Genomic DNA, 72,089 nt, shown 5'->3' on the forward strand with positions numbered 1-72,089 from the left:
CTCCTTGGCGGAGTCTATATCAAAATATCCTTGTTGGCTCCTTACAAAATCTTCCCCTCCTTGGGCTCTCTGTCCAATTGCCGGACATCCAGGCCCTGGCAGGTTTTTGCTGCTAAAACTCCCATCGAGCACCTCCAGTGGCCAGACATCCGGGCCTTAGCCGGACATCCGGGCCCTGGAATTTTGCTCTCTGACCTCTATTCGCCGGATATCCGGGCTTGGACCCCGGATGTCCGGCCCGTTGCCCGCAGACACACAAAACGGGGGAGGGCTCGGGATTTGGGGGGTAGTTCCCCATTCTTTCTCCCTTGCTCTCCCCATCTATCTCAAGCCGCCGCTGTCGCCGGGCTATGCTCCAGCGCTGCCCCGGCCATCTCCTCCGTCCTCCGGCCCCGATCTTTTGCCCACGCCCTCATCTCCTCCTGATCTATGTTTCCATCCAATCCAATCTCTGGGTTGTGGTGTGAATCACTCGGGAAGGGCTTGTTCGGGCGTCGGCTTGTGGATCGGCCGCCGGAGTTCTTCATGGCGCGTACCAAGCAATGCGGCCATCCTCCGTCTTCCCGGGGTATGGCTGCTATCTGTTCTTGCCTATATCCTTGTTTGGCCCAACCATTCTAGGTTTTCGCTATCTCTCATGACTATTTTGATATATATATATATATATATATATATATATATATATATATATATATCTTCTTATGAGATGTAATGTCACTTGCCTAGCCTAAATTCCCCTCTATGTACTTGGCTAAACAACTTAATCATGGGCATGTTAATATTTTGATCTACCACTTGGACTTGTCCTATGGTCATGTACGAAAATGTTCACATCCCCTCTGTTTAATTTGTTCTTATCCTTGTTCATACCTTTCTGACTCCTTCTCATCAGTATCCCTTTCGTGTACCCGTTTCAGTCGATCGCCGGCAAGGTTCCGCCGAATCCGAGGAACATGCTCGACCTAAGAAGAAGAAGACTACCACCGGTCCTAAAAAGAAGCGTCGGGCACCATCTCCGAGTTCATCGGTTTCTGATCCGGATGATGCGGACTATGTTGGGGAGGAAGAAGTGGATATTGTGCCAAGACGCTCTGTTGGTCAGTCAAAGCCAGGCACTAGGAGGGCTCATGTGCCTCAAGTCCGTGGTGCTGCGATGCCCGTGGTCCATGGTCGTCGCATCTCAATGGAGCTTCCTTTCAGCGGGGACCGCCCCACACATGACTTCACCACCGTGGGGGCTAGTCCATATCTTGAGTTCCGACGGTATACCAACCCATATGAGATGGTGGATGATGCCGAGGGTCCTCGTTTCCGAACTCGCATGTAGCAAGATCTTTACTCTAGCTTCGTCCATGGTCGTGGACTTGCTCCTCATAAATACCTGGATCTTCAGTTCATGCGTGATCATCCTGCCATGTTCCCTGACAACACGGTCAAGATCATTGATGATATGACTCTAGGTCAAGCAATGACTTTCAAGTGTGATTGGAATGAAGCTGCCATCATTCAGTTCTATGCCACCTGCTTCTTTGGGCCAAACAACACTCTCACGTGGATGACTGATGACACTGTGTTGAGCATCACCTATGACCGTTTTGTTCAGATTTTGGGCTCCGGTGCTGGTCATCACATCCACAGTATGGATCCTCACTATAGGCCCAAAGGGATTGATGCTTTCATGTCTCTTCTTAAGCCTATCTCTGAGCTCACTCCAGAGGAACGTGAATATCCACCCAATGAGGTATCCATTTTCCGGTCTCCCTACTACATTCTCTATCAGTGTGTGCTTCGCACTATCTATCCTAAGAAGGGAGATCGCTCAAGGGCTCGCAACTACTGCATTGATTTGATGGTTCATATGCATGACACACCTACTGAGCCTCTTGACACAACCCATTACATTTGGCATGAGATCCGTCTCTCCAGCTTTCTTCAGACGCGCACATTCCCTCATGCTCCATTCATTCAGGCAATGATTGATCACACTTCTCCCTTTAAGGTTGCTAAGACCGTTGTGCATTCCATTTGGAAGCCTCCTACTCACATGCGCATGGCCGCTCCTGCACCGGCTGCTGCACCTCAACCGCCTAGGAAGTCTGCTGGTGGGTCTCAACCCATGGGTTCCTCCGTGCCTTCCTCCTCGACCGCGCCTCATGGACGTCTTGCCTCGTTCTTAGGCAAGGCTCGGCCTACTATTATGAAGACGATCACTTTCAACTATCAGCAAAACCATGATGTTCAGAAGCGCCTCATCATCTCCAAGAACCAGCTCAAGCAGCGCCTTCGCGATCGTGGGAGTCCCATGAGTGATGACGATCCAATTCCCGCGGCTACATCCTCTTCCACCTTCGGTTTCCCGTCTCGTGACGAGTATGCCGAGTTCTTTGATGATGATGATGACATCTGCAGGAGTGATTTCTATAGAGTTCTTCTAGTTCTTTGCCCCTTTTTGCATGTTGTTGTCAAAGGGGGAGAAGTAGTATGTTAGTGAGGTCATGCTATATGTTGGCTATTTGTGTTCGCTATTATTTAAACTCTTTATGTATGCTACATATGGTACTTAATCGTTTGAGACTATGTTGTTATCTTTGTGGCTATGAAATGTTGTTATGGTTGTTTCATATGTGTGTGTCACACCTTTCTATCTTTTTGAGCTACATATGATACCATGAGAATGTGTGTTGTACATCCTAACATAATCATCTCATGCACACAATGAGGGCGAGCTAAGGCAAATAGGAACATATATTGTATTATGCTCTCATGATTTACAATGCTAAATTTAGTTATTGCATCTATGATACTACATGTATGATTGTCATCAACAAACAAAAAGGGGGAGATTGAAAGTGCAATCATGCCCTTACATCAGGTTTTGATGTTGATGACAATATACATGTAGGGGACTAACTATGTTCGTCAAGTGAATCTCAGGTGTTAGTCCCCGGTTCATCAAATGTGTGTGGATCGTGAACATACGGAGTTGATTTTACTCAAGGAAGAAGTATCAAAAAGGTTACATATTTGTTTTCTTGAGTATAGGATCCCGCACTATTAAGAGGGGATTGGTAGGGTCAGTAAAAGACTTTCTCATGTCACAAAACTCCTTCTTTAGATCTATCACTATATGGTCTTGCTTGTTCTGTCTCTGGCCTTGCCGGATGTCCGGGCCGCACGCCGGATATCCGGACCTTGCTATCCAGAGAACATCTTGTGCTGGTGCCATCTTCCGGATGTCCGTCCCTCCATGCCGGATGTCCGGGCTCTCCTTGCTCCCTGGATTTCCGGGCTTCCTTGCCGGATGTCCGGCTTGTGCTATCCAGGGGGTTGTTTGACGAGGTGAACTTGCCGGATGTCCGGGTTTTCCTGTGTCGCCGGATGTCCGGGCTTTGCCCCGGATGTCCGGCCCCTCTGTTCTGTCCTCTGCTTTCTGCCTCACTCTCCGGCCTGCCCTGTCACTTACACTACAATGGCCATATTTGCTCTCACACTATATATAGCCCTCTTCCCCCATGGGAGAGGGTTGACCATTCACTTTGAGCAAACCCTAGAATACATTTCACTCACTCTCTCTCACTCTTCCACCCCAAATATTAGATCCCCAAAGGATTTGAGAGCATTTGAGAGAAGTTGTCCATCCAAGTGATAGATCCACTCCTTCCCCTTCTTTGCACCAAAGGAATTCGTGATTTGAGCAAGTCTTGAGCTTTTCCCCATCGTTCTTGTTACTCTTAGAGGTTGGAGACTCCTAGGCGGTAGGAGTCTTTCGGAGAGGAATCAACCATTGTGATTACCCCCGGAAAGTTTGTGAGGGTTTGGAGATCACCCCAAGGTCTACCACTAGTGGTTGAGAAACGCCTTCGTGGTGTTGTCTCGAAGGGAGAATAGGGTGAGCCTTCGTGGCGTTGGTGTGCCTTCATGGTAACATCCACCTCTCTAACGGTGACTAGCTTCCCTCCAAGGAAGTGAACATCGACATACATCCTCGTCTCTCGAAGTTGCGGTTATCCCTAACCCTAACTTCCTACTTGTGGTTACTTGTCTCTTAGGCCTTACTTATATCATATTGTGCTTGCTTACTCACATATTGGTGTTACTTGTTTACCTTGCTTAGCCCTTAGCTTAATACTTGCAATTGTTAGGCTCACTTTCATATTCCGCATTATTGCCTAAAATTGCTAAGTAATAATTAAAATTTGTAATTATACCTATTCACCCCCCCCCTCTAGGTCCATCTCGATCCATTCACTTGTTCTATGGAACATTTGGGTTTTTACGGGGTAAATTGTAGCTCAAGAAAGTTTTGGTGTCGTTATGAAGCTTACTTCAACTCCATGTACATTGGTCAATATTTATGGTCCATATACTCAACCTAGGCGCTCCGAATTTATTTCTTAGCTCTCTAAACTTGAGATACCTGATGATGAGTTGTGTTCTTAATGGGATATTATAATTTTATCATTATACTAACAACTGCTACATGGATGGTGTTGATATGAATGCTCTATTTTTTTAATGATCTGATTAATCATCTTGGCTTTATCGCATTGCCAATTAAGGGTGGCTCCTTTACATGGAGTAACATGTGAGCCCCTCCTTGAGCAGTTGGATTGGCATTTTACTTCAACTCCCTGGACTCTCAAATTCCCTAACACGCAAGTGCACCATTGTCACGTCCAGTGTCTGACCACTACCGTGTGTTATTCGTGTTGATTTGTTCATCCCTAAGGCAAAAAAAATCATGTTTGAGAATTACCGTATCCGTAGGTCATGTTTTTTCTCCTTGGTGGTTGATGTTTGGAACATTCATAGGAAGGGAAATAATGCTAAGGTGTTGGCTGCGTAATTGCAACTTTTTTGGCAAAATCTGGAAAAAAAATTGTCTTAAAATGTATCTCGGTTGGATCTTCTAATTGAGATTGCAACATGTTTATTCATATGGTCGATACTTTTAAGGAAGAAAGGTTGTTGCATATTATAGGGAGAAATTCCAGGGACATTGTTAAAGCTCGTTTGCTGCATCTCCTGGATTGTCAGCGAGATTTTCATAAAACGCTACACTATATGGTGGAAAAAGTTTGGGATGATAATGCTGCCTTTTTCATTCCATGGCCACATGATTACATGCAAAACAACATTGCAAAAATCACCATGGCTGATGGTAGGGAAGTGGTGGATCACTCAAAAAGGTTGTAATTTTATAGGAGGCTTTTAAAATCCGCTTGAGGTAATCCATCTCTGCATAAGTACTTCGAGACATGCTTGTTCTCGTTCCCATGATTCTTGATCTTCAGGACTTATCTGCACATTGTTTTTGAAAAAGAAATAGACGATCTGGTTGCCTATCTAACTTATGATAAGTAACCGGGCATGGATGGTTTTAATGGTTAAGTTTTAACAAGCATTATGTCATGACTTCCACTCTGATTTGATGGATCTTACTAGTATTAATGGCTTTGTCATTGCATTGATCCCCAAAAAGTGTTCTCCGGAGACTCCTAATGATTCCTGACCGATATCATTACTAAACTGAAAATGAGACTGCTGACTAAGCTACTTGCAAATCGCCTCCAAACAACAATCCTGGATTTGGTATATTGTAACCGGTGTGGATTTATTAAATCTCGTACCATACAAGACTTCCTATTGTGGTCATTTGAATATATGCATCAGTCCAAGCATTCAATAAAGGAAGTTTTTTTTCTAAATTGACTTTGAGAAAGTGTTTGATGTAGTTGAGCATCGAGCTACTTTGCAAAATTCTTGAGCAAAAGGGGTCTAATCAAAGATGGTCGAGCTGGATTGAAAACATTCTAGAGACTACCATATTTTCTTTATTAAATGGGAATTTGGAAAGAAAAATCTCAGCAAGCGAGGTGTTCGTCAAGATGATCCTCTCCCGCCCCTCTTTTCATCATTGTGCGGGTTTACCTCGGACAGTAATTAATGATCAGTTTCAGCTTGGCAATCTTTCCTCTCCGGTGCATATCCAATGTGATGACTTTCTGATTGTACAATACGTTGACGACACACTTTTAATATTTTGATGAAGCAAGATTTGATCAACTACTTGTGTCTAAAGATGCATGGTTGGCTTTCCAATTTGCTATAGGTTTAAAGGTAAACTTCATAAATATTGTTTGGTACCGATTAATGTTGATGCATGTCACGCTCAAGTTCTTGCATAGTTCTTTGGATGCACCATTGGCTCTATGCCTTTTACTTTACCGGGCATTCCCCTGGGCACAACTAAGCCAACAATCAATGATCAGGCACCTCTAGTTGATATTGTTGGTAGACGTATGAATACTTCGTCTAAGATTCTTGGAGTAAATATCACAAAACTACCACAACTTAGGTTAGGGTTCCAAAAATTACCACTTTTTTGTGACAAAACACTACCACCCTGAAGATAATATGTTACAAAAAATCTATAACTTTATGTTAGAGATTGGCTCGACTGATTTAACCCTGATTATGATAGGATTAGCCAACCAATCATGTCCACTTGTGCTCTCCTAACTGACTAACTGGGACATGTTCTTCAACAATGTAGCTACCCTTGTTTATATATCCTTGAGCTGGCTCAACGACCTTCATGACAGTTATGTTCAAAACATTTTTCTACTGAAACAAGCCCAACATTTCTTCTATATTTGTATGCTCCATCCCTTCCACCCCCTCACAAAGTACATGTAATCCTCTACTCCATAGCCCTCAATCCCAATCAGGGCCACCATATTGACTAAAGTGATATTTGACATGGAATTTTTTCTTTCAGGATTGTCTCCCCTGGAAATGGAACCTTATTTAATAGTTTTCATCATCCAAACTATAACAAAATTCAGTACACTAGTCAGGCACTACCATAAAAAATGTTATTACTGAACATCATCTATGTTGCTACTAGGCACACTCAAAGATTACTATGGCCAATTTTAATATTTACTACAAAAGTAGCCTGATTCAGACTATAGCTACTCATATTTCAGAGAATTATGTGCCTACCACAATTCACTATTTCACGGGATGTGTTCAGACCCCACATCCACTGAACATACTACCATGGAGTAGACCGATGGCCTCAACCTTTGGTCAGGCGAATACTTGGCGATGGTGGCTACTACCATGGAATAGACCGATGGCCTCAACCTTTGGTCAGGCGAATACTTGGCGATGGTGGCTACGCCACCTCCCCCGTCCGGCGAGGCCTTGGCCTTTGCCGCCTTTGCCGTGTGTGAGGTTTTGCCCGCACTACGGCCCCGCGGCGGCCCCGTCCGCCAACAGTCCTGTCGATCTCGGAGTCCAGATCGATCTGGTATGCCTAGGGTTCGAGTCCGTCGGTGGTACGATTCCTATTTCCGCACGCAAGGCTTCCCCACCCGACCAGGCTCCATATCTTGCTGGAGCTACGTGGAAAGAACATCGTGCCATCAAACAAAGCTTCCCCCCTGATCGAAACAAGCCGCCAGATCCAATTCTCGGGAGTAGTCCACCTCCTACCGGGGTGTCGTCGAAGCCGCTGTCATTAGCGATCTTGGCGGGTGCAGTGGAGGTGAAACCAACGGACGGTGGGGGCGATGATGGGGCTCCCATAGCGGACGCTGCCCGCCCGAAGCCGGCCAATGGTGGATCCAAGACTGCCCTTGCAGAGAGCTCCGCAGCCGCGAATGCCATCACAGGAGGCGGACAGAGCATGGTCCGGCTGGTAATTGGTGGACCGAGGCCGGCGGCGGATCGGCCGGTGATCACAGGACCTGAAGACTTCGTGAAAGGAGAAGACCTTGATGAGGAAGTGGTGTTGACAGAGTTGTACCTAGAGGAAGTAGGTGTCGCAGAGGAACCTGAACGACCATGCAAGATGATCATGCTTGTACATGCTGAACTGCAAGTCCGGAAGGGCACACCAAAGAAACAGAAGCTGGTCATGGAGGAGAGGTACACACAGGAGATGTTGCAGGGAGGTGTGGCTGGAGTGGATAGTATCATGGAGGCAACCAGCCCAGGGGCCGCTGGTCAACTGACGGAGCCAAGTGTGGTGCTCCGTCAGGAGCAATGAATTGCATGAGTTGGAACTGTCGGGGGGCGGCCAATAAACCGACAGTTCGCGACTTAGTTGGCATGGTGAAGGCAACACATACAAAAAATTTGTTTTTATGTGAGACCAGACAGAGTTCAGAAAAAATAAAAAGATTACGTACTCGGTTAGGCCTTAGAGGTTTTTCTGGTGTCAGCAGTAATGGGTTGAGTGGTGGCCTTGCTCTTTTCTGGTGTGATAGTCTGCATGTTGAAGTTCAATCATCGAATGACAGATATATTGATGCATATGTGCGGCTGTCTGAGCATGATCCTTTGTGGCGGTTGACATGTGTGTATGGGGAACCACGCACCGAAAATCGACATCTGATGTGGACTCTCATGACAAGCCTTAAACAACAATCTGATCTCCCTTGGTGTGTTATGGGTGATTTTAATGAGGCCATGTGGTCCTTTGAGCATTTTTCGGTGACACCTCGCAGTGAGAGCCAGATGCTTGCATTCAGAGACACACTAGAGGTATGTGAACTGGTGGATCTTGGATTCTCTGGCTTACCGTTCACTTATGACAATAAGCAGAGAGGCAGAAAGAATGTGAGGGTACGTCTGGACCGGGTGGTTGCGGATAACCGGTGGCGGGATATATTTGGGGAGGCACGAGTGGTACATAAAGTGTCACCATGCTCAGATCATTGCCCGCTTATGCTACAGTGTGTTAAAGAGGAGACTAATCATGTACGTACTAATTTTAGAAGGTACGAAACCTTCTGGGAGAGGGATGAGAGCCTCCCTGAACGTGTGGCAGAAGCATGGAGGAGTGCAGGACAGAAATTTAGCCTTGGAGATATTCGTTCAGGCCTTGCTAAGCTCATGACTGAGCTACACGCGTGGAGTAAAAAGAAATTTGGTAATATTACAAATGAACTTGAAAAATCTAGAACCAGGCTGGAGGAGCTAATGAGCATGAATGCAGATCGGAATGAGATACGGAAAGAGTCCGACCATATGCAGGAATTGTTGTACCGAGAGGAGATGCTATGGATGCAACGAAGTCGTATTGACTGGCTTCGTGAGGGAGACCGTAACACAAACTTTTTTCATAGGCGAGCAGTATGGAGAGCAAGGAAAAATAAAGTGAAAAGGCTAGTTGATGATAGCGGTGGCAGCCACGGGGAGCATGAGGTAATGGCTAACATGGTTAGTTCATATTTTCAAAACCTCTTCACCCGTGATGACTCACTTGTACAACAGCATCTCCTGGACTTATATGATGAGAGAGTTACTTCGGAGATGAATGACCGTCTGTGTGCTGAATTCAGTGAGAAAGAAATATCTGACAGTTTATTCCAGATGGGGCCCTTGAAGGCGCCAGGCAAGGACGGCTTCCCAGCGAGGTTTTTTCAGAAAAATTGGCTAGTTATGAAGGGCGAAATTATCAGGGCTGTTCAAGAATTTTTCCGGACAGGGGTTATGCCAGATGGTGTGAATGAAACGGTAATCATCCTTATTCCTAAGGTTGATGAACCTGTTCAAATGACTGACTTTCGGCCAATAAGTCTATGTAATGTCATTTACAAAATTGTTGCTAAGTGCTTGGTGAACAGACTCAGGCCACTTCTTGATGAGATTATATCACCTTCCCAGAGTGCATTTGTGCCAGGTAGACTGATCACAGATAATGCACTACTTGCCTTCGAATGTCTGCATTTTATTCAGCATGAGAAAAATCCAGAAAATAGCTATTGTGCGTACAAGCTAGACCTGTCAAAGGCCTATGACAGGGTCGACTGGGGGTTCTTGAAGCAAGCGATGGAGAGGATGGGTTTCTCTCACCGGTGGGTGCAATGGATTATGACATGTGTCACCACGGTGAGCTATTCTGTTAAATTTAATGGAGCCCTTCTGGATTCGTTTGCACCGACGCGAGGGCTTCGGCAAGGTGACCCCTTATCCCCCTTTTTGTTCCTCTTTGTGGCTGATGGATTATCTGCTCTATTGAGACAGGGAGTGCAAGATCATGCCTTCCAACCAGTGAAAATATGTAGTAGGGCGCCGGGAATATCACATCTCCTGTTTGCAGATGACACACTCTTATTCTTTAAAGCTAGCGTTGAGCAAGCTCAGTATGTAAAGGGTGTCCTTCAGAGTTACGCAGGAGCCACGGGCCAGCTCATAAATCCGCAAAAGTGTTCTATTCAGTTTGGTGACAACTGCCCTTTGGTGATACAAACAGCAGTTAGACAAGTACTGCAGGTACACAATGTTGAGTTTGAAGGGAAATACCTCGGTTTACCTACCCCGGATGGGCGCATGCATAAAGGTAGATTCCAAATGCTGCAGGCAAGCTTAACTAAGCGAATTATGGCCTGGGGGGATACGCTCTCACAGGCAGGGAAGGAAACACTGATCAAATCTGTCCTGCAAGCTATCCCCACTTACATAATGGGAGTGTTCAAACTACCTTATTCTGTGTGCGATGATCTCACCCGTTTGGTCAGAAACTTTTGGTGGGGGTCTAAAGAAGGCAAGAGGAAGACACACTGGCGAGCATGGGAGAAATTGATTGAACCAAAAGGAAAGGGGGGCCTTGGCTTCAGGGACTTCCGCATCTTCAACCAAGCATTGCTAGCTCGGCAAGCTTGGCGCCTTATAACAAGGCCGAACTCCTTGTGCTCCCAGGTTCTCAAAGCAAAATATTACCCTAATGGGTCCCTTGAGGACACTGTTTTTTCAGGTAACGCGTCACCGACTTGGCATGCTATCCAGCATGGTCTCGAGCTGCTCAAACGCGGGCTCATATGGCGCGTGGGCAATGGAGAGCAAATTCGAATCTGGCGCGACCCCTGGATCCCACGCCCAACTTCCTACAGGCCCATCACGCAACGGCGAACATGCCGGCTCAGGCGGGTATCGGAGCTATTGGATGCTAACGGAAGGTGGCGGGTGGACCTCCTCCAACAACACTTCAGCGCCCCCGACATGGAATGCATCTTGGCGATCAAGGCTAGCCCACGAAGGATGGAGGATGTCCTATCATGGGCGCCGGACACGCGGGGCAAGTTCAGTGTCCGCAGCGCATACAAGACCGCTCTCGAGGAGCGGACTAGCACCACCGCGTGCGCCACGAGCAGGGCACCGGACGGCACTCGTGCCGTTTGGAAGGCAGTGTGGGGGTGCCCTGCTCCCCCTAAGGTACGAGTTTTCGCATGGAGAGTCGCGACGAACTCTCTGGCAACGCTTGAAAATAAACATAAACGTACACTGGAGGTGTCTAATATATGTGCTTTATGTGGTTTGGAATGCGAGGATACATACCACGCTCTATGCCGTTGTCCGTTGGCCCGACAGCTATGGACGGCGATGGCGCGTACATGGAGTATGGCCAAGCTGGAGACCGTCGTCAACACTGGGCCGGAGTGGATCATCCACCTGCTGGACCAATGCAAGAACGAGGAGAGACTACCTGTGGTGATGACACTTTGGCGGAGCTGGTATGTACGTAATGAAGTATACCACCACAAACCTGCACCACCACTTGAGGCTTCTACCAGATTCCTGTCCGGCTACATCAATACGCTGTTGTACATTCAGCAAAACCCATCTGATGACGTTGCCAAGGGGAAGGGAGTGATTACCTATGGTGGCCGCACGTCCGGCAAAGAACGACATAAAATACCAAGCACTTGCTCACATCCTGTTGAGCACTGGAGCAAGCCTCCATTTGGCTGGGTAAAACTAAACGTGGATGGTGCATGGAAGGAACAGGAGGGGACAGGAGGTGCTGGGATGATACTTCGTGATCATACAGGTGCCGTCATTTTCGCTTCTTGCCGGTTCATCCCACGCTGTACGAACGCCCTCGAGGCAGAGATGGCGGCGCTCATGGAGGGAGTGACTCTGGCTATGGAACGGAGCCCGGACAGGTTGATAGTGGAGACGGACTGCTCGACGGCGGCTCACATGGTCAGGGACACCGAAACCAACAGGGCTCCAGTGGCGGCCATGGTTGGGGACATCAAGCAGATCCTAGCTGTCCGGCCACATGAAATAGCGGTGATTAAACGAGAGCAGAATAAAGCTAGCCACGCTCTCGCACAAATGGGCCGTTTACTGCCCAAAACTGCTGTTTGGCTTCGTTGTGCCCCCGATGAGGTTGACATCTTATGTCAACAGGATTGTAATGACTCTGGTTAAGTAATGAAAGTTTCGTTATGCGCAAAAAAAAAAAGAACATACTACCATGGAGACGTGAAGGAGAGAGAAGATTGCCATACCTTGCGCCGCCGAGGGGGGAAGCCGACAACAGCTGGGTCGGATGCCGGGAGACTATGTCGCGAAGCTACCACTCCCGAGCCGGTTGTCAACCTCAGAGTACTCGCCGCCCATGTTGTCGTACCTCTGCCGCCCCCGAGTCGCCTCTATAGTTTGTCTTTGTCGTTGCCATGGCTAACCTAGGCCAGTGGAAGAGACCTTGGGGAGATCGGAGAGTGAGTGAGTTGCTACTGCAGGAGAGAGACAAGACATGTCGGTTTGACCGGGGTAGGACCAACCAAGTGCTCTAACGGTCGTCATTGTGTCGCCACCTCCCACGGAGCACATGTGGACCTAGCTGGTGGGCCAGTCCTGACATAATCAAGGTTAAATCGGCCACCAGTCCTGACATAATCAAGGTTAAATCGGCCAAACCACTCACTAGCAGAAATAGTAGCTTGGAACGTACGTATTACCTTCAGGGTGGTCACGTTCCGTAAAAAAAAGGTTGTTTTGGGGGAACCCTAAGCCGTATTATGGTAGTTCTATGCTATTTACTCAGATTCTTGACATATGTAGGTCACTTAACCTACATCCATTTCCTTTTGTTTGCTCTCCCAACCGTTTTTGCGTGCATGTTTAAGTTGCAAAAGACCTTGATCATTCGTCTGGATAAAATTTGAAGGCTATGCCTGTGAAGAAAAGATTGTTTGAAGCGGCACCCGAACTCGATTGTAGCATGGTATATGGTTTTCCATCCTAAATCTATGATCAATATTTGGCACAAAATACAATGGGACCAATAAACCAGGACAAAGGTAGTACCAGCTAGATGGCGTGATTTGCTTTCATGGATATTTATGGGAAGGTATTCCCTCCATTTTTATTTACTCCAGATATTAGCTTTGAACCAAGTCAAACTTGGTAAAGCTTGACGAGGTTAGTTTCACAATAAAAGATATATATGGTCTGAAAATATATTAAAATATGATTCTAATGGTATTGATTTGATATTGTGATTGTTAATTTTTTTATGTATAAACTTGGTCAAAGTTTGAACCAAAACTAAGTTAATATGCAAAGTAAATAAAAATAGGAGTATGATTTATGGAAGTTAACACCTTTTTGAGAGCTTAAGGTATAGAAGCCCTCAGCAGTCAGCAAATCAACTGCTTAACGCATCAGTGCCAGGCGCACCAGGACTGGGCGGATTCTTTTCACCTGGCTTCACTTAGTATCATGCAATGCAAAATGTTTTAGCTGACAGATACGTATATGCCACCACAAAGAGCTCATTTCACGCCAGAGACGTCGGTCCCCGATAGTCCTAAATAACAAAACAAGTGCAGGTACACTTCGAAACAAGCTATGTACAAAACTTAGAAAGGAAATGAGCAGTTCCCAAGAGGTTCTGCCAGAAGTGGATCCTGAGGCTAGGAGTGCCGAGCGAGGGGCGGCCATTTGCTGCTTCTTGACCCGATCGATGGATATATACAGTGCCAAGCGCAACGACGTACAGGCAGCTAAGCCCTGAGTCAACCGCGAGGGGCGGCCATTTGCTGCTTCTTGACCCGATCTCCAGGCTTCACCATGCTGAGGAAACATAGATGTCATAAATATCAATTTGCAAGAAACTGGAACAAGAGCAACCACAGGCAATTTTCAGACCTGATATCGTGAGGTGTTATAAATACCCATTGTGACCCATGTGCAACAGCAAAATCTACAAGGGTGTCCAAGCTTATTTTGCGGCTCACCGCATCCTGCAGAAATCAGATACCGCCAATAAGGTTTTGTTTGTGGTATACACGGTTATTGTAGAAAACCATCGGATTGCTCACCATGAATACATCAAACTCATCCATGGCCCTAAAAGGTGCTTCTGTCATTCCATGAAGAGCTAAAGTGAAGCAAAGTGTTGAAAAAGATCGCTCCCCTCCTGGATCAAGATGCATATCAAAAGTTGTAGTTATCAAAAGCATAGCTACGAAATACCAATAACAAAAAATTAAACACTATCTCACAAGATACAACCATGGCAAACATAAAGGTACCTGACAGTCCTCTAGTGTCTCTGACGGTATCACGGGATGCATCTTGAGGCATCGTCAACTACATCAAACATCATTAAGAAATATTACATAAATCACTACAAAAATATGCAGGTGGGCTGGTGATGAAGCACAACTTCTCCAGCCACTAGGTGCACATCGAAGGGGCAATGTTACAAAGGTACACACCTCAACAGACAAAACTTTACTCTTGTAATCTACGTTGATGAACCCACTGATACCTTTCTTTCCCAGGTGCTCATTAAACCTTCAATCAAAACAATAAAAGTGGTCGACCAATCAGGACTAACCATTTCAACTGACAGATAAGAGAAATCAAAACCTGCAGAAAAACAGATGATAAACATCCAAGAAACTTGTATTTACAGCCATGTCAATTGTCGCTTCAAAAGGCCAGCATTCCTCTGGAACTTCTTCCATCGCAAGTCCAACGCTTTTTGACACGACTGCACGGCAATAAACTTGGGTCAAGAACAGACCCAACTGCTGTTTTGGGTATAGGTCTAGTGAAACATTCAAAACTTTGAAAACTAATATCATTTTTACGTAATTAGATTGGATACACAGAAATCATATGTGTAGAGTTGACTCAAAAAGCATTTCACAAATGACAGCTGTGAACTGGAAGCCGCATGTATCTGGGTTGATCAACCATTGCATGTGCCCCAAATGTTCTGTGCATTTCTACAACCAAGATTAAACAGTAATAACTAATTCAATTAAATATATTTTTTCCAACTAAAGCACCAGTTTGAAAAAGTCAAAGATGTCACCAGAAAACATGAAGTACTGAACGAACTTACATTTAATTTCACCCTAAAACCTGCATACAGCTGTTGCTTTCTTAAGATTTTCCGTTCCTTTTTGTCATGCAATGCCCTCAGATCATCTATGGACTCGGCATATCTGCTCACATATTATTACTGTTATTAATGAAAAAAGGATAAAAATTCATGGGCATCAGCTTTTTTCTGCCACTACGACTAAGTTGGTGGTTCCAAACCTTCTGCTTTCTTGATCAAATCTCTGTTTCAGTCTATTTATCTTAGCACTTAATTGTTCAGGGGTGGATCCAGCAACATGACTCAGAGCTTCCATGTCACTCTCAGAGCAAATAATTGAAGCCTTCTTGAAGTACTCCTGCAGAATGTAAGCACAGAAGATTTGATATATCCAGGTGTTAAAAATGCTTCATAGAAATTAACAAAACATGCACGCTGGATGTACCAAGTTGACAGTATGAGTACACAAATGCTAAGTTGGAGTTGCTAATTTAAGTTCGGCCACTATTCAAGGTATGACCTTTTCTAAGAGTATACCAAAACAACATGAGATTGGTGGTTCTTGACCATACTGAAACACCATCAGTCCATCCAACAACAACAACAACAACAAAGCCTTTAGTCCATCCAACAGATAAAAACAAATTATTTGAACATTCATGCTAATCTTACTACTTCGTAGTTCATCCTGCCAATTAATAAAATTGAGCATTATCACTGTTATTTCCTCTTGCAACAGGGTTAATTCCATCAGAATGTTTGACACTTACTAAGAAACCGTTCTCTTATCAAGTTTTATAATTCTTTTGGCGATGTGAACTTTCAGGCGCACACTGTCTGTAGCTATAACAGAACACACTCACTTTTAGAGAACCATACAGAAACAATCATAATTCAACAAAATGAAAATAGGCCATTAGTGCCAGTAAAGAACAAAAACCTGCCGACGCTGCTGAAGATCTGCATACTCTGCTTCAGCCGTTTTAATATCAGGTAAAACTTTAGTTGTCATGACACCTTCATAGTGAGTCTTCTCCTGGTTCACATATTCATTGAAAGAAACTACCATCAGAAATACAAGCTACAGACAATTGAGCCATCACAATTTTCAAACTTCTTCCCAATAGGAAAAGACACCGCTTGGTTGACCAAGCTGTTTATGGTGATAATCTGTGTCCAGTAGAGGCAAATTTTAACAAACAAAAAATCCATAGAGTAACTGAATAAGTGGTGTAGGTGAAGAGCTAGCGCCATATTCTAACGAAACAATAATGTGATGCTTATCCACTTCTACAGTATAATAAATATTCTCACATTTGAACCAAAGTTAAAAAAATCCATAATGGAAATATCAAATGGGGAGGGGCACAAGACCATATGAGCCATAGTGACTGTAGAACAAAAGAATGACAGCTCTAATTTCAGCAAAAGGGGGTCATTTACAATGCAAAATTTATGGGATAAGAAAGGAAAAGGGAAAATATGTGGCTCATTGATGCTTTCATGAAGCAGATGGACTAAAGAAATGCTCTTTCAGTACATCTCACCTACACTCAAAGCATCGAAAGACCATAGAAACACAAACCTAGAGCAAACTGTATAGCACTTATGGATTTGAGATAAGGAGAAGCACCTGCTGAGCTGCATCTATTTTACGCTTAACAAGATCTAGTTCATCATTTGCGCTGCTAAAATGTAATCTCTCCTCATTCACAGAATCTGAAACCAAAAAAAGTTGTTAGAATCTGCGGAGAATAGTAGTTACAGCTAAGAAGGCAGCCATAGACAACAGAAATATACTTTTTCAGTTTCAGGCATTGAAGAACATCTTCTGTAAAAGGAAATCTAGGCTACAAGTATGGGATGAGAGGAACCTAAAACAGAGATTTAGTGAACAAAAAAAAAAATCTAGTTTTTCATTCTCCATAGCTATGGCATCGTATTTTTTTTCTAAAGTATGCATCTAATGCAGAAGGTAAAGGGAATTTAATTTTGGTATTCAAGTAGTATCAGGTAATGTATAGGTCAAACAAACAATCAAACAGATCAAAGTATGGATAGGTTTATCCGTAAGTTTCCTTTTTATGGAACCAGCAGGGGAGCTGCCCATCATTATATTAAGAAGAGAAAAACACTAAACAAAACAGACCCAGAAAGGTCTTGACACTCCCACAGAATATCCACAGCACACACATGGATTAAAAAAACACCAGAAAAGATTACAAGCGCGCCAAGATTACCACCTGATTCACACATGGGCAGAAGTCTGGCAGCAGCTATCCGTAAGTTTCAGCATAAAACTAGTGCTTGATGGGTAAAAAACGCCAGTTATTTCCAAATACTATATTGTAAATAAAAGAAAAGCAAAGTTTCAACAGGAAAAAGTTGAGAAACAAGTTCCAACTGGAAAGAGCTGGAAACTGTTGAAAGTTGTATATCATAGACATGTAATATGCCTGTTGTATATGGGGTTTCTGCATGTTTTGTCAGGCCTGTAGGTGTATTGTATCGGCCCATGACCTCAAAGAAATACAAATTGCATATTTCCTCGCATGTTATCTAAGTACTACTCCCCCCTTGCTAAATATTTGGTAGTTCAATTTAAACTACCAAAACGTCATATATTTAGGAATAGAGAGAGTAGATTTAGGGGGTTTTTTTGGACTCCGCAACTCGTCCATATCTGATCGAATTTGTCTCAATCTCGATTTCCACTTTCGATCGATTTTTATCTCCACACACTGCATGTGATTTTCTGCTTCCCATCCCCCCGGATCAATTCCTTGATGAGATCAAATCTGCCACCAGCCATCCTTGCAGCAGCAAATGCCCCAATCTGTCCTAAAACGCAATCACAAGACACCACACCCGACCCTCAGCAGCTCCATCGACCACCCGATCCAGGCTGCTTTAAGTCAAGCCGCTGCTGCCCCACCCCTGTCTTCCGGCCCCGCGGCACACGCGTCTGCTAGACCTTCACCGTCGCAAGCAGCAGTTGCCCCGGTTGACTGACACCACTTTCAATCGCCAGCTTGCTCCACTACATAGCTTCCACCCACCTCTGACATCCGCTGACTCCCACTCTGTTCAGGCTCCACATCGAAGAACATGCACAAAGGAGCTCGTCTATTTCATTCTGCTTCGCTATCCTTTCATAAAAACAGGTACAATGTCACCGGCCAACCTTTTCTTCCTTCTCTCCCTCGTTCGTTGATTTTTCTTACAGCGTTCATCCCATGAACTTGATCTCAGACATGCGCCTTCAATTGGTCTATAAACTTAAAGACTCGCTCCGATTGTTCTCTTTACAAGGCTTGTCTTGTTGCAATCTGGCTTTAAGCAGGAGCATGGCCGTGACCATGATCAGGCGTTTGTTCTTGTGGCCCACATGACCACACCCTTCTTGCTATGGCTTTCGGCACTGGTCTGTAATCAGTTTAATGTCTACAATGCTTTCTTAAGAGTGGCTTGGTGAGTTGTGTGAGAAGGTCAAACTGCAAATGTGTGTTTTTCTTGATGGTTCTCATCGCCTGGGAGAAAAGAAACAAAGCTGCAGTTTCCGGTTCAGAGTGCAGACACTGAGTTGCAAGCTGTGGCTCTTTTGACAGCATATGTGACTTCGCCGCGGTGGTTACTTGAGGATTTTGGTGTTTCCCCTTTTTTCTGAGTATATGTGCTATCAGAATTGTGCGCGACCCTATGAAGCATGAGCTCACCAAGCATATTAATGTTGATGCTTCCTTCACTCCTGTGTGCAGGACCAGGTGATTGCTCTACGGTATGTGCCTTTCGAAATACAGTTAGCAAATTTCTTCATGAAGGCCCACACCAGAGCACAAGAAAATTCAGGAGTGTATCATTCAGGTATATTATCTTCATCAGAGGACAGATATAGCCTAACAAATTGGTCACATACTAGCTTTATCACTATGATATATTGAATCCTTTTACAGACTTATTGCTAAGTATTGCCTAACAAATTGAACAGTCAAATTTGTTGTATGCCTACTTCAGAGAAGCTAACGCCACAGTTCTGCGTGCATCATATACAAGTCTAAAATAAGCATAATTCTAAAGTAAAACGCTACCATGTTGCAAGCATGGTTAGCCATCTCAAGATTGAAATGGGAAAAATCAAATGCTGAACAACTTGAATACATGCCAGCAAGAGATGGTAAAATCATCAATGCTGATATTGTGGATTTTTCATACCCATAAAGGTCTTGAAAGCCATTCTTCTATCATTGACTTCTCGTAAAGCTGCTGACAGCTTTACATTAGTCTTCTGCAGTGATAGTTCTTTCTGCTCAATGTTATTCTTCTCTTCCTGCAGAAATAAGTACCATGAGAAAATTGATACAGTTCTTGCTTAGATAACAAAGATTAGTACCTAGTGCAGTGAAATGAGATAGATGGTTCCTCGAGAAAGGAAATTGGGAGCGGACCTTTATGTCCTCCTCTAGTTCAGTGGTATCCACAGCAGCGTGCCTATTATTTTCAGCAGTAGCTCTCTTTGCGTCTTCAAGTTGCACTTTTTTATTCATTAAATGGCGCTCCTCAGGTTCTCGTTTTCTCTACAGACCAACATGGGAAGTTAATAGATAATTAAAATGAATTACACATCAATAAGAATTTTACCTTCAAATTTGCTATTTTCTGTTCAAGGTTACTTCGGTCATTAACCAACTTCCTTCTCTGAGCATTCTTTTCCGAGATTGTTCTTTGAATATCGTCAGCTTCATTCTTCAATTCAGCTATTTTTTCTGCGGGCGAACTGCACCAACGCTCAGGTCTTGGCCTTTTGTTTGGAGGAAGAATAGTCTGAACAGAACCTCTAGAAAACCTAAAAGAAAAATTCAATGGCAAAAAAAAGTCAACGAATGAGCATACAGCAATCAGATATCACCTAGCATGCTCATTTCCATAACTAAGTTATCTAGCAATTTACATGATGCTTTATTTCCCAAAAGAAGTTCATGAATAGAAAATGCGTCAGTGAACTGTAGAACTGCTGTGGGAGCTGAAACACAGACACGGTAAGGGCGACTTGCTGCTCCTCCCCGCCCCTTTTCTCCAAAGACAACGACCCCAGCTGGCAGCTGGCCCTGCAGCCCCGCATCGGCGCAAGCAGGACCTCTAGCCTGCCGATCCAGCAACCTCCAGCACGCGCTGGATCTACCTCACAACAGCCTGCCATCCAGCGACCCCCAAGTCCACACTGGATCCTGGGCTTTGGATCTCTTCTTTAATTTTTCTTTGGTTTCCTACTCCTGATGAATGGATGCTTGTACTGATAAATGGATGATAGTTGATGAAATTACAGGAGGAATGGATTTCAGGTTTGGCCGAGTGTGAATTGCTTGTGATCTAGATAAATAGTTGAGGCCAAAATAATGCATATTGGTTCTTGTCCATGTGACAATGTTCTTGCTGCCATGCTATGCATTTTTTAGGTAATTACATATATGTGTAGCAATTTGGTGGCAGATTTTATTCACTTGGTACACAAAGTCCGGGCATAATACTTTGAAACATCAAAATAAATGAATAACACAAAAAGGAACTTAAAATACTTCACATATGTATGAACAATTAAAAACATATGATTGAATACAACATCTTGAAAATCTGGCTTTATATATTTGAAAAAGAATATTACATTTTGTTAGTACATGAAATCATTCTATTAAATTAGCTAAAAGAAGTATTTCCAATAAGCTTACATACAATAGCTTAATAGTCAGTGAAATTTATCTAAATCAGCAAAAATGAGGCTATTATAATTAAACCGGTACATAAACAGAATATCAGCATCCTAGGGGTTTAGCATTTTCCAGATCGCAAACGATTGACTCGCGATTCATAGAGAAGTGAAGCGAAAATCCAAACAGAGACAGCAGAATTCAATTGACACTGTTGCTGCCACTGCTTGACTATGCCCTTGCTGACGCTGCTCGACCAGGCCTGCATTGCAGCTGTCAGAACATGCATGTGTCGCCCCCGTTGAGCTGAAACCCACTTGGTCAACCTTGCTGCTGGGTAGCCGTCAATGACATTGCAGGAGGAACAGACAAGTCCTGAGAGGTTTAGTTGGGTTGCCAGAGAGGACACGGTAACAAAAGAGAGAAATGCTGAGGTCCTAAGGGGGGTGCCCAGCCATCAAACTTCTCAGTTTCTTCATTTCCTTTTCTTTTGTTAAGCTACAACCGTAAGCTGGATGCCAGCCCTTCAACTTCTCTCTTTCTGCATTTTTCTTTTCCTTTGTGTTATTAAGCTACAACTTCTGTGGTCAATTTGCTTGCCTTGCCAGCCACTAATTCCTATATTGATTATTACAGGACTAATTTACCGCTTTGGGAACCCCATTACTGGTTTGTGAATTGGAGCTGTATATACCCCAGATAACTCTATTTTTAGAAAGCAGCGACCATGAATCACAAATCAGCGGATTGCGAATCAGGTAACTATGGTTTAGGGTGCCCTCCAAGTGGTCCCGTATGTCATCAAACCATTCCCCTGCAGTTACCTCGGGCTGCCTCTTTGCACTGGGAAACTCCAGAAAACTGATCTCAAGCCACTAGTCGATTCCACAAAATAGCAAGATGATAAATCATCAAAACTAAATCTATAAGTGGGAATTCGCAATTACATAAACATGTGGGGGCACATGGAGATAGAAATACCTATAGGATTCTGAAATTACTTCTAGCAAAGGATTACTTAATGGTGAACTATATCCAAACTGCTAGATATAACAAGTTAATTGCTGGAATAAGACCAAACCTAATACGAGCAGAGTACCACCACCAAGACTTACATTCTGAACCCATCAGAGGTATAGACTTCCTTTATATTCCGCATCCTGTGATCAAATGCAACAGATTTTCCGACTTCATAATCTCGAACCAGGACCTGCCTTTCAGCATGACCCTGACATAAAGAAACTTTAGTAAATATCTGCTGTAATAATAGTATCTCGGACAGAAGGATCCAAAAATAAGAGAACAAACGGTGTGATGCATATTGATATCTCATAATTAAAAACTATTTCATAATAGATATCCAGTTTATTTGGATTCAAAATAATTATCCATTCGGGGAATTATGAATTCAGTTGTTGCAACTTTTCCAAAGATATCAAATAGTTAAAATACGACATTAAATAGGAGTAAGCATAGTCAAATTCCATTATATAATACTCCAATTTTGTGCCTCCTTGCTGTTTGGAGTAATTGGACCACTTTATTGAAACCAACATAGTTGCTTGAAGATTACATAATGCAGTACCTGATCTACCAATACATTCAGCACAGTGTGGTTCTCTGACTGAATAACTGATAGTACTGTGGGGTGCTCTGTTGTAGGAAGTGAACCATCTGGAATGATCAATCTATAGGAGGTCACAGAATTAGAGTTCATAAAAAATAAACAGAAAATGTTGAAAAAGACAGCCTTTAATCTTACCGCTGTCTAGTGAAATCATACACAATAATTCGAAGGTTATTGTAATACACTCTACCCGCGCATTCTCGCAAAACTTGTAAATCCTTATGACATGAGACAATAAATGCATCCAGAAGCCCTCCACATGCGCAATCAACCGCGACAGACCAGGACTCACTAGCAAGTTGCTGCATGACAAAAAGCATTATTAAGATTTGGAAGAAGTAACGCAGCCATAACTTACATGATAGAAAAGGCAATGCTATATGAAAGAACTGGCTATAATTTATACCATTCTTTTGCATTAGAAAGTAAGTGCAGTATAGTGGCATAATCCCTGACAAGAACGTCTAAAGCTTAAATTTCTATTTCTACGGGATAACATAAGACAACAAATATATTTTGCATTCATGTTATTTGATGCAATGAGAAGAAATATGAATACAGTTACTCCAATGAACTGAAATCAACAGGAAGGATTGAGCAAATTGTTTAATTTCTGAAGGGATAAATGAATTGAGTGGGTCAAGAACTCAGGGTGCAAACACCAGTCAACATTGAGGTTGTTAGAGAGAAGTACATACTGTAATAGGTTTCTTGTATTTCCTTTTTGTATTTTCCGATTCCTAGTTTATCTCCTGTATATTAAGGCCCTAGAGCTTTGGCAATAAATTAAGTTGATATTCCTATAGCATGTTAGCAATGGCCGATTAGGTTAAGATCTTTTTTCCCACAGTACAAAAAAGATTGAGTTTATATTACAAAAGATTCGCGCAATCTCCTGCCCCTTTGATGCACCTGCACAAACGGCCAAAAGTTTGCACGCAATTTTTAGTTTCCATATTCTAATTTGAAGCACATGTATGAAAATCTTGGACATTCCCAGACTTTAGTACTTTCCAGAGTCAACACAGGCTCTACAGCAGTTGGAGATGCTAGGAGGAATAGAGGACAGAGCAATATGGATGACCGGTCACAGTAATAAAGTACTCGGATGGGTTAGAACATCGTAAGAACCAATACAGCTGCACTAACAGAACACAGCATAGACCTGTAGCTGGGAACAATTGTTAGGCTGCCATCTACAAAGTCGTGGATAAACAAATAGATAGACAAAACGACATGCTATAAACATGTGAGATGGTAACAAAACAAGACTATGAGAATATAAGCAATATGGGTTGATGAAGTTTTTTTTGGGGGGATAGGTTGATGAAGTGTATACAGAATACAGCAGATCAGAACAAGTGCTAAGTGATATAAGTAGCAAATTATCATTTGCAAGTTACTACCTCCTTTCCGGTTTATAAGGCTTGTGTGTATCTTTAGGTTGATAAATAGACCAACGTAATACAAGTTATATATCACAAAAAAATACATCATTAGAAACTTCAAATCATATACTTTCTAATGGTATAATTTTTAGACTATACAACTCATGTTTTGTTGGTCAAATTATAGATCTAGGGATACGCGCAAGCCTTATAAACCGGAAAGGAGGTAGTACTTCACAAGATATTATTAGTACATATTCTAGACTCAAGACTAACCAATCCAAGACAAGAATCATGATAAATCAGCATTTTCATACCAGATGAGCCCCTATCGGACCAATAGGCGGGCTTTTGAATCTTCCATGGTTTGATTCTATTAATTGCAAGAGTTTCAGAACTTTTTGTCCCCCGAATGCCGTTACCTAAGACAAAGCATTAATTGCATAAAAACAAACATGTTAGAGAGGAGTTGCTACTAAAATCAATTACATCCTGAGAAGCAGGGTTATAATCATAAAAAGGAGTGTACACTGCTTAGTGGCTACTGTAAACAGAGAATATACCGTATTACTTTGACGCTGCTGAAGACCATCCATGTGAGATTTCAATTGGAGTATCCTTTTATCACTTTCAGCTATCTGCGAAATAAATTTAATGGCATAAATGGTACAAGAGCCACATGTTTCAATGCAGGCAAAGTTGGCCAACAACACAAGAAAGCATAGAGGACTTGTGAACTTCAAATGGTGCAGATAATTATGTGATGTTTTTCAGATAAATGTCGAAGGAACACTTCTTCGGAGGTACTTAATGCTGAACCAAAGCTCATTCCGAGCTTGAAATCAGCCCACAGTATTTAAACAGGTAATCTAACTTTGACCCAGATGTATTTTGCCCCTAACTCTGGACTTTCAGCCTCAGTCGGAACCCTCCGTCCGAAAAAGCTTGTCCCTCAAATAGATGTATCTAGCATCAAGTTAGTGCTAGATACATCCATTTGAGGGACAAGCTTGGGACAAGTTTTTCCGGACGGAGGGAGTACTTTTTTAAACAAGTAGAGCTATGACAGCAGTTCTTTAAGTTCAGCAAAAGGGAGAAAATGTGATCAAAGAACAGGGTTAATAGAGTGTCAACTAAGGTGAAGAGAAGGGGCATTGCGCATGGACATGGTACTCTTTCATACATTACGTGTCATGTGCAAACATATTTGGAATTTTTAATGAATCTAATCAGAGTTGACTTGTACATGGAGAATGTAAAATTAAGCCTAATTATTGCGTAATCACATTCTGCCGCTCTTTTTTCCACATCAAGTATTAGGAATCAGAACGAAGCCAAAACATATGAGAAGCAGCAAAAACAATCTCTAAGAATAACATAATTCAGAATACACATTCTTTAAGAATAACATTATACATAATTACATTATCTAGAAAACATATTCCCGCATCCATACATCAATAGGGAATGGATGCCACCAAGGAACTATGAAATACAAAAGGTAATATATTTTTTGCTTGTAAATTATTCTCCAAACTGACCAAACAATATCTTAATGGAGATTTAGGCCATACAAAAATGGTAGAAGTACGTTCCTCAAGAAATATTTCCATAATACAAAAAAGATACAATTCAAAATTATGGTTTAGGGACCTTTCTTTAGCAAATGTTTCTAGTCCAAAATGTGTCTTATGTGTGACTCGGGTGGACGAGTAACATTATCACATTTACTGTGTTTACTGAGTTTAAAGTTCAGTATGCAGGAAAGCAGTATTACTGGCAGCACATTGAGTTTAATATCACCACCCTGCACTAAGTGGGGCATTGAGTTTAAAGTACCTCTTTTGCTATGTCACTGATAGATTTTTGGATGCCCGATAACTCTTCAGAAAATTCTTTTTCTTCCTCTCTTAACCTGAATGGCACACGAGGTGAAGTCAAACAACCAAGATATTTACTTGGATATAGTTAAGCAAAGTAAGAAGTACTATTAATGAGAATGACCTTGTAACATTTGAATCAAGATAATCAATGTCCCGTTGTATGTTCTGCATGTCTTCCTCAATTTGAGATGCCTCAGCCTTCCGATTGATAACGAAGTGATTCAGACAGAATAACTAAACTCGAGCATGCAAAGCCAAGGAAATACAAAGAAATCGACAGCATGCTATGGCAGCGTAATCTTTTGCAACAACTGATATCAAGGTTCGCCGATTATTTCATATTTAAGGGGATAACCAAACTTCTTCTGAGGAACAGGTTATCATCTCATTTGACAATATAGGTACGAAGTGGTCATAGTTGGCTATTGTGGAAACCAAAAATGTGATTAGTCCAGTTAATAGAGCGATGCTCCCCTTATTTAAAATGAACTATCACCTCCGTTCACAAATATAAGATGTTCTAACTTTCTTCTGAATCGGATGTATATAGAAACGTTTTCGTGTGTTTGTTCACTCATTTCAATCTGTATGTAGTCCATACAAATTTTGGAGTATTTGTGAACGGAGGGAGTACTTTAAGGTAACACTAAGATTTGTGTGAGGGGTCCAATCAAGCCATCCTTAATCAGGGCATGTTTTGTTTGTAGCCAAATATTACAAAATGTTAGACAGACAGTTTGGCAGTTGTTTGGTTGCAGACACAGTTGTCATCTGCCAACCTTTATTAGATTCCTAACCCACCTGTCAGTCTCATTTGTTAGCCAACTTTTGCCAAGCGGCAACTACAAGACTGGTGCTTGCCAGACTTGACACTTGAGAGTTGAGACACAAGTGTGGTACTGTGGAAGGCAACCAAACATGCCTTCAGTATTTCTATCCAAAAGTTCTCTCATCCTAGTCTATAGTCGATAAACCTTCCAATTCTTAATCCCCTTCAACACTGTCATCTGCCCCTCAACACAACAATTACCCTAAAGTTCACATCAGATGAAATTATATATTCATAATCTTTAAGGAAGGTGATCTTGCCAACTGTATAAAGGGATGGTGACACGAAGCTTTTTCAGCTACACAATTAGAAAAAAGAAAGAGAGGTTGTCCGCCGATTCATTTCTTGATAAATGGCCAGGGTCTCAACCATGACATTCAAGATCATGCCACAATTCACGAAAGGCAGCAACCAAAGCGCCAAGCCACCCAGTCTGAAGGCAGCTAAAGGCAGTGGTTTTGAGCTCATCGGGGTAGCCAAATGGCAGCAACTGGTAGAGCTAGCAAAAGCTACGAGGAGCACAGCGTCAAGAAGAGCAATCTAGGAATGCCAGCACAGGCAACAGCTGTGAAGTTTGTTAAGCAGAGGATTGTGCGAAAGACTATAAAGGGGACAGAAGGAAATTGGGTTGCCCTCAACACTCAACAATGGAGAAAACTTGAGTTTTCATTGCCGCCTTGGTATCACGGATTCCAAATCTCCACAAATCACCACCTCTCTTTCTCAATCTCAATCGCCTAGCTAGATTCCTCCTAAACCATCACCAGATCCCCTAGCCTTAGTAGTTTTAAGGCGGTAAGGCAAGATGCCCAGCACTTGGGCGAGGTAAGGCAACGCCTTAGACACTGTAGGAACAGACAATCAACACATCTACTAAATGAAAAACGTTGACAGGTTGCCACTATCCATACAGCACATAACTTCCTCACAGCCCAAAAGACCCGTTGCGGTGACGGAGACTTCTCTATGGCAGTCAAGTGCATGTCAAATGTGAGGGCTATGCCTTACAATCCTAGGACACCTTAGCGGTGACGCGTATGCCATAGCTTAGATTTACGCTTTAAGAACCATGTCATCCTAATTGTTGGTCTGGTTCCCCTGCTCCATCCTCTCTGCTGTGGATCCAGATTGCAGCTCACTCCTTCGCTGCTCCATCCTATGATGTGCAGTGCACTTTTTAGAGCAATGTGGTACCTACAGTAGCCTGCGGTGGAATAGCATTAGACTGTCATGCAGGCTGCTGTGAATTGTGGTGTATTAGATTTTCCCTTCTATCTTCACCAATCCATGCAGGCTGTCCATTGGAAGGCAGCTGCCTAGGCAGGTGGACGGACTAAATCTTTTGTAACACTATCTACTACATACTTGTATGGTGGAATTATTTTTATGGGAGAGAACAGCTTACTTGAGTAAATTGCATATGCTGCATTTGGAAATCACGGAGTTGTGCCTGCATTTGTTTCAACCGGCCATTCATTTTCTCCAGCGTACGTGTGCCGCGCTCATGCTCTGCCTCTAGCTCTATCTTCAACTTCACAACCTGTGAACAAAAGGAACATGACAATTGTTAAGAAAGACAAGTAGAAGTCATTCTACAATCATGTCCGTAGCAGATAGATGTCCATGATCTTAATGTCTTGAGAATAAGGGATCAGATAGTGTGGGTATTTACTCAGAAATGAGGAGAGAAAATAAGAAAAAAATTACATGCAATATATTCAAACAAGATTACCAAACATGTAAACCTTATATTTCAAACAGAATTAATACTAGGCAAAATTAAGCTGACACCAATAGGAATCCTAGGACCTCATTTGTGGCAGTATTTTGATACAGCCAAAATGAACATATCATTAAGCCAGAAATTATTGCAGATTTAGTTCTGCGCGAATGACCAGCATCAGAACTTGAGATAATAACAACTTATAGGCCTGATAAGCACTGTAGACACAAAGATGTGATAACCAGAAGGATTGCTAACAATTGATGCTTTAACGGTCATAATTTGCCTACATGTATCATGACTATCACTTTTTCATTTCCATGTAAAAAAGACAAGAGAGCTGCACGTGGCTCTACAGCTTCTGGTTCAAATATGATTAAATTTCCCTGAACATAATGGATGCTACATCAACTACTCACATACCTCAGCAATGTTATCTTCCATACTTTTCTTCATGTTGTTCACTTCATGAGTCTTATCGCCTAAAGATCTTACAAGTTCTTCCTTTTCAGTAAGCTCTTTCTTCAGGTCATCTATAACGACCTAAAAGATGCAAAGATATAATTCAGTAAATGATCATAAGCAAGCTTGCATAAAGTTAGACAAGCCAAACACATGGAAATTCAACATATATATGTTCAAGAAATTCTTTGAGACCATTTTGAACTGTATTAAGATAATCCCTCCGTTCCAAAATAAGTGACGTGATTCTAGTTCAAATTTGAACTAAAACCATGTCACTTATTTTGGGACGGAGGGGGTACTTTCTTAGACAGTACTACTGCAAATGGAATAGCCAATACATTTTCAAACGAATTTGGCAAAATACTGACCAAGAAACAACAATTTCTTCCTGACATGAATTAGATTGTTAGTGTGGTGGAATTATTCTATAACGTTTTTACAAGGATGGAGGGTTATCTGTCTTATGGGTTGCAATGATTTATGTTTGTGTTACAAAGCAAATTACAATAGTGTTTGGGACTAAAGGATCAGTTGTTGATTTTGTTCTTGTTGTTACAAAAAAAATTACACTGAAAACCATATTGGTGCTCAGAGGATACAATAGCACAATGGAGTTTCCAGTCAAAAAGGTCATAACTTACTGTATTTCGGTCAATTCTTTCTTGGCATGCAGGAATTCGCTCTTTGAGTTTCTGGAGTCTCACTGTCTGTTCCTCAATTTGCTGGTCGACTTCATAAACCCATGACCAGGCTAACTTTTTCTTCAAATTATCGATATCATGTGCTATCTCTTCTATGTGTTCCATATTCTTTATCTTCTCTCGTAGTTCATCAAGTTCTCTCATCACTGGCTTAATTGACTTCTCCAACTCTTGAACAACAGAGTCTGCATTGTTCAGCTGATCTCTTATTGTCTCCAGTAACTCATTGACTTGTTGAAGAAGAGTAGCCTTGAAAAAGAACTGCAACAAGACATAATGTATGGACAGTATAAGAACAAGAGCAGTACTCAGAGTTATAACAGAGGAAGTGATATAGCAAGAACAGGTACAAGGCAGAATTATGAGCTCAAATCAACAGCATCAGTGCATTATATAGCACTTCGGCTCAAGGGTCATAGGAAGTCATAAGCTACCAAAAGATATATTGCCTGCCATTAAATACATTGAGTGCCATGTTCTCATCAAATCATGATCTTGGAGTCTATAAAAAATGCTACTCTCTCCGATCCGTATTTCTTGTTGCTCAAATGGATGTATCTAAACGTATTTTAGTGCTATAGATACATCTGTTTGAGCGACAACTAATGTGTACCAGAGGGAGTAATTGGTTATATGAAAAACTGGAAACCCATCCACTGGGACGCAAATAAACATGCAACCACAGTATTATACAATTGACTAACAGAAGGCGTGCTTCACAAGACGACTGAATAGATCTAGAACTGACTAAATACCATGGGACCCTGCAGAGTATGACTATACAATTCCATTCAAGTCCAGAAAACCATAGATGCTCCAACACATAAAATAAAACTAGGTAAAGCACACATATTGATACAGCGCTATCAGCAGGAAACTGAAAGAACTGATGATTACCTTAAACTTATCCTTGTCGTTTCCTGAGTGCAGGAATTCTCTACTTTTGTCTTGACTCATAATTACACAAGGATTTTCAACATCGATCTGAAAAGTTGCACATGGATCAGGATGTAGAAACATAAAACATCCTGACATTCAATCAAGGACTCAAGGTACTTCCACAGAAAGGTATAAAAAACGGTCTCAGGTCCATATCATGAATGGTAGAATAATGCTGATACACAGCCGTGAAATCCTAGTCAAATCCAACTCTAGGTATCGACACAGCGAAGTTTATCATAAAAACTACTGATGCACCAATTGCTTACACTCCCAAGGTTCTTGCGCCTATCTTACGATGATGAAGACAAGTTAACTGCTGCTATGTGTAGACATGTTGCTCTTCAGGAGGTTATTTTAGTTCAGAGGAATCATCCAAAGTAGATTTCTATAGCAGCTAAATAATATCAAGAGGAGGCATCACATTAAAGGTTTCCAAATTGGACCCATGCTGCGTTAGATGGAAGTAGCCATCGATCATGGGCACCACGGCCAGATCCCTTATTGTGCACGTTTTGGATGCAATTCAGTTTATTATAGAAAATATATCGGCTTGAAGAGAAGAGAACCAGAAAAGGCTGAAATTCAGGATTTTGTTTTTTCCACCGAAGAAACTTGCCAGTGCAAGGTGCAAAAAACAAAAAAAGAGACAATGAATTCCTGTTTTACTTTCCTTGTGTTTAGCCGAGACATGAAATTAGAGCTCCGTTCTTTATTTTCGTGTGGGTCAAGTTAGGGAGTCGCTTGCTACTATAAAGGCATGCCATGCGGTTAGTAAAATGCAATTATGTTCGGAATAAGACCATGATGTGTGTTTCAGGGTAGACACCAGTTACCAACTTTTGGGGTAAGCTTGTCCAAATCACTTGCTTTGCTGCATGAGTTGCTGCCTTTTAGGCTGGTTCCCGTGTGCTGAATCGCAAGGTACAAATCCTCTTTGTCTACATGTGTGTGGGCAAGACGCCAGATACAAGGCGGAGGAAGTAACATGAAAGCCGGGCCACGACAACAGACAAGTTCCTTGCTTTGAGGGTTGGTCCTCATGAGGTATGATTAGAGAAGATGACAGACCAAGGTGCAAGAGGGAATTAGGTGAAGTGCTACTATGATTGCGCACTTGTGCACACAAAGCCCTGCTTGACAGCTCAGTAAGCTCCGTACACGAAGGCTTGATTGATAATTCAGTAAGCTCTGCAGATATGAAGACCTGCTTGATGATTCAACAAGCTCTTGTACATAGGCAGGCGTAGTGCACCAACTGAACTGTGTCACTCTATCCTTTCCCATTGGTTGACATGCCATGTGTTACTGACAGATCTGGCAGCATGGGCTAGGGGCGAAAAGCGGACATGGTGAGGCCAATGGCAAAGGCAAAGGAAGGAGCTTCCGCTCGCTTTGAAGTTCCTTGAGGTGATGGTGACGCGCGTCTGCTCGCTCTGCAGAGGCACGTAAAGCACAGGCTTTACTTTCTCTTTCACATGGTCTCTACTTTTATCCCTTTCTTTTCAGTTCTTAAACCCATACTTGTGCAAAGAGCTTGGATCAACCCCTTTCCCAATTCTTCCCCATAGCGAGTAACATATCTCCCTCCCCTCTCATAAATATAGCACAAGCATGCTAACATCTATTTTGTAAAGTTTATACTGGTTAGTGAGTTTGTCATATCTTAGAATGTGCATGCATGTTGAATTAGCTGGGTTACTAATAGGAGAGAACATGGGTACAGGATGAGTTATTAGCCCATGAACATACTTAGGCCTCCTTTGGTTTACAGGAATTTCAGAGGAATTCTAAAGGATAGGAATCTTATAGGTAAAATTCCTTTGGAGCCCTTTGGTTTGTAGGAATGGGTTCCTATTTCTATGTAGGATAGGAATAAATCCTTGACATTTCAAAGGAAAAAACCATTAGCATAGACTCAATGAAAAAATTCATATCCTATGAATCAAATGACATCTCTTTCCCTCCATGAATTGATGTACATGTCATCCCACTTCCTATGATTTTCCTATTCCTATGTTATTCCTATCCCGTGCCAGAACCATGAGTTGGTTGCGAGATCTCATGGGTTTCAGCTCTAGCCTACCCCAACTTGTTTGAGACTAAGGCTTTGTTGTTGTTGTATGTTATTCCTATCCTATGAACCAAAGGAGACCTTACAGTGATAAGACAAAAACAGAACAATTAGCATGTATGTGCGCATCCCAATGAAATTTCTTCATGCATGTCTTGAGTAGAGAGAAAACAAGGAGAGCAAGTAGACAGGAAGGGGGGGGGGGGGGGGGGGTGGATATGTGATTGTGAAGCTGACCAATAGCGCAATCGCGGCGGAGCGAGATAGAAAACCAGAGAGGAAGAGAGTATGGTGTCTTCTTGCAGTTGTTTTAATATATCTTATCCTTACATACATTTATTTATCTACATAAAGACACGCAAAGGTGCAGCGAGGACACGTAGATGAAGGGTCCGTCAGTTTCTACACGTTTTTTTTTCATAACTGACCCAATACAGAAAGAAAACAGTAAAACAAACAACTGGATGAGTGAAACCACTACATAAAAATTAGTATCAGCAAACAAGCAACTTACATTAAAATGTTCAATTATCTCATTAAGATCATCTTTGCGATTTGCCACCTTCCTACCTGTTCCAGCACATATGATCACAATAGGCGCAGTATAGTATAGCATGGTAAAAATATTGTGCAGTTAGAATAAAAATACAAGAATAGCTACTGTAGTTAATTAATTAATATACTCTCCGACCCATATTACTTGTCGTACCTTTAGTACAACTTGGTTTTAGTAAATTTATAGCAATCATCCGCTTGATCAATTTGGTAAATTCACAGCAACCATCTATTTAACCAGTTCAGAATTTACTGTCACTTTCAATTTAAGCAAGGACTCTGATCTAACAGCAATCAGATGTGCGTGATGCAATTTGGACCATGCAGAAGTCTTTTGTGGTAGCACCATCTGTAGGTAAGCTCAACTAAGATTAAGTGTTTTTTTTTCTGGAAAGAATGAAATTAAGTGCTACCAGTGTTTATTTTCATGCCTAACTACTCCCTCTGTTCCTAAATATAAGACGTTTTGGCAGTTCCATTTAAACTGCCAAAATGTCTTATACATTTATAAACAGAGGTAGTAGCATTTAACAATGTATGGAAATGGATGCAACATGTAAATACCTTGAGATAACCACTAAACATGTACAGTAAGAAGTCTAATTATAAGTGAAAAAGCACACTTTCTGCAGCCATGCAAACATGTACAGTAAGAAGTCAAGCACAATCAACACGTGTGTCGTTTGCCAACATGGAAAGTTGAGACAACTAAGGATAGGAAAGATGTGATAGTTTAATTAAAACTTGAGATAACCACTAAACAGAAAAAAGATATGCAGTCAACACACAAGAATGGAGAAATGCAACAATCATAAGTTCAGAAATGTGTCATCTTTGAATAGAAAAATACAAATAAAAACTGAGAACTCTGGTAAGGTCACAGAAAAAATACGGCTGCCATTAAAATAATACACAAGGAACTGAAACCTAAAGTACTAAATTTGACAGCTAAAACAGAATCTAAACAACTTTACACGTGAAGTGTTTATAATAGACGGGCACAACCAACAACTGGGAGGAGGATGGATCAAGTATGAGTACCATGTTGATCCTTTAAAATCGTAGAACTCGATGACTCAGTAATCCTGCGTTCCAGTTTAATTAAGTTTCCATATACATCAGGCTTGAACGAGTCTTCCCCTTGGTTGTTGATGTCAACAGAAATTGCCGCATAACTGCGATTTAAATTTAACAAAATAAACTATATTAAAATCGATCACACGAAAGAGAGATAGAACAGTCAGAGGATAAATGCAAAACCATTCACCACAGATTGTACAGTAGAAATATTGTATCATGATTGATGCAGTCATCAATTCCACAATCATACGCAGGACCATAGCTACTAAAGCAGGGCACCCTGACAACCTTCTGATTTAATGTTCAATCGCCCGCCTGGTGGTTGACCATTCGGAATGATTAACATTATTTTATTCAGCCAAGGGCAGTCAGTGAACCACCAGGTTCAGCCGCTATTTCACCAATTTGCAAAGATCTAACCCCAGAGACTGTCTGCTTTTAATAGGCAGCCTCTGTTGAATTTTTACAGAAAAATCTTCAAGCTAAACTAAGTTATTATGCTACATGTTTACTATAGAACGAAATACATGCCTACAGATCATTGTTAGAAAAATACTGTATGACCCATGAAAAAATAATGATGTCTGGATTACCCGAACATGTATGAATTTTCAACCGAAATGATGTCTTTCTAAGTAGAACTATAGGCATATATTTCACACCATAACATGTATAATTTTTTATGGATCTTTTCAAACAAGTGTTTGTATGGGACCTACAGACCTAGTGCAAAGTACAATATTATCGTGTTATATCTGGTGCACAGTTAAAACTTCCGTCTGACCTGCTGCAAAGTGAAAGAAGTGGCAACCTGCCTGGTGCAAAGTGCAATTTACTCTATTACTCCCTCCAATCCATATTACTTTCCGCTCAGACGGATGTATCTACACATATTTCAGTGCTAGATACATCTGTTTGAGCGACAGGTAATATGTATCAGAGGGAGTAATATTAATATTAACAGTGTGATGTGCAACAGTTGGTACCCTGTTTGAAAAATACATCAATTAATACAATAAAACCAGACCAGTGTATAATTTTTTGATAAATCATGTGATCTCTATTCTTTTCTCTGAACCATACAGCTGCAACATTTCCTAAAAATGACTGCAGCAGATTTTCAGCTAATACAGCTTTGAAGAATGTTAGTGACTAGTGTCATGTGCAACGGCAAAAGGTATGGACAAGGCTCAGACAGGTAACTCTTGGTGTGTGTTACTGCAACGCATGCTGTTCAAATGTTTTCATATAATGAAAATTGGCCCAAGTGCAAGCAGCATAGCACTGCTTTCGCTGTAACCGCGGTCCCGACACCTCGCCAACTTGTTAGGATCGACAGGGATTAGGCCCAACCGAAGAGATGGTCTAACCTTCAATATTCCTAAATGGTGTGGAAAAATCGTATCCGGAAACCCATCTACAGAAATGCAGCAATCATCATAACAATCTGCACCACATAGCAGCTATTCCCAACCAACAACTATCCACGCGATAAAATCTATATTTTTTTCCGATAGTGACTCGGGATTATTAGTGATTTAGATGACAAAATAAAAGATACTAGTGGGTACAGAAGGCGAACGCTACCTGCAGCCAGTCTTGATGAAATCTTTAATCGTCGCGGCCCGCTGCGTGTTCTTGGCGCGGCAGCCGAAGGCGATACACAGAGCCGTCAAGATCGCGCTCTTTCCGCCTGCGCCAGCAGCAAGAAGAAAAGGCGAATCGATGGGTGAGAGAGAGAGAAGGGGCGCGGGGGAGCTAGGGTTTGGGTGGAAGCGTACTGCCGTTCTGCCCGGTGATGAAGTTGACGTGCTCGCCGAGCTCGATGTGCAAGCTGGAGTGGCACATGAAGTTCTCCAGCCGGATGCGGGAGATGGTCCCCGCCATCGCCGCTCCCTTCCTCCTCGCCGGCGATTCGGAAGCTGAGACGGCGAAGATTTGGGGATTTTCTGGGGGTCAGACTTCTGGTGTGGGGTTTTTCCCCTTTTTTTCCCAGGGGGGGACTTCTTGCGTGGTGGGCGGTTCGGTGGGCGGGAGAAAGCCCGCCAAACTGAGGAATGGGCGGGGAGACGCCGCGGGGTCAGACGGAAGCGCCTATACAGCGCTTCAGGCGCTCCAAACGTTTGCGCTCGCGCGATCTCTACACGGCCCGCGGCCCATTAGCTTTGACCACTAGTGTTCGGCCGCTACCAAGCGGTCAAAGCTTCCAGATTTGTGAATTTAAAAAACGTTCATGAATTTGAAAAAAAGGTTATTACTTACAAAAAAGTTTGCAAAGTCGAACAAAGTTTGTGCATTTGAAAAATGTTTGTGAATTTGGAACAAGTTCATGACTTTGAAACAAAAACTTCACGAGCTCGAAAAAAATCATAAATTTGAAAAAAGATCAAGGATTTGAAAATCATGAGTTTGAACAAATTTGTGGGTTTTAAAAAAAGTTTGCGAAATTTTAAAAAATGTTCATGAATTTGCGAAAGGATTTCAAATTTGATAAAAGAAAAAAATAAAAGGGAAGGAATAACTAAAAAGGAAAAAGAACATCCTAGGAATAACCAGAAAAAACCACAAAAAAGGTGAAACCTTCTGTTGATGGTTCTCAAGACTGATGGAAAAAACAAAAGAAGGATATAAATGTATGGTGCGAATGAGAAAATAAGAAGAAACTTAAATGGGCCGAGTCTAAGGTCGAGCAGGGTGCGCTCTAGTTGCAAAAACAATAGGAACTAGCGCATAAGCGCTAAATAGGAACGGTGGGGTTCGACTGCTAGCTATGTGCAGAGTGCTCGCGACTCGCGGAGACGTCCTACCAAATAATTGCTTCTTAGCATGAAAAAGTATACCACACGAGGGGAGCAACTCGTCGGCGCTGCCCCTGCAGGGGCACTTTCTTGGGCGTGAAAGCACTCCATCACTTCAAGTGGTGCGTCTTAGTGTTCACATGTGTTGTACATTGGATACATGTTTGCATCGATTTTTTCTCGGGGGAGGGGGGTTTCTCAAGATTTATGTTATTCTTGGGGGAGGGGGTCACATATGTACTCTATTGTGGAGTATGGACATGCTTCACATATGATTTTTACTTCCTGGCGGAAGCACAACTTAGTTCTTTGTACTTCCTCACTGGAGCACAAACTAGTTTAGCTGGGAGCACATGTTAGTGCACATTGAAGTCCATGTTGGCTGGGAGCACACACTTGGAAAGCATATATTAGTTTACATTGGGAGCACATAGTATTATTCGGAAAAAAAACTACAAACATGAGATCTGTTGGAAATATGCCCTAGAGGCAATAATAAAATGATTATTATTATATTTCCTTAATCATGATTTTATTATTCATGCTAGAATTGTATTGACCGAAAACTTAAATACATGTGGGGATACATAAACAAATACCGTGTCCCTCGTGAGCCTCTACTAGACTAGCTCGTTGATCAAAGATGGTTAAGGTTTTCTAACCATAGACATGAGTTGTCATTTGATAACGGGATCATATCATTAGAAGAATGATGTGATCGACAAGACCCATCGTTAGCATAGCATATGATCGTTTTGTTTTTGCTACTGCTTTCTTAGTGTCAAATACATACTCCTTCGACCATGAGATCATGCAACTCCCGGATACCGGAGGAATACCTTGTGTGCTATCAAACGTCACAACGTAACCGGGTGATCATAAAGGTGCTCTACAGGTATCTCCGAAGGTGTCTGTTGAGTTGGTGTGAATCGAGATTGGGATTTGTCACTCCGTATGACGCAGAGGTATCTCTGGGCCCTCTTGGTGATACAACATCACAAGAAGATTGCAAGCAAAGTGACTAAGGAGTTAGTTACAAGATGATGTATTACGGAACGAGTAAAGAGACTTGCCGGTAACGATATTGAACTAGGTATGGAGATACCGATGATCGAATCTCGGGCAAGTAACATACCGACGGACAAAGGTAACTACGTATGTTGTCATAAAGGTTCGACCGATAAAGATCTTCGTAGAATATGTAGGAACCAATATGGGCATCCAGGTCCTGCTATTGGTTATTGATCGGAGAAGCGTCTCGGTCATGTCTACATTATTCTCGAACCTGTAGGGTTTGCACGCTTAACGTCCGTTGACGATATAGTATTATATGATTTATGTGTGTTGGTGACCGAATGTTGTTCGGAGTCCCGTATGAGATCACGAACATGACAAGGAGCTCTGGAATGGTCCGGGGGTAAAGATTGATATATAGGATGATATGGTTGGGCCAAGTGGTAAGATTGATGTATTACTCATCAACATGACTCACATATCACATCATCATATCTGAAAACTATTATAAGGAATCAAGTTTATTTTGTCCAATGATCTTCATGAAAGTTTTTATTATATCCTTCTTGCTTTGGAACTAAATTTTTATGTGTTGCTTTTGATAAGCTCAAACAAATATAAGTGAAGATCATAAGCATAATATTTCTTTCTCTCAAATTAATTTAAGTGAAGCAAGAGAGAATTTCTTAAAAAAATTACTAACTCTCAAATAAATCTAAGTGAAGCAAAAGAGCATTTCTTCAAAAATACTAAAGCACACCGTGCTAAAAAAGATATAAGTGAAGCACTAGAGCAATTCCATAGCTCATAAAGATTTAAGTGAAGCAAAGAGAGCAATTCTAACAAGTCATGGCATAATTTTGGCTCTCTCAAACAAGTGTGTCCAACAAGGATTCAAGACTTAAAACAAAAGGCAATACAAGCAAATACTCAAATCATACAGGACACTCCAAACAAAACTCATAGTATGTGACGAATAAAAATATAGTTTCGAGTAAAAAATATCAATGGTCATTAGAAGAAAGAGGGGATGCCACTCGGGGCATCCCCAAGCTTAGTTGTTTGCTTCTCTTTGGATAATAGCTTGGGATGCCATGGGCATCCCCAAGCTTAGGCTCTTCTTACTCTGTATTCCTTCATCCACCGTAACATCACCCAAAACTTGAAAAATCCAGTCACACAAAACTCAACAAAACCTTAGTGAGATCTGTTAGTATAAGAAAGCAAATCACTACTATAAGTACTGTTGCAACCCATTCATATTTTATTCTTGCATTATATCTACTATATTCCAACTTTTCTATGGCAAAAACTCTCCAAAAAAACAATAGAATCATCAAAACAAGCACACAACGGAAAGAAAACAGAATCTGTCAAAAACAGAATAGTCTATAGCAATCTGGATATTTCGAATACTTCTGTAACTCCAAAAATTCTGAAAAATTAGGACAACCTGAGCAATTTGTATATAAATCTACTGTAAAAAATTCAGAATTTTTCGTCGCTTCTGTGATTTTTTAAAATTGTAACTCTGGACACAAAAGTTTCTGTTTTTCAGCAAGATCAAACAACTATCACCCAAGAGGATCCTAAAGGCTTTACTTGGCATAAACACTAATTAAAACACAAAAAACATAATCATAACAGTAGCATAATTTTGTAAACACTCAAGAACAGAAAGCAAAAGACAAAAAAAACCTTCATTGGGTTGCCTCCCAACAAGCGCTATTGTTTCACGCCCCGAGATAGGCATAAAGCAAGGATCTAAGTGTTGTCATCTTTGTTTCTAGATCCATAAGATGCCCTCATGATTGATTCATATGGTGGCCTAATTCCTGTTCTAGGGAAGTGTTCCATACCATTCCTTAGCGGAAATTGAAATTTAATATTGCCTTCTTTCATATCAATCACGGCACCAATAGTGCGTAAAAACGGTCTACCAAGAATAATTGGACAAGACGGATTGCAATCAATATCAAGAACCATAAAATCTATGGGCATATAATTCCTATTTGCAAGAATAAGAACATCATTAATTCTTCCCATAGGCTTTTTAATAGTAGAATCCGCCAAGTGCAAATATAAAGATCATTCTTCAATATCGGTAAGACCAAGCACATCACATAAAGATTTCAGAATTGTAGAAACACTAGCACCCAAGTCACACAAAGCAAAACACCCATAATTTTTAATCTTGACTTTGATAGTAGGTTCCCACTCATCATGTAATTTTCTAGGAATTGAAACTTCTAATTCCAACTTTTCTTCTAAATCTTTCATCATAGCATCAATAATATGTTTAGTAAAAGCTTTATTTTGTTCATAAGCATGGGGTGAATTTATCATGGATTGCAACAAAGAAATACAATCAATCAAAGAGCAACTATCATAATTGAAGTCTTTGTAATCCAAAAGAGTGGGCACATCACTAGTTAAAGTTTTGACCTCTTCAAACCCACTTTTATCAATTTTCTCAACAAGATTTTCACCCTCCGAATTATCGGGACGCCTTTGATACGTCCATTTTGCATCATGTTTTCCTACTGTTATTTATGATGTTTTTATACATAATAATGCTTTTTGGAGTAATTCTAATGCCTTTTCCCTCATAATTTGCAAGGTACACACAAAGAGGGAAAATTCCGGCAGCTAGAAATCTGGACCTGGAAAAGCTATGTCAGGCTACCTATTATGCACAACTCCAAACAGGCTGAAACTTCACAGCGAATTTTTATGGAATATATGATAATATTGGAGCAAATAAGTACCAGAGGAGGCCCACCAGGTGGGCACAACCCACCTGGGCGCGCCAGGGAGCCCAGACGCGCCCTGGTGGGTTGTGCTCACCTAGGCCCACCTTCGGTGCCCATCTTCTGGTATATAGGTCATTTTGACCTAGAAAAAATAAGCAGAAGACTTTCGGGATGGAGCACCATCGTCTCGAGGCGGAACTTGGGTAGGAGCACTTTTGCCCTCCGGCGGAGCGATTCCGCCGGGGGAACTTCCCTCCCGGAGGGGGAAATCATCGTTATCATCATCACCAACAACTCTCCCATCTTGGGGAGGGCAATCTCCATCAACATCTTCAACAGCACCATCTCATCTCAAACCCTAGTTCATCTCTTGTGTTCAATCTTGTTACCGAAACTATAGATTGGTGCTTGTGGGTGACTAGTAGTGTTGATTACATCTTGTAGTTGATTACTATATGGTTTATTTGGTGGAATATTATATGTTCAGATCCAATATGCTATTTAATACCCCTCTGACCTTGAGCATGATTATCATTTGTGAGTAGTTACTTTTGTTCTCAAGGTCACAGGAGAAATCACGTTGCAAGTAATCATGTGAACTTGATATGTGTTCGATATTTTGATAGTATGTATGTTGCGATTCCCTTAGTGGTGTCATGTGAACGTCGAGTACATGACACTTCACCATATTTGGGCCCAAGGGAATACATTGTGGAGTAGCAATTAGATGATGGGTTGCGAGAGTGACAGAAGCTTAAAGCCCAGTTTATGCGCTATTCCGTAAGGGACCGATTGGATCCAAACGTTTAATGCTATGGTTAGAATTTATTCTTAATACTTTTCTCGTAGTTGCGGATGCTTGTGGGAGGGTTAATCATAAGTAGGAGGTTTGTTCAAGTAAGAACAACAGCTAAGCACCGATCCACCCACATATCAAATTATCAAAGTACCGAACACAAATCGAACAAACATGGTGAAAGTGACTAGATGAAATTCCCGTGTACCCTCAAGAACGCTTTGCTTATCATAAGAGACCGTTTTGTCTTGTCCTTTGCCTCAAAAGGATTGGGCTACCTTGCCGCACTTTTGCTACTATTATCGTTACTTGCTCGTTACAAATTATCTTGCTATCAAACTACTCTGTTACTTACAATTTCAGCACTTGCAGACATTACCTTGCTGAAAACCACTTGTCATTTCCTTCTGCTCCTCGTTGGGTTTGACACTCTTGCTTATCGAAAAGAGCTACAATTGATCCCATATACTTGTGGGTCATCAGCCTTCTAACTAAAGTTGACTCTTCTTCAGTCCCTTTTTCATCAATCTTAATTTCACTAAACAAGGAATCAATAGAAGAAACACCAATCATTTTAAGATCTTAATCACTTTTATGAAAGCGATCACTAGAAAATGTTTTTTCTAAAAATTCTCTTCTAGCTCTAAGCATAGCGGTTTTTTCTTACTTTCATCCATAGAAACATAAAGAGCTTTAATTGATTCCTCAACCTTAGGCACAAAAATTTTCATCTTGAGATTTTCTACATCATGAGAAATTCTATCAACACTTCTAGACAAATCATCAATCTTATTCAACTTTTCTTCCATTGTAGTGTTGAAAACTTTTGAGTGTTGATAAATTCTTTAATATTATTCTCAAGATCAGAGGTGTTCCTATTATTATTGTAAGAAGGATTTCTATAGGAATTACCATAATTATCAGAGGAATTACTAGGAAAAGGCCTAGGATTAAAATTACCTCTATAAGCATTGTTATTGAAATTGTTTCGCGAGATAAAATTCACATCTACGGCATCACTATTTTGCTCAATCAAAGTAGACAAAGGCATATTATGGAAATCAATAGGAGCAATTTTACTAGCAACCAATTTCATAAGAGCATCAACTTTTTCACTCAAAGAAGAAATTTCTTCAACCGAGTTAACTTTATTACTAGTAGGAGCTCTTTCTGTATGCCATTGTGAATAATTTGCCATGATATTACCAAGCAATTTTGTGGCTTCACCTAAAGTAATTTCCATAAAAGTACCACCCGCGGCGGAATCTAAATGATTACGAGAAACAAAATTCAATCCTGCATAAAAAATTGTATGATCGTCCAAAGATTTAACCCATGAGTTGGGCAATTCCTTAGCATCATTTTCATCCTTTCCCAAGATTGTGCAACATGCTCATGTTCACGTTGCTTGAAATTCATGATCTGGGTTCTAAGGAAAATAATTTTTGCTGGCGGAAAATACTTAGTGATAAAAGGATCTTTGCACTTATTCCAAGAATCGATACTATTGCGAGGCAAAGAGGAAAACCAAATTTTTGCATGATCACGCAAAGAAAACGGAAAAATTTCATCTTCACAACATCATTGTCCACATCTTTTTTCATTTGCATATCGCATAATTCCACGAATGTGTTAATATGGGACGCGGCATCCTCATTAGGAGTACCAAAAAATTGATCTTTCATAACAAGATTCAGCAAAGCAGTATTAATATCACAAGATTCCGCACTAGTGGCAGGAGCAATCGGAGTGCCAATAAAATCATTGTTGTTAGTATTTGAGAAATCACACAACCCAGTGTTCTCTTGAGTCATTGTGAATATGCAACAAGATTGCACTAAAAAACAGATCCGGCAAGAAAACAGCGAACGAAAAAGAGGGCGAATAAAACGACAATTTTTTGTGAAGTGGGGGAGAGGAAAACGAGAGGCAAATGGCAAATAATGTAAATTGCGAGGAGATGAGATTTGCGATTAGGAACCTCGTAGATGTTGATGATGTTTCCCCGACAACGGCGCCAGAAATTCCATTTGATGTCTGCTAGACTACGTCAGTATTTCCCGAAAGAGCAAGGGATGATGCAGCACAGCGACTGTAGGTATTTCCCTCAGTGATGAGACCAAGGTTATCGAACCAGTAGGATAACCAAGCAACACTACGTAAACAACACCTGCACACAAATAACAAATACTCGCAACCCAACATGTTAAAGGGTTTGTCAATCCCTTTCGGGTAACAACGCCAAAAATTGGCAAGCGGACGTGAGAAAGTTGTAATAATTTGATAGGTAGATCTCGCGGGAACGCGAGATAAAATAAATTGCAACAAGGTATTTTTGTATTTTTGGTTTAATATATCTGAAAATAAAATAAAATAAAATAGATCGCAAAGGCAAATATAATAAAGAAGAGACCCGGGTGTCGTAGATTCCACTAGTGGCCTCTCTTGAGAAAAATAGCAAACGGTGGGTAAATGAATTACTATTGGGCAATTTATAGAACTTCAAATAATCATGACGATATCCAGGGAATGATCATTATATATGTTGGAAATATGCCCTAGAGGCAATAATAAAATGGTTATTATTATATTTCCTTGTTCATGATAATTGTCTATTGTTCATGCTATAATTGTGTTATCCGGAAATCGTAATACATGTGTGGATACATAGACCACAACATGTCCCTAGTGAGCCTCTAGTTGACTAGCTCGTTGATCGACAGATAGTCATGGTTTCCTGACTATGGACATTGGATGTCATTGATAACGGGATCACATCATTAGGAGAATGATGTGATGGACAAGACCCAATCCTAAGCATAGCACAAAGATCGTGTAGTTCATTTGCTAGAGCTTTTCCAATGTCAAGTATCATTTCCTTAGACCATGAGATCGTGCAACTCCCGGATGCCGTAGGAGTGCTTTGGGTGTACCAAACGTCACAACGTAACTGGGTGACTATAAAGGTGCACTACAGGTATCTCTGAAAGTGTCTGTTGGGTTGGCACGGATCGAGACTGGGATTTGTCACTCCGTATGACGGAGAAGTATCTTTGGGCCCACTCGGTAATGCATCATCATAATGAGCTCAATGTGACTAAGGAGTTAGGCACGGGATCATGCATTACGGTACGAGTAAAGTGACTTGCCGGTAACGAGATTGAACAAGGTATTGGGATACTGACGATCGAATCTCGGGCAAGTAACGTACCGATTGACAAAGGGAATTGTATACGGGATTGATTGAATCCTCGACATTGTGGTTCATCCGATGAGATCATCGAGGAACATGTGGGAGCCAACATGGGTATCCAGATCCCATTGTTGGTTACTGACCGGAGAGTCGTCTCGGTCATGTCTGCATGTCTCCCGAACCCGTAGGGTCTACACACTTAAGGTTCGGTGACGCTAGGGTTGTAGAGATATTAGTATGCGGAAACCCGAAAGTTGTTCGGAGTCCCGGATGAGATCCCGGACGTCACGAGGAGTTCCGGAATGGTCCGTAGGTGAAGAATTATATATAGGAAGTCCAGTTTCGGCCACCGGGAAAGTTTCGGGGGTTATCGGTATTATACCGGGACCACCGGAAGGGTCCCGGGGGTCCACCGGGTGGGGCCACCTGTCCCGGAGGGCCCCATGGGCTGAAGTGGGGAGGGGAACCAGCCACTGGTGGGCTGGTGCGCCCCCTTGGGCCTCCCCTGCGCCTAGGGTTGGAAACCCTGGGGGTGGGGGGCGCCCCACTTGGCTTGGGGGGCAAGCCACCCCCTTGGCCGCCGCCCCCCCTCAGATGGGATCTCCAGGGGGCCGCCCACCAGGACCCGTATATATAGTGGGGGGGAGGGAGGGCAGCAGTAACCTAACCCCTGGCGCCTCCCTCTCCCTCCCGTGACACCTCTCCCTCCCGCTTGCGCTTGGCGAAGCCCTGCCGGGATCCCCGCTACTTCCACCACCACGCCATCGTGCTGCTGGATCTCCATCAACCTCTCCTCCCCCCTTGCTGGATCAAGAAGGAGGAGACATTGCTGCTCCGTACGTGTGTTGAACACGGAGGTGCCGTCCGTTCGGTGCTCGGTCATCGGTGATTTGGATCACGACGAGTACGACTCCATCAACCCCGTTCACTTGAACGCTTCCGCTCGCGATCTACAAGGGTATGTAGATGCACTCCTTTCCCCTTGTTTCTAGTAAACTCCATAGATGGATCTTGGTGAAGCGTAGAAAAATTTAAAATTCTGCTACGATCCCCAACAATATAGGCATCATGTCCAAGATTAGTAGACCTCCTGCCTGCATCTACTACTATTACTCCACACATCGACCGCTATCCAGCATGCATCTAGTGTATTAAGTTCATGGAGAAACGGAGTAATGCAATAAGAAAGATGACATGATGTAGACAAGATCTATTTATGTAGAAATAAACCCCATCTTGTTATCCTTAATAGCAACGATACATACGTGTCGGTTCCCCTTCTGTTACTGGGATCAAGCACCGTAAGATCGAACCCATTACAAAGCACGTCTTCCCATTGCAAGATAAATAGATCAAGTTGGCCAAACAAAACCCAAATATCGGAGAATAAATATGAGGCTATAAGCAATCATGCATATAAGAGATCAAAGAAGACTCAAATAACTTTCATGGATAAAAAGATATATCTGATCATAAAATCAAAGTTGATCCGATCTCAACAAACACACCGCAAAAAGAGTTACATCATATGGATCTCCAAGAGACCATTGTATTGAGAATCAAAAGAGAGAGAGGAAGCCATCTAGCTACTAACTACGGACCCATAGGTCTACAAAAGACTACCCACACATCACCGGAGAGGCACCAATGGACATGATGAACCCCTCCGTGATGGTGTCTAGATTGGATCTGGTGGTTCTAGAACTTTGCGGCGGCTGGAATTGATTTTTGTCGACTCCCCTAGGATTTCTGGAATATTGGGTATTTATAGAGTAAAGAGGCAGTCCGGGGGGCACCCGAGGTGGGCACAACCCACCAGGGCGCGCATGGGCCTCCAGGCGGGCCCTGGTGGGTTGTGCTCCCCTCAGAGCACCCCCCAAGTGCTTCTTCGGCCCAGTGGATGTCTTCTGGTCCATAAAAAAACCACAAAAAGTTTCGCTGCATTTGGACTCCGTTTGGTATTGATTTCCTGCGATGTAAAAAACATGCAAAAAACAGCAACTCACGCTTGGCACTATGTCAATAGGTTAGTACCAAAAATGATATAAAATGACTATAAAATGATTATAAAACATCCAACAATGATAATATAACAACATGGAACAATCAAAAATTATAGATACGTTGGAGATGTATCACGCATCCGGACGATCTGGACAGTCATCGGGATCATCTAGACCACCATCCGGATCATCCGGACCCTGCCTGCGTGCATGACTTGGGCCAAGGCCCATGTACCTCTATCTCCCCCTATACTATATATACTCCGACTCTGCCCGCGTTTTAGGATTAGTATTGTGATAGCTCAACATTAAGATAGAGCCTCATCCACTTATCCCTACTCCTATGAAGACCAAGACCTCCTAGGAGAATATCCCCCAAGTGGATTCAAGACCCCCTTGTGGGAAGATCCTCCAAGGATTCAAGACCTCTTTTCTTCAAGGATTGCGATGAACTAGTTCCCCTCTTGTACCCCCCTTTGTTGACTTTGGACCTTGTATTTCCCCTTTGTGTATGTGGATTTAGCACATGTGTTATTGGATCTCGTTGATTTGAGTGTTTTCCTCTCCTGTGTTCATCATGTTCTTTGGCAAATCCCCTTCATTTCGTGAAAGATCGGCCATTAGGGTCCCACACTACATCAGGAACACACATACATCACCACGCCTCACCTACGACATCCTAGCATGGGCTCATGGGAAGAATGGGATCTTCACTGTTCGGTCTGCGTACCGTTCCGCGCTGGACGAGTGCAAACATTCATCCGCGCGCGCATTTATCAGGGCACCGGATGGTCAGCGCGCCATCTGGAAGATCACATGGGTTGCCCTACCGCCCTACCCCCAAGACACGCATGTTTGCTTGACGGCCGGTGACTATTTCCCTTGCAACATGGGAGAACAAATTTTCTCGCCATTTGGAAACCACAGAGGCATGTCCTTTTGTGTGGCCTCGAGCGCGGTGTAAGTGCATCTAGGGCCCCTTAGTGATTTTGGTGTACTGAAGACTTATAGGTTAAGGGACTAATGTGTTTGTGAGTGTACACATGTTCTATAAGTCTATGAGGAGTTTGATATTTACGATGAAAGACGACCCCTAAAAATGAATGTCTTCAGTTGAAGACTTTGGTTTTCTTGAAGACTTTGAAAATGAGGAAATTGGTGTGACCTTGAAGACTTCGATATTCATGCGAGGATTATGAGGCGTGAAGAATTTTGTTTTCGTAGTTTCATTTTCTCTTTCTTGAGTCATAGGAAACATCGTACTGTTAAAGGGGGTCGAGATAAAACTAAGAAAACACTTTCCAAGTGATGCTCGTCTCAAAATCCTACACCTATCCAATCCTTTCGAGCGAAGCCATTGGAAATCTCATACAGTTCAGTCAATTTCTTCAGTGACAGAGACGAAGATCTTCTGGTCTCTGAGGAATTTGTCCTCACTGAGGAGTTAGGAATTCGCCAGTGCGGATTGCCTACAAGTGAGGAACATGATAGCCCTGAGGAATTTGAGAGCTCAAATTTCAGACCATTGTTGTGCTATGCGCCAGGTGTCCCAAAATATCTTATCCACCTAACGGTCATATCATTGAAGGGCATTTATGTCTTATCATGTCGGGCTGCTCCCTAGGCTATAAATAGCCGCCCCCTACAACCACTAGTTGGTTGGCTCCTCCGAGAGAAACTAACACTTGTCATTGAGAGTGATACGTCTCCAACGTATCTATAATCTATGAAGTATTCATGTTGTTATATTATCATTTTTGGATGTTTTACAATCATTTTATAGCAACTTTATATCATTTTTTGGGACTAACCTATTGACCCAGTGCCCAGTGCCAGTTGTTGTTTTTTGCTTATTTTTTACATCGCAGGATATCAATATAAAACGGAGTCCAAACACCGCAAAACTTTTTGTGGACTTTTTATGGACCAGAAGACCACCAATGGGCCAAAGCAGCACCTGGGGGGTGCGCCGAGGGGGGCACAACCCACCAGGGCGCGCCTGGGGGCCCAGGCGCCCAGGTGGGTTGTGCCCACCTCGGTGGCCTCCCACACCCCCTCTTTACCCTATAAATTCACAAATATTCCAAAAACCCTCGGGGTTAACCTAGATCAGAAGTTCCGCCGCAAGGCTCTGTAGCCACCAAAAACCAATCTAGACCCCGTTTTGGCACCCTGCCGGAGGGGGGGAATCATCACCGATGGCCATCTTCATCATCCCGGTGGCCACCACGATGAGGAGGGAGTAGTCCACCCTCGGGGCTGAGGATTTGTACCAGTAGCTATGTGTATAATCTCTCTCTCTTTCTCTCTCTCGTGTTCTTGAGATGTCACGATCTTGATGTATCGCGGGCTTTGTTAATGTAGTCAGATCATATGGTGTTTTCCCCTCTCTATCTTGTTGTGATGAATTTAGTATTTCCCTTTGAGATTTTGTTGTTATCGGATTGAATACTTTTATGGATTTGAGAGCAGTTGATATATGTCTTGCATATGAATACTCGTGGTGACAATGGGGTATCGTATTGATTTACTTGATATATGTTTTGGCACTCAACTCGCGAGTTCCCGAGGTGACATTGGGGTAATCTACATATAGGGGTTGATGCATGTTCTTGTCTTTGTTTCTCAGGTAGAAATCTTGGGGCACTCTTTGAGGTTCTTTGTGTTGGATTGAGGACTATGAATCTGAAATTATTTGGTGTTATTTTAGTACGAACTCTTGGTTAGATCGATCGGAAAGAATAGCTTTGAGGTGGTTTCATACCCTACAAATATTTCCATCTTATGTTCTCTGCTAGATAGGAACTCTGGAGTGATTCTTCATCGCACTTTGAGGGGTGGTTATATGATCCAATTATATTAGCATTGTTGAGAGATTGCACTAGCGAAAGTACGGACCCTAGTCCTCATTTTCAAGCATTGCAATACCGTTTTTGTGCCCGTTTACTTTTTGCTACCTTGCTGTTTTTATTTATTCAGATTATAAAACCATATTTCTACCATCCATATTACACTTTTATCACCATCTCTTCGCCGAACTAGTGCACCTATACAAATTGCCGTTGTATTGGGTGTGTTGGGGAGAAAAGAGATTTCTTGTATTTGGTTGTAGGGTTGTTTGAGAGAGACCTTCTTCATCCTATGCCTCCCACAGATTGATAAACTTTAGGTCATCCACTTGAGGGAAAATTGCTACTGTCCTACAAAACTCTGTGCTTGGAGGCCCAACACGTGTCTACAAGAATAAAGTTGCATAGTAGACATCAAGCTCTTTTCTGGCGCCGTTGTCGGGGAGGCTAGGTAAGCGGCACTCACATCCCGTCAACGAAGCTCTTTTCTGGCGCCGTTGCCGGGGAGGTGAGTGCTTGAATGTATATCTTTAGATCTTGCAACCGAATCTTTTAGTTTTTTGTTTTATCACTAGTTTGGTTTATAAAAGAAAACTACAAAAAAATGGAATTGAGGTTGCATCATATTATTGATCATCCTTATAATATCTTCCTTGAAAATGATGGATCGGAAAATTGTGCTCAATTGTTAGAAGAAGAATTCGATAAAATGTTTGGCATAAATGATGAGCATAATTGCAATGTTGTTAGTATGAATTCTTTGAATATCCATGATGCTAATGATATGCAAAGCCATAAGCTTGGGATGCTATGTTTGATGAAGATGATATTTTTAGTTCCCCAAGATTTGATGTGGAAATTTGTTATAATGATTGCATGCCTCCTATTTATGATGATTATAATGATGAAAGTGGATTTGGAGAGGTCATGACTTTATTTAGTGATGAATCCACTATTTTGGGAGAGGTTTCAATTGATTATGAAAACAATGTCACTATCTATGATGATTATGGTGATGACATGCATGCTATATTGAATAATGATAACCATGAAACTTATCATCATGATTTTAATTTTCAATCCCATGATAGTTATTTTGTTGAGTTTGCTCCCAGTATTATTCATGAGAATAAATTTGCTTGTGTGGAGAGTAATAAATTTTCTATGCTTCTGGATCATGAAAAAATGCTCTATGTGATAGCTATATTGTTGAGTTCATTCATGATTCTACTGAAAATTATTATGAGGGAGGAACTTATGCTTGTAGGAATTGCAATAATATCAAGTACCCTCTCTATGTGTTGAAAGTTTTGAAGTTATGCTTGTTTGGCCTTCCTACGCTAGTTGATTCCTGCTCCCATAATTTGTTTGCTCACAAAATACCTATGCATAGGAAGCATGTTAGGCTTAAATGTGCTAGTCTTATGCTTCATGATGCTCTTTTTCATGTTTCAGTTCTTTACTTTTATGCGAGCATCATTGAAATCATCATGCCTAGCTAAAAAGGCATTAAAGAAAAGCGCTTGTTGGGAGACAACCCAACATTTACCCCTACTGTTTTTGTGTGTTCACATGATTAAGCTATTGTAGTGATCATGTTTTATTGCTTTTGTTTCAATAAAGTGCCAAGTAAAGCTTTAGTATAGTGTGGATGATAGTTGACTTGATTCTGTCCAAAAATAGAAACTTTTGCGTCCAGTCCAAGAATTTCTAAAATTCACTGGAATGTGCTTTTGATCTGAATTTTTTACATGTGATAGATATACAAATTATCCATGTTTTCCTATTTGTTCAGAATTTTTGGAGTAGCAGAAATATGGTTTTAGTACAGATTACTACAGACTGTTCTGTTTTTGACAGATTATGTTTTCAATGCATAGTTTGCTTGTTTTCTAGTTTATATGGATTATATTGCTCAATATAAATTGTGGAAATGATGAGGTACATTAGGCATTGTGTGAGAACAATTATGAATCTTATATTTGGCAGTACCAAAGTGGAATGGTTTGCTCTTTATCATACTAGCCTATCTTACGAAGTTCCGTTAAGTTTTGTGTGATTGAAGTTTTCAAGTTTTGGGTGAGATGTCGATATGAGGAGAATAAGGAGTGACAAGACCATAAGATTGGGGATGCCCAAGGCACCCCAAGGTAATATTCAAGGAAGATCCAAGCAACTAAGCTTGGGGATGCCCCGGAAGGCATCCCTCTTTCGTCTCCAACATTATCGGTAACCTCACTTGGAGCTATGTTTTCATTTGTCACATGATATGTGTTTTGCTTGGAGCGTCAATTTATTTTGTTAGGATTTTCTTGCTGTTATTTATAATAATGTTTTGCATCTTTTATTTCAATAAAAGTGGCATTGATAGCCTTTACTATGCTTATTTTACAAGTCTACACGTTGCAGTTCGAAAACAGAAAGTTTACCGCTGTTGCAAAAATTCCCTACAAAATTCAGAATGTGATAAAATGTTGAAACTTTTTGCAAAATAAGCTCTGATAAACTTTCTACTGTGTGGTAAAATTTTCATAATTTTTGGAGTTTAAGAATTACTGATACTCTTGCATTCTTTATAGATTGTACTGTTTTGGTAGATTGTTGTTATGTTTGCATTGTTTGCATATGTTTGCTTGTTTAATGATTCTATTTGAGGATAGGAGTATTAAATATGCAGAGGCATTTAGTATGCAATGTTGAATAATACTTTTAGCGATTTGCTACAGTAGAGGATGATAAGTTTTTTGCATTGGTTTATACTAACTTATCTCACGAGTTCTTGTTGAGTTTTGTGTGGATGAAGCTTTTGAGATTTGGGAAAACCGTGATATGAGAGGAATTAAGGAGACACAAAAGCTCAAGCTTGGGGATGCCCAAGGCACCCCAAGATAATATTTCAAGAAGTCTCAAGCATCTAAGCTTGGGGATGCCCCGGTAGGCATCCCACCTTTCTTCTTCAACAATTGTCGGTTAGTATCGGTTGAGCCTAAGTTTTTGCTTTTTCACATGATGTGTGCTTTTCTTAGAATGGCATTTTATTTTGTTTTTGCTTGCTGTTTTAATAAAATTCTTAGATCTGAAAGTTTTAAATAAGAGAGATTCCTCAAATAGCTACCCATTTACATAACTACTCGCTTGATCTTCACTTATATATTTTTGGAGTAGTTTGTCTTTTACTCTTGTGCTTCACTTATATCCTATGGGTAAATTGTTGAATGAATTGAATATCACGAAGTTGAAATTATATGTTCATATCATGCCTAGTATTAGCTTCACATTGGGTTTAGAAAGTGAAATCTTTTGAAGCTTGACAATCACAATATTGGTCGTACAAGCAATTCATGAATAATTAGTAGAAGGAAGAGAACCTTCACATGCAAATATACTATCCTGGAAATCTTTTGTGATTGTGAGCCCCCATCAAAATATTATATGCCAAAATTGTTGAGTTAGACAAGGAAGATAGCGTAATGATTTATGTTTGTTCATATTCACATAGAAGTTAATTTTATCATAGATCCTTCAACATGTGGTGCTTGCCCCCCATCTTTGCTAGCCAAAAATTTCGCACCAAGTAGAGATACTACTTATGCAGCCAAAAACCCTTAAACCCAAATCTTATTTTCAAGAGTCCACCATACATACCTAGGGATTGAATAAGATCCTTCAAGTAAGTTGTCATCGGTGCAATAAGGCAATAAAAATTGCTTTTAAAAGTGTTAGATCATTTAGTGTAAGAGAAAATTGAGCGTTGTACGAACTTGTGATGGCAAAGAATAAAAGCGGCATACTGCATAATAAAGGTTGCTATCATAAGGGGCAATATAATGTGGCGTTCTTTTGCACTATGGGGTTGAGTATACAAACAAATAAGCGCATGGCAACCTCTGCTTCCCTCTACGAAGGGCCTATCTTTTACTTTTCAGTATTTACTTTTATGCAAAGAGTCAAAGTTTTTCTCTCGATTCCTTTTTATTTTTGTCTTTTGGCAAGCATCATGTGGTGAGGAAAGATCTAGGCACATATATCCAGTTGGATATGGGTAGCATGAGTTATTATTGTTTACATCACCCTTGAGGTGAATACATTGGGAGGCAAAACAATAAGCCCCTATCTTTCTATGTGTCCGGTTGAAACATTTTGCTCATGTGTATGCGGTGAGTGTTAGCAATCATAGAAGACTATATGATGGTTGAGTATGTGGAGGGCTTTGATACGTCTCCAACGTATCTACTTTTCCTAACGCTTTTCCTCTTGTTTTGGACTCTAATTTGCATGATTTGAATAAAACTAACCCTAGACTGACGCTGTTTTCAGCAGAACTACCATGGTGTTGTTTTTGTGCAGAAATAAAAGTTCTCGGAATGGAACGAAACTTTGCGCGGATTTTTTATACAATAAATAAGAATTTCTGGAGCCAAGATCCACCGAAGGGGGGCACCTGGGTGAGCACAACCCACCAGGGCGCGCCCCCCTCCTGGCGCGCCCAGCTGGGTTGTCCCCACCTGGTGGCCCCGCAGACCCTGAAACCGACGCTATAAAATCCTATTTTTCCAGAAAAAATTAGGGAGAAAGAATTATCGCGATCCACGAGACGGAGCCGCCGTCACCTCCTGTTCTTCAACGGGAGGCCAGATGTGGAGTCCGTTTGGGGCTCCGGAGAGGGGGATCTTCGTTCTTCGTCATGACCAACCCTTCTCCATCGCCAATTCCATGATGCTCTCCACCGGGAGTGAGTAATTCCTTCGTAAGCTCGCTGGTCGGTGAGGAGTTGGATGAGATTCATCATGCAATCGAGTTAGTTTTGTTAGGGCATGATTCCTAGTATCCACTATGTTCTAAGATCGATGTTGCTATGACTTTGCCATGCTTAATGCTTGTCACTTTGGGCCCGGGTGCCATGAACTCAGATCTGAACCGTTTATGTCATCACCATTATATCCATGTTCTAGATCCGATCTTGCAAGTTATAGTCACCTACTACGTGTTATGATCCGGCAACCCCGGAGTGACAATAGTCGGGACCACTCCCGATGATGACTGTAGTTTGAGGAGTTCATGTATTCACTATGTGTTAATGCTTTGTTCCGGTTCTCTATTAAAAAGAGGCCTTAATATCCCTTAGTTTCCAATAGGACCCCGCTGCCACGGGAGGGTAGGACAAAAGATGCCATGCAAGTTCTTTCCATAAGCACGCATGACTATTTACAGAATACATGCCTACATTATATTGATGAACTGGAGCTAGTGCCGTATCGCCCTAGGTTATAACTGTCTCATGATGAATATCAACCAACAAGTCACTGATCCAATGCCTACGAATTTATCCTATATTGTTCTTGCTAAGTTACTACTGCTGATGTTACTGTTACACTTGCTACAAAACTACTGCTATCACTGTTACCGTTACTGTTACTGCTGTCACTATTATCAAAACTATCATATTACTTTGCTACTGATCACGTTGCTGCAGATAATTAATCTCAACGTATGGTTGAATTGACAACTCAGCTGCTAATACCTTCAAATATTCTTTGGCTCCCCTTGTGTTGAATCTATAAATTTGGGTTGAATACTCTACCCTCGAAAACTGTTGCGATCCCCTATACTTGTGGGTTATCAAGACCTTTTTCTGGCGCCCTTGTCGGGGAGCATAGCTATATTTGTTGAGTCACTTGGGATTATTATCAATTATTCACTATGAAGAATTTGAAGGATGCTAAGACTAAGATTTTCTTTCCTCAAAGACGAGGGGAGGTAAGAAACTGCCATCCAGTTCTGCTTTAGATTCACCTTCTGTTATAAGTAAACTTGCAACACCACCACCTGCTATCAATTCTGATATGTCGCAAGTTATTGATGATGCTACTTCTGCTATGGGTAATGCTTATGATGATGCTAGTACCTTGCTTGATGATAATGATGTGCCACTTGGTGATTTTCTTGATGAACAAATTGCTAGAGTGATACAACATGATGTTGTTGAATCTGTTGATGAGCTTGAAACTGAAACTCCTGAAACACCTGCTAGAACTAGTCTTCCTATATATGAATTGCCTAAGGTACCGGAAGGTTATGTTATGAATGAGGAGACAACTAGAGATATTCTTGCTTGTAAGGATAGAGATAATCTAAAGAAATTATTATGCAAGTATAAAGAAAAATCTCTGAATGCTAGGACGAAATGTGATCCTAAGTTTGCTACTTCACCTATCTTTATTGATGATAAGGATTATAAATTCTTTGTCGACCCATAGTTAATTACTTTGGTTGAATCTGATCATTTCCATGGTTATGAAGCTGAAACTGTCGTGGCACATCTTACTAAGTTGAATGACATAGCCACCCTTTTTACTCATGATGAGAAAACTCGCTATTACTTTATTCTCAAACTATTTCCGTTCTCATTAAAGGGTGATGCTAAAGCTTGGTACAATACTCTTGCCCCTGGTTGTGTACGTAGTCCCCAGGATATGATTTATTACTTCTTTGAAAAATATTTCCCTGCTCATAAGAAACAAGCTGCTTTACAGGAAATATTTAACTTTGTGCAAACTAAAGAAGAGAGTCTCCCACAAGCTTGGGGGAGGCTTTCCAGTTACTTAATGCTTTGTCTGGTCATCCTCTTAAGAAAAATGAAATACTTGATATATTCTATAATGGACTAACCGATGCTTCTAGGGATTTCCTAGATAGTTGTGCTGGTTATGTTTTCAGGGAACGAACTGTTGGACAAGCTGAAGAATTATTGAATAATATATTGAAAAATTATGATGATTGGACTACTCCTGAACCACCGCCTAAACCCACTCCGAAGAAGAGGGGTATATTATATCTCAGTCATGAAGACATGCAAGAGGCAAAGAAATCTATGAAGGAAAACTGTATTAAAGCTGAGGATGTTAAAATTTTACCACCTATTGAAGAAATACATGGCTTAATACACCACCACTGCCTAAGGTGGTAGAGGTAAATTCTTTAATGAAGTTCAATGATAATGACAATCCTCATAATATGCATCATAGCCAATGCCTTTGTGAGTTTGAAAACTATATTAGAAAACAAGATCACTTCAATGCAAATGTTATGAAACAATTGAAATATAATTCTGATATGATTGCTCGCTTGAGTGACTTGTTATTTAGAATCTCAAATGATGTTAGAGGTGTTGGAAAGCATGCTTCTATGGTTCAAACTCAATTAGAACAAGTTGCTAAATCTCAAAGAGAATTGCTTGATGAAATGAATCATAATATACATGACTTTGCTGTTAGAGTTGCAACTAGAGGAGGTAAAATGACTCAGGAACCACTTTATCCTGAGGGAAACCCAAAAAGAATTGAACAAGATTCACAAAGAGTTAACATTGATGCACCTAGTCCTTCTAAAAAGAAAAAGAAGAAGAAAAATGATAGGACATGATAATGAAACTTCTATCTCTGATGCTGAAACTCAGCCTGGTAATGAACACTCACCTTCTGATAATGAAAAAGATAATGATGAGGTTCATGAAGATACTCAACCAAACAATGAAAAAGAACCAGATAATGATGTTGAGTTAGAACCACCTGTTTATCTTGATAACCCACAACCTAAGAATAAAAGATATGATAAAAGAGACTTCATTGCTAGAAAACACAGTAAAGAAAGAGAACCGTGGGTTCAAAAACCTATGCCCTTTCCACCTAAGTCAACTAAAAAGAAAGATGATGAAGAATTTGAACGCTTTGCTGAGATGCTGAGGCCAGCCTTTTTGCGTACTCGCTTGACTGATATCTTGAAAATGCCTCCTTATGCAAAGTATATGAAAGACTGCTACCTCTTGAGCACTGCGTTGGTTTTCCCTTGAAGAGGAAAGGGTGATGCAGTAAAGTAGCGTAAGTATTTCCCTCAGTTTTTGAGAACCAAGGTATCAATCCAGTAGGAGACCACGCTCGAGTCCCACGCACCTACACAAACAAATAAGAACCTCGCAACCAACGCGATCAAGGGGTTGTCAATCCCTTCACGGTCACTTACGAGAGTGAGATCTAGTAGATATGATAAGATAATATTTTTGGTATTTTTATGATAAAGAGTAAATAAAGATGCAAAGTAAAATAAACGGCAATAGAAATAGCTAGTTGATGGAAGATTAATATGATGGAAAATAGACCCGGGGGCCATAGGTTTCGCTAGTGGCTTCTCTCAAGAGCATAATTATTACAATGGGTGAACAAATTACTGTCGAGCAATTGATAGAATTGAGCATAGTTATGAGAATATCTAGGTATGATCATGTATATAGGCATCACGTCCGTGACAAGTAGACCAAAACGATTCTGCATCTACTACTATTACTCCACACATCGACCGCTATCCATCATGCATCTAGAGTATTAAGTTCATAAGAACAGAGTAATGCTTTAAGTAAGATGACATGATGTAGAGGGATAAACTCATGCAATATGATATAAACCCCATCTTGTTATCCTCAATGGCAACAATACAATACATGCCTTGCTGCCCCTGCTGTCACTGGGAAAGGACACCGCAAGATTGAACCCAAAGCTAAGCACTTCTCCCATTGCAAGAAAGATCAATCTAGTAGGCCAAACCAAACTGATAATTCGAAGAGACTTTCAAAGATAACCAATCATACATAAAAGAATTCAGACAAGATTCAAATATTGTTCATAGATAAACTTGATCATAAACCCACAATTCATCGGTCTCGACAAACACACCGCAAAAGAAGATTACATCGAATAGATCTCCACGAGAATCGCGGAGAACTTTGTATTGAGATCCAAAGAGAGAGAAGAAGCCATCTAGCTAATAACTATGGACCCGAAGGTCTGAGGTAAACTACTCACACATCATCGGAGAGGCTATGGTGTTGATGTAGAAGCCCTCCGTGATCAATGCCCCCTCTGGCGGAGCACCAGAAAGGGCCCCAAGATGGGATCTCACGGGTACAGAAGGTTGCGGCGGTGGAATTAGGTTTTCGTGGATGCCTCTGATGGTTTGGGGGTACGTAGGTATATATAGGAGGAAGAAGTACGTCGGTGGAGCAACGTGGGCCCCACGAGGGTGGAGGGCGCGCCCAGGGGGTAGGCGCGCCCCCTGCCTCGTGCTCTCCTCGTTGCTTTCTTTACGTGGACTCCAAGTCCTCTGGATCACATTTGTTCCGAAAATCACGTTCCCGAAGGTTTCATTCCGTTTGGACTCCGTTTGATATTCTTTTTCTGCGGAACTCTGAAATAGGCAAAAAAACAGCAATTTGGGTTGGGCCTCCGGTTAATAGGTTAGTCCCAAAAATAATATAAAAGTGTATAATAAAGCCCATTAAACATCCAAAACAGAATATAATATAGCATGGAGCAATAAAAAATTATAGATACGTTGGAGACGTATCAAGCATCCCCAAGCTTAATTCCTTCTCGTCCTCGAGTAGGTAAATGATAAAAACAGAATTTTTGATGTGTAATGCTACTTAGCATAATTTCAATGTAATTCTTCTTATTGTGGCATGAATGTTCAGATTCGATCTGATTCAAGATAAAAGTTTGATGTTGACATAAAAACAATAATACTTCAAGCATGCTAACCAAGCAATTATGTCTTATCAAAATAACATAGCCAAAGCAAGTTATCCCTACAAAATCATATAGTCTGGCTATGCTCCATCTTCCCCACACAAAATATTCATATCATGTACAACCCCGGTTTTAGCCAAGCAATTGGTTCATACTTTTTAACGCGCTTCTGCCTTTTCAACTTTTACGCAATACATGAGCGCAAGCCATGGATATAGCACTATGGTGGAATAAGGTATAATGATAGGGGTTATGTGGGAAGACAAAAAGGGAGAAAGTCTCACATCGACGAGGCTAATCAACGGGCTATGGAGATGCCCATCAATTGATGTCAATGCAAGGAGTAGGGATTGCCATGCAATGGATGCACTAGAACTATAAGTGTATGAAAGCTCAAACAAAAGAAACTAAGTGGGTGTGCATCCAACTTGCTTGCTCACGAAGACCTCGGGCATTTGAGGAAGCCCATCATTGGAATATACAAGCCAAGTTCTATAATGAAATTTCCCACTAGTATATGAAAGTGACAAAATGAGAGACTCTCTATCATGAAGATCACGGTGCTACTTTGAAGCACAAGTGTGGTAAAAGGATAGTAACACTGTCCCTTCTCTTTTTCTCTCATTTTTTTCTTTTTGGGCCTTTTCCCTTTTTTCATGGCCTCTTTTTTTTAGTCTGGAGTCTCATCCCGACTTGTGGGGGAATCATAGTCTCCATCATCCTTTCCTCACTTGGGACAATGCTCTAATAATGATGATCACCACACTTTTATTTACTTACAACTCATGAATTACAACTTGATACTTAGAACAAGATATGACTCTATGTGAATGCCTCTGGTGGTGTACCGGGATATGCAATGAATCAAGAGCGACATGTATGAAAGAATTATGAACGGTGGCTTTGCCACGAATACGATGTCAACTACATGATTATGCAAAGCAATATGACAATGATGGAGCGTGTCATGATAAACAAAACGGTGGAAAGTTGCATGGCAATATATCTCGGAATGGCTATGGAAATGCCATAATAGGTAGGTATGGTGGCTGTTTTGAGGAAGGTATAAGGAGGTTTATGTGTGATAGAGCGTATCATATCACGGGGTTTGGATGCACCGGCGAAGTTTGCACCAACTCTCAAGGTGAGAAAGGGCAATGCACGGTATCGAAGAGGCTAGAAAATCGCGGAAAGGTAAGTGTGCGTATAATCCATGGACTCACATTAGTCATAAAGAACTCATATACTTACTGCAAAAATTTATTAGCCCTCGAAGCAAAGTACTACTACGCATGCTCCTAGGGGAAGGGTTGGTAGGAGTTAACCATCGCGCGATCCCGACCGCCACACAAAGGATGACAATCAATAAATACCTCATGCTCCGACTTCGTTACATAACGGTTCACCATACGTGCATGCTACGGGAATCACAAACTCCAACACAAGTATTACTCAATTTCACAATTACTCAACTAGCACAACTATGATATTACCACCTTTATATCTCAAAACAATTATCAAGCATCAAATTTCTCATGATATTATAATTAAAGCAAATTGCCATGCTGTTTTAAGACTCTTAAAATAATATAAGTGAAGCATGAGAGATCAATAGTTTCTATAAAACAAATCCACCGTCGTGCTCTAAAAGATAAAATTGAAGCACTAGAGCAAAACTATATAGCTCAAAAAATATAAGTGAAGCACATAAAGTATTCTAATAAATTCCGATTTATGTGTGTCTCTCTCAAAAGGTGTGTACAGCAAGGATGATTGTGGTAAACTAAAAAGCAAAGACTCAAATCATACAAGACACTCCAAGCAAAACACATATCATGTGGTGAATAAAAATATAGCTCCAAGTAAAGTTACCGATGGAAGTAGACGAAAGAGGGGATGCCTTCCGGGGCATCCCCAAGCTTTGGATTTTTGGTGTCCTTAGATTATCTTGGGGTGCCATGGGCATCCCCAAGCTTAGGATCTTGCCACTCCTTATTCCATAATCCATCAAATCTTTTACCCAAAACTTGAAAACTTCACAACACAAAACTTAGCAGAAAATCTCGTGAGCTCCATTAGTGAAAGAAAACAAAACACCACTTCAAGGTACTGTATTGAACTCATTCTTTATTTATATTGGTGTTAAACCTACTGTATTCCAACTTCTCTATGGTTTATAAACTATTTTATTAGCCATAGATTCATCAAAATAAGCAAACAACACACGAAAAACAGAATCTGTCGAAAACAGAACAGTCTGTAGTAATATGTAACTAACGCAAACTTCTAGAAGTCAGAAAAATCTACCAAAATAGGAAGATCTAGGCAATTTGTTTATTGATCTGCTGCAATTGGAATCAGTATTTTATCATGTTCTGGTGATTTTTAACAATTGTTTTCGTGAATAGAAAGTTTCTGGAATTTTCAGCAAGATCAAATAACTATCATCCAAGAAGATCCTATAGGTTTAACTTGGCACAAACACTAACTAAAACATAAAAATAAATCTAACCAGAGTCTAGATAAAATATTTATTCCTAAACAAAAGCAAAAAGTGAAAAAACTAAAATAAAATTGGGTTGCCTCCCAACAAGCGCTTTTCTTTAAAGCCTTTTAGCTAGGCATTGATAATTTTAATGATGCTCACATGAAAGACAAGAATTGAAGCACAAAGAGAGCATCATAAAACACATGACAAACACATCTAAGTCTAACATACTTCCTATGCATAGGCATCTTATAGGAAAACAAATGATCATAGCAAGAAAAAACTAGCATATGCAAGGAAGTGGAAAGAAACAATAGCAATCTCAACGTAACGAGAGGTAATTTATTATCATGAAAATTTCCATGACCATATTTTCCTCTCTCATAATAATTACATGTGGGACCATAAGCAAATTCAACAAAATAGCTATCACATAAAATATTTTCAACATGATCCACATGCTTGCAAAGTTGACACTCTTCCAAAATAGTGGGATTATCATTAACTAAAGTCATGACCTCTCCAAACCCACTTTTATCAAAAAATTCATAAGATTGAACATTCTCCAAATACATGGGATCTAAAGTCGACACTCTTCCAAACCAACTTTCAATATTATTGCAAACATTATTATCAATCTCATATTCATCATGGGGCTTAAATAAATTTTCAAGATCATAAGAAGAATCACCCCAATCATGATCATTGCAACAAGTGGTAGACATGGCAAAACTAGCATCCCCAAGCTTAGGGTTTTGCATATTATTAGCACAATTGACATCAAGAGAATTTATAGTAAAATCATTGCAATCAGGCTTTTTATCGAAGGAACTACCAAGTATGGGTGCAACAGCAACGATCTCATGTTTAACGTAAGGAACTATAGCAAATTCATCTTCATAAAGATTGGCATCATGGCCACAAGAGTAGCAAGCATCATGTTCATCAAGGGATATTTCAATCAAATCATCGGAATCATCATTATCTATAGATTCATGCATATCATTATTTTCTTCCAAAGCAACGGTCATTCTCTCAATAAATTCTTTGACATAGACATTATGAGCATAGTTTTCATAGCAATATTTAAGTATGTCAAAATTTTCAGATTCGTAGAGAGTAATTTCATACTTTTCAATCAAAGAAGCAACTTCATAAGCACCCTTAAAAGCAACAAATTCTTCAATTTGTTCGATATCATAGTAACTATAAACACCCTTTGCATAAGAAGATAAGATTTCATTTTCATTAAACTCACATAGGTAGGGAAGGTGTTTTTTAGGGTTCTTAGAGCAACAAGTAAAATCACAAATTTCACAAAGATTCCAAGCATAACACAACAATCTGTTTATTTAATTCCATAAGAGTTTCCCTTTTTCAGACAAACAGTGACGCACAAAATGAGCATGCTCATCTAAAGATTTCCCATCAACTAGGCTAGTTGGGGTTTCAGCACGAGCGCATAAGGATCAAAGATGATCCAAGTAGAACACTTTAAGTGGATCCATATCAATAGATTTTTAGCAAGCAAAGATGCAAGCAAATAGAAGGCACATGGTAACACAAGCAAACAACAGATCTGGCGAGAAAAAGGCAAACGAAAAAGAGGGCGAATAAAACGGCAAAGGTGAAGTGGGGGAGAGGAAAACGAGAGGCAAAAGGCAAATAATGTAATGCGAGGGACAAGAGTTTGTGATGGGTACTTGGTATGTCTTGACTTGTGCGCAGACTCCCCGGCAACGACGCTAGAAATCCTTCTTGCTACCTCTTGAGCACTGCGTTGGTTTTCCCTAGAAGAGGAAAGGGTGATGCAGTAAAGTAGCGTAAGTATTTCCCTCAGTTTTTGAGAACCAAGGTATCAATCCAGTAGGAGACCACACTCGAGTCCCATGCACCTACACAAACAAATAAGAACCTCGCAACCAACGCGATCAAGGGGTTGTCATTCCCTTCACGGTCACTTACGAGAGTGAGATCTGATAGATATGATAAGATAATATTTTTGGTATTTTTGTGATAAAGAGTAAATAAAGATGCAAAGTAAAATAAACGGCAATAGAAATAGCTAGTTGATGGAAGATTAATATGATGGAAAATAGACCCGGGGGCCATAGGTTTCGCTAGTGGCTTCTCTCAAGAGCATAAGTATTACGGTGGGTGAACAAATTACTATCGAGCAATTGATAGAATTGAGCATAGTTATGAGAATATCTAGGTACGATCATGTATATAGGCATCACGTCCGTGACAAGTAGACCAAAACGATTATGCATCTACTACTATTACTCCACACATCGACCGCTATCCAGCATGCATCTAGAGTATTAAGTTCATAAGAACAGAGTAATGCTTTAAGTAAGATGACATGATGTAGAGGGATAAACTCATGCAATATGATATAAACCCCATCTTGTTATCCTCGATGGCAACAATACAATACGTGCCTTGCTGCCCCTGTTGTCACTGGGAAAGGACACCGCAAGATTGAACCCAAAGCTAAGCACTTCTCCCATTGCAAGAAAGATCAATCTAGTAGGCCAAACCAAATTGATAATTCGAAGAGACTTGCAAAGATAACCAATCATACATAAAAGAATTCAGAGAAGATTCAAATATTGTTCATAGATAAACTTGATCATAAACCCACAATTCATCGGTCTCGACAAACACACCGCAAAAGAAGATTACATCAAATAGATCTCCACGAGAATCGTGGAGAACTTTGTATTGAGATACAAAGAGAGAGAAGAAGCCATCTAGCTAATAACTATGGAACCGAAGGTCTGAGGTAAACTACTCACACATCATCGGAGAGGCTATGGTGTTGATGTAGAAGCCCTCCGTGATCAATGCCCCCTCCGGCGGAGCGCCAGAAAAGGCCCCAAGATGGGATCTCACGGGTACAGAAGGTTGCGGTGGTGGAATTAGGTTTCGTGGATGCCTCTGATGGTTTAGGGGTACGTAGGTATATATAGGAGGAAGAAGTATGTCGGTGGAGCAACGTGGGCCCCACGAGGGTGGAGGGCGCGCCCAGGGGGGTAGGCGCGCCCCCTGCCTTGTGCTCTCCTTGTTGCTTTCTTTACGTGGACTCCAAGTCCTCTGGATCACGTTTGTTCCGAAAATCACGTTCCCGAAGGTTTCATTCCGTTTGGACTCCGTTTGATATTCTTTTTCTGCGAAACTCTGAAATAGGCAAAAAAAAGCATTTTGGGTTGGGCCTCCGGTTAATAGGTTAGTCCCAAAAATAATATAAAAGTGTATAATAAAGCCCATTAAACATCCAAAACAGAATATAATATAGCATGGAACAATAAAAAATTATAGATACGTTGGAGACGTATCAAAGACATCATCACAAATAAGAGAAAAATACCGGAAGCTGAAATCTCCAATATGCTTGCTAATTATACTATTAAAGATGGAGTACCCAAAAAACTTGGAGATCCGGGAATACCAACTATACCTTTCTCTATCAAAAAGAATTATGTGAAAACTGCTTTGTGTGATTTAGGAGCTGGTGTTAGTGTTATGCCTTTCTCTTTATATAGAAGACTTGATTTGAATAAACTCACACCTACTGAAATATCTTTGCAAATGGCTGACAAATCAAGTGCCATACCTATCGTTATCTATGAGGATGTGCCCGTTGTTGTTGCTAATGTTACTATTTTGACTGACTTTGTTATACTTGAGATGCCCGAGGACGACAACATGTCGATTATCCTTGGTAGACCTTTCTTGAATACTCCAGGGGCTATTATTTATTGCAATAAAAGCAAGATCACTTTTCATATCAATGGTAATGAACATACGGTGTACTTTCCGAAGAAACAATTCCAAGTGAATGGTATTAATGTTATTGAAAAATCTCCGACAATCACTATTGGAAGTTTTCAAATACCTCTACCTACCGTCAAAAAGAAGTATGAAATGATTATTGTTGGGGACATTCATATCCCCATTGAGGTAACTTAGTGATTTACGAAAGTTCTTCGGTTTCATGCCAATCGAAAGTGGTTGTTAAGAAGACTTGATCAACCTTATTAATGGATCATTTTTTAGCGGTATGAAGTTGATGAATTTAGTAAGCACTACCTCCTGTCCCTACTTTTTGTTTTTTGTTTTTATTAGTTAAATAAAATAAAATGCCATGTTTTGTCTATTTTCTGAATTTCCCGTGCAATAAAAAATGGCTCAAAATAAAAGTTCTCAGAATGCTCTGAAAATTTAATACGATTTTTTTATGAATATTTAAGAATTTCTGGTGCAAATAATATCAGAGGGAGGTGCACCAGGTGGGCACAGCCCACCTAGGCGCGCTAGGACCCCCAGGCGCGCCCTGGTGGGTTGTGGTCCCCACGTGGGCCCCCTCACTTATCCCTTCACACCACATCATCACTTACCTCCAGAAAAAATTCTCCATTGCTCTCTCTCTCTCTCCCATGTTCTTGCTCTCAAACCCGCGGATTTCGATCTCTTTGCTCGAAGCTCTGTTTCCGAAACTGTCTCGGGGGATTGTTGCTTGGTATGTGACTTGATACGTCTCCAACGTATCTACAATTTATGAAGTATTCATGCTATTATATTATCTGTTTTGGATGTTTATGGGCTTTACTAAACACTTTTATATTATTTTTGGGACTAACCTATTAACCGGAGGCCCAGCCCAAATTGTTGTTTTCTTGCCTATTTCAGTGTTCCGAAGAAAAGGAATATCAAACTGAGTCCAAACGGAATGAAACCTTTGGGAGAGTTATTTTTGGAACGGAAGCAATCCAGGAGACTTGGAGTAGACGTCAGGGAAGCTTCGAGGAAGCCACGAGGCAGGGAGGCGCACCCTACCCCCTGGGCGCGCCCCCCACCCTCGTGGGCCCCTCGTGGCTCCCCTGACCGACTTCTTTCGCCTATATATATATATCCACATACCCTAAAAACATCAGAGGGTAGAATAGATCGGGAGTTCCGCCGCCGCAAGCCTCTATAGCCACCAAAAACCAATCGGGACCCTGTCGGAGGGGGGAACCCTCACCGGTGGCCACCTTCATCATCCCGGCGCTCTCCATGACGAGGAGGGAGTAGTTCACCCTCGGGGCTGAGGGTATGTACCAGTAGCTATGTGTTTGATCTCTCTCTCTCTCTCTCGTGTTCTTGAGGTGGTACGATCTTGATGTATCGCGAGCTTTGCTATTATAGTTGGATCTTATGATGTTTCTCCCCCTCTACTCTCTTGTAATGGATTGAGTTTTCCCTTCTAAGTTATCTTATCGGATTGAGTCTTTAAGGATTTGAGAACACTTGATGCATGTCTTGCATGTGCTTATCTGTGGGGACAATGGGATATCACGTGATTCACTTGATGTATCTTTTGGTGATCAACTTGCGGGTTCCGTGACCTCGTGAACTTATGCATAGGGGTTGGCACACGTTTTCGTCTTGACTCTCCGGTAGAAACTTTGGGGCACTCTTTGAACTACTTTGTGTTGGTTGAATAGATGAATCTGAGATTGTGTGATGCATATCATATAATCATACCCACGGATACTTGAGGTGACATTGGAGTATCTAGGTGACATTAGGGTTTTGGTTGATTTGTGTCTTAAGGTGTTATTCTAGTACGAACTCTATGATAGATTGAACGGAAAGAATAGTGTTATTTTACTACGTACTCTTGAATAGATCGATCAGAAAGGATAACTTTGAGGTGGTTTCGTACCCTACCATAATCTCTTCGTTTGTTCTCCGCTATTAGTGACTTTGGAGTGACTCTTTGTTGCATGTTGAGGGATAGTTATATGATCCAATTATGTTATTATTGTTGAGAGAACTTGCACTAGTGAAAGTATGAACCCTAGGCCTTGTTTCGAAGCATTGCAATACCGTTTACGCTCAGTTTTACCACTTGCTACCTTGCTGTTTTTATATTTTTCAGATTACAAAAACCTATATCTACCATCCATATTGCACTTGTATCACCATCTCTTCGCTGAACAAGTGCACCTATACAATTTACCATTGTATTGGGTGTGTTGGGGACACAAGAGACTCTTTGTTATTTGGTTGTAGGGTTGTTTGAGAGAGACCATCTTCATCCTACGCCTCCCACGGATTGATAAACCTTAGGCCATCCACTTGAGGGAAATTTGCTACTGTCCTACAAACCTCTGCACTTGGAGGTCCAACAATGTCTACAAGAAGAAGGTTGCGTAGTAGACATCATGACTCCACCGTTTGTCCAATTAGTTTTTGTTTTAGTGGTTTATATTTTGAATAATTAGCTACTCTTGGTGCTGCTGTAGATGAACTTGCATGTTAAATTCTTAAAGTTCTAAGTAGTTTGAATGCTTGCTATGGCCTCTATGCATCCTTATGAGTAGTTGCTATCAATTTTGTGAAGTTTTATTGAGAAAAATTTGAGGACTAAAAATTTCAGAATTTTTGTTCATAGGAAAAGGATGAATATCTTTAGGAAGTTTGCCACTAAGAAGAACTCCAAGGGTGTTATTGGGGAGTCTTCTGATAGTGATCTCCATCCTCGGAGGTATGGCCATGCGAATGGCCGCACACCCAGTTCATGGAAGAGGCTGGAATCCTTCAGGAGTTCACACAATATGCTGCTAATGCCGGCCTCGTTGACTTCATCGCAGCTGAATGCGAACAATATCATCTCCTCACAAACATCTTTGTCAAAGTTTTACTTTCCTTCCTAGGAATAATCCTCCTGAGGTGCGGTTTAATTTATATGCTGAAACCCATCAGATACCACTTACTGAGTTTTATAACATATGCTTGATCCCTTCTGATGGGAGCTTAGCCGAGCCTAGGCCGGCGGAGTTTGAAGCCTTTTATCGTACCTTGACGGTGGGAGATGAGAGAGGGGTGTCGGCTGTCACTGCCACTAGCATACACTTTCCTGCCGTGCATTATTTTACTCTATTCATCGCTAAGTGTTTGCTTGCTAGGGGAAAAGTGGGTGCGCTCAGCGCACCAGACTTTGCTGTTTTACGCCGTGCACTAGAGGGCGACAACACTTATAACTAGGGAGCTATTGTGGCACGTCGCCTTCATGTTAATAAGTCCAAGGGTAAAATACATGGTGGCATTTTCGCTACTCGTTTGACGGCTCACTTCGAGGTTGAGATACGCCTTCATGATCATCCTCTGACCAAGGTCTACCTAGACCGCTCAGCCATGGATCACCACCATTTTACTGATATCGAATCTCCTGACATTCCTATTCCATATAACCTGGTTTTAAGCATTGAAACTCATGATATTATTCCATTGTCTGCTCCTACTTTGTTTGATTCGAATGCTAGGGGCGGATGTAGGATTATGCCTGCGGACATCATCGCCTACCGGAACGATCAGGCTGCTGCAGAGGCAGAGGAGGAGCCTCAGCAGTGGGATGAGTGGATGCCCGCTCCTCAGTACCCCAACTACTATCCAGGCTTTTGATCGACTACCAAGGCCAAAAGCCTAAGCTTGGGGGAATTCCAGCTTAGTCGACGGCACTCTTGCACTATTATTATTTTCATATCGTTCGGTCGTGCAAGTGAAAGGCAATAATGACGACATTCGATGAACTAGCCGTGGCAGAGAGAAACTGGTATGAATTCGACTTGTTCTGTTTGTGTAAATATGTTTAACCTAGTATCCATGATTCAGCCCATTATGATTAAACATGCTTGCAATGACAATTAGAGATTATAGTTTCTCATGCCATGCATAAGTAACTGGGAGTGGATAATGATTTATCTTGGATATCAACATTGCGTTAAAATGATTGTGATTGTAAGTGCATCTAGTGCCACCCCTAGTTGGTTTTGGAGTATTGACGACAAACCTGGTTGAGGGACTAATGTGTATGTGAGAATTGTAGGATAACACAGGTAGTAGTCCCTCATTGATTTGGTGTACCTACCGGAGATGACCCCTAAAAATGTATGAAGACATTGAAGACAATGGTGGTATGTGAAGATATTCACATTGAAGACTATGACAAGAGAAGACATCGCGTGAAGACTATGGAGAGCGAAGACTTAGTTGTTTCGTTGTTTCCTTTTCTTCTTTGTTGAGTCATAGGAACCACCGTACTGTTAAGTGGGGTCCCAGTGAACAAAGTCAGAGTGACTGAAGTGATGCTCAACCAAATCCTATGTCTTCGAGCGAAGACAATGAGAGCAAATCTTATCCAGAGTTGGATGAGTCAACTTTACTTGTAGCCCAAGTCAAGCTGTCGCGTGTGTTTGAAATCTGACCATTGGAACACGTGTCAGTTCCTTAGTGACCCAAGGTCATTTCGGACAAATCAGGTCGGGTTGCCTAGTGGCTATAAATAGCCCACTCCCTACACCATAAATTGGTGGCTGCTCAGAGTTAGTGCACGGCTTTTGTCATTTGAGAGCAACCCACCTCCGAAGCTTTTGAGAGAGATAAATCCTTGCGAGGAGAAAGCCCAAACACCCAGAGCCAAAGAGTGTTAGGCATCACTGAAGTCTTTCTGTCCGCGTGACCTGAAGACTTGTTACACTTGAGGACTGTGAATCCTCCAGCCGGTTAGGCATCGCGTTCTGAGCATCCAAGAGTCATTGTGGATCGCCGGTGAACGAAGTCTGTGAAGGTTTGGAAGTCTACCTTGAAGACTTACCAGAGTGATTGGGCGAGGACTGGGTGTCCTTAGCTCAAGGGGAATAAGGTGAAGACATGGTCTTCTGAGTTAAATCTCAGCCTCCCTAACCAGACGTACAGTTGTCACAGCAACTGGAACTGGTCCAACAAATCCTTGTCCTCATCAAGTGACTGGTTCTATCTTCTCCCTCTCTTTATTTACAGTTTGTCTTCGTGATGTCATCGCCTGCTTGTGTTACCTGTTTGACTTCACTGTGTGACTTCTATTGTTGTTTGGCTTCATACTATCTTCCATCCTGATCATTACTACCTAGCTGCTATTAGTCTTCGTGCTTTCACTTCATTGAATACTTAACTATGGCTTGCCTAGTGTAGTCTACCTTCCGCTGCATGTCAATAGGTTCATTTCTATTGTTTGTCTTCGAAACTCCCATGTTTTGAAGACGTTCATAAAAATCGCCTATTCACCCCCCTCTAGTCGATTACTAGCACTTTCAATTGGTATCAGAGTAAGGTACTCCCTTGTTCTGTGTGATTCGGTTTAACCACCTGGGGTTTTAGCTATGTCGACTGCAGGGATAATCAAAGTCTCCGCTGTGTGCCCTGTCTTCGATGGAACTGAATATCCCTACTGGAAGAATAAGATGCGCATTCATCTTGAAGCCATTGATGTCGACCTCTGGTAGGTCGTCAAGAATGGTGTTCCCAAGACTGGTGAAGGTGTCACCCCTGCTGATGTCAAGAAGTTCATTCAACTGGATTCTACTGCCAAGAACATCATCTGTGGTCATCTAACCAAAGGACAGTATGGCCGTGTGAGTGCTCTGGAAACGTCAAAGCTAGTCTGGGACTGGCTCTCCAAGGTCAACGAAGGCGTCTCAACCCAGAGAGATCAAAGGATCAGTGTTCTTCACAACCTCTTCAACCGCTTCAAGAGAAACGACAATGAGAATGTCCAGCTCACGTTTGATCGCCTCACTGACATCACAAATGAGCTTCGTGCTCTCGGCGCCACTGAGATCACCAAGCATGAAATCGTCAAGACACTCCTGAGATCACTTGACAGCTTGTTCGACACCCTTGCCATGATGATACAAGAACGCCCTGACTTCAAGACACTCGATCCATCTGACATACTTGAGAGGGTCAACACACATGAGTTCCAGCTATCTGAGAAAAGAGATATCTATGGTCCAAACTATGGCCGAACTCGCGCTTTGAAGGCAAAAGCTATTTCCTCATCTGAAGAAGAATCTAACTGTAGTTCTGGTGATCCTGAAGACATTGGAAAGGAGCTTGCTATGCTTGTGAAGAAGTTCCAGAAGTTCACTAAGAAGAAGGGCTTCAGAAAGTCTTCACGATCCAGCTCAAGAAATGATGAAGATTCCACTCATGATTACAAGAAGAGAACATGTCACAAGTGCAAGAAACCTGGACACTACATCTCTGAGTGTCCACAGTGGGACAATGAGAACAAGAAGAAGAAGAAGAAGAAGAGCAAGGAATATGATTCTGATGACAAGAAGAAGAAGAAATCCTCAAAGTCTTCTTCCAAGTCTTCGTCCAAGTCTTCATCACACAAGAAGAGCTCATCTGGCAAGGCTCGTGCTTTTGTTGGCAAGGAGATGGATTCAGAGGAGGAGTCTGCTTCTGAGGAGGCGGAGGTGGAGTCTGAGGAGGAGTCCGACTATGGAGTTGCAAGTATGGCTCTAGCTACAGCCTACGTTGCCAAGTCCATCTTCAACACTGAAGACAATGGCCCCGTCACCAACGCTGATGCTAATGACAAGGACGACTCTGCTCTCACCTACTGCTTCATGGCACGTGGTGCCAAGGTAAAATCACGCGATGCTTATTTTCAAACATCAAGTGAAGATGACT

The 72,089-nt window shown here is 41.4% G+C and overlaps 2 protein-coding genes across 2 annotated transcripts; one reads left to right on the forward strand and one right to left on the reverse strand.

The window, feature by feature from the left end:
- The first annotated feature begins 8,481 nt into the window (after window positions 1-8,481).
- On the forward strand, window positions 8,482-12,231 carry LOC141022764 (uncharacterized). Its single transcript, XM_073499018.1, has one exon. It carries the CDS (start codon window positions 8,482-8,484, stop codon window positions 12,229-12,231), a length of 3,750 nt encoding a protein of 1,249 aa, XP_073355119.1.
- A 1,268-nt stretch (window positions 12,232-13,499) lies between these two features.
- LOC109741316 (structural maintenance of chromosomes protein 6B) lies at window positions 13,500-36,131 on the reverse strand. Its single transcript, XM_020300389.4, has 28 exons — window positions 35,890-36,131; window positions 35,696-35,801; window positions 34,070-34,203; window positions 32,988-33,043; window positions 30,358-30,444; window positions 29,401-29,721; window positions 28,718-28,837; window positions 27,977-28,111; window positions 25,864-25,940; window positions 25,699-25,774; window positions 24,423-24,497; window positions 24,177-24,281; window positions 22,607-22,773; window positions 22,430-22,532; window positions 21,960-22,072; window positions 19,781-19,985; window positions 19,588-19,716; window positions 19,355-19,469; window positions 16,776-16,861; window positions 16,083-16,178; window positions 15,364-15,500; window positions 15,164-15,266; window positions 14,727-14,806; window positions 14,529-14,607; window positions 14,343-14,400; window positions 14,130-14,227; window positions 13,957-14,051; window positions 13,500-13,881 (listed from the first exon to the last, which is right to left on the reverse strand). Exons 1-28 carry the CDS (start codon window positions 35,993-35,995, stop codon window positions 13,824-13,826), a joined length of 3,120 nt encoding a protein of 1,039 aa, XP_020155978.1. The 5' UTR covers window positions 35,996-36,131; the 3' UTR covers window positions 13,500-13,823.
- Between the last annotated feature and the right edge of the window lie 35,958 nt (window positions 36,132-72,089).

Source organism: Aegilops tauschii, chromosome 5 (genome assembly GCF_002575655.3).
Source record: "Aegilops tauschii subsp. strangulata cultivar AL8/78 chromosome 5, Aet v6.0, whole genome shotgun sequence".
NCBI lineage: Eukaryota > Viridiplantae > Streptophyta > Magnoliopsida > Poales > Poaceae > Aegilops > Aegilops tauschii.

Coding starts and splice junctions, on each gene's coding strand:
- LOC141022764 (XM_073499018.1), top strand. CDS start 8,482: ATGTGGTCCTTTGAGCATTTTTCGGTGACACCTCGCAGTGAGAGCCAG.
- LOC109741316 (XM_020300389.4), bottom strand. CDS start 35,995: ATGGCGGGGACCATCTCCCGCATCCGGCTGGAGAACTTCATGTGCCAC. Junction 24,498..25,698: donor TCAGTGACATAGCAAAAGAG/GTACTTTAAACT, acceptor TTTATTTCGCAG/ATAGCTGAAAGTGATAAAAG. Junction 14,401..14,528: donor GTAAAGTTTTGTCTGTTGAG/GTGTGTACCTTT, acceptor TGTTTGATGTAG/TTGACGATGCCTCAAGATGC.